The 60,948-nt window shown below is 37.9% G+C and overlaps 2 protein-coding genes and 1 pseudogene across 4 annotated transcripts in view; 1 reads left to right on the forward strand and 2 right to left on the reverse strand.

The window, feature by feature from the left end:
* The window catches only part of CYFIP1 (cytoplasmic FMR1 interacting protein 1), a 90,343-nt gene extending 89,751 nt beyond the window's left edge, over positions 1–592 (reverse strand). For both annotated transcript variants that reach the window (XM_081290557.1, XM_081290556.1), the window contains exon 1: positions 269–592. The gene's annotated coding sequence lies outside the window, so the exon portion shown is untranslated. The remainder of the gene's footprint in view (positions 1–268) is intronic.
* A 5,414-nt stretch (positions 593–6,006) lies between these two features.
* On the forward strand, positions 6,007–8,010 carry LOC308648165 (histone H3.3C-like; annotated as a pseudogene). The gene is made up of 3 exons: positions 6,007–6,030; positions 7,410–7,601; positions 7,797–8,010. The product of its transcript is annotated as a histone H3.3C-like (transcript).
* A 15,888-nt stretch (positions 8,011–23,898) lies between these two features.
* Positions 23,899–59,116, reverse strand: TUBGCP5 (tubulin gamma complex component 5). The gene is made up of 23 exons (XM_081290558.1): positions 58,926–59,116; positions 56,242–56,295; positions 55,970–56,078; positions 46,059–46,155; positions 45,595–45,674; positions 44,801–44,936; positions 42,114–42,228; positions 41,589–41,678; positions 40,853–40,946; positions 39,870–40,116; positions 38,146–38,348; positions 37,394–37,509; positions 36,059–36,327; positions 34,918–35,116; positions 34,090–34,278; positions 32,767–32,949; positions 31,508–31,592; positions 31,288–31,408; positions 30,282–30,460; positions 29,059–29,184; positions 28,392–28,480; positions 25,749–25,849; positions 23,899–24,566 (listed from the first exon to the last, which is right to left on the reverse strand). Exons 1-23 carry the CDS (start codon positions 59,069–59,071, stop codon positions 24,520–24,522), a joined length of 3,075 nt encoding a protein of 1,024 aa, XP_081146684.1. The 5' UTR covers positions 59,072–59,116; the 3' UTR covers positions 23,899–24,519.
* Positions 59,117–60,948: the final 1,832 nt, after the last annotated feature.

Here is a 60,948-nt window from a genome sequence, read left to right on the forward strand (position 1 = left end):
CGTGCAGAAGCCCGCGATCGGGGGTCTTGGGCGACCCGGGACCAGGAGTTCAGGAGCTGGAGAGCGCGGGCCGGGAGACGCGAGGCCGGAGGCCGGGCAATCCCGAGAGGCCGCGCTGCCGGGGAGGCCGCGCACCCCGGCAGCCTTCGGGGCTCCTGCCGGCCCCGCCGCGCCCAGCCCAACCCAGCCCAGCCCAGCCCGGGTTCCGAGAGCGGCCCGGACACCACCGAAGCCGCGGACTGGGAGCGGGCGCAGCGACGATCCTCACCTGGGTCCGCGGCGGCGGTGGCGGCGGCGGCGGCGGCGGCTCGGGGGTCCCGGGCGGGCCCTGGGAGTTTTCCTGCCCGTGTGAGTCACTTGGGCGGGCCGGGAATGCGCCAGGAAACACCCGGCCTCCTCCCCTTCCTCCCGGGGCGGGTGCTCTCCCGGCTCGGCCCCTTCCTCCTGGCGCTCCTCCCTCCGCGCTCGGGCCGCGGCCCTGTCCGCTCCGTCCTCGCGGCCGGGCGTTCCCCGCCGCCCGGGAGCCCCCTGGATGCGACCGGGGAAGGAGTCTTTGGAGCTTCTTGCCGCGCTCCCCGCACTGCCGTCCGAGGTGCTCTCCCGGGTGAGAGCCCGGACCGCCACCTACCGGCTTAGGTGACCTCAGCTTTCACTGGACCGTGGTTGTTTGCGGGTGGGGAGAGGAGCAGGCGGGAGGCTCCTCCCCGGGAGCCGTCTCCTCGGCGCGCAAAAGGAGCGAGGTTCTGCAGCCTGTCTCTGCTGCCCAGGGTCAAGGCGGTGGGTGGGATGAGCTGCCAGGGCGCACACTGCTAGAGAGAAGGCCAGCACACCTGCCGCAGGTATTCGCTGCCAGGGCCACCTAAGAGAAAAGGGCCCCATCGGGCCCCTGCAGTGATCGCATTTGCACAACCCCTGTAGCTCTCTGCGTGCCCAGACTTGTGGGAATGGCTGACAAAAGAAAGCCTGACTTGAACTAGTTTCAAAAAGCAATTTTGAGAGAGGCCAGTTAAGTAACAAATATCCTATGGAAAGCTGATTGGGGTGAGCTTGTCACAGTCTCAGGAGAAAAATTGCCCCAAACTCCCTACCCACAAGCTCCCTCCTACAGCACTCTCCCTTCACTCCCCACCCGAGTTCTGAAGGAGAACAATATAATGAGCACCAGGCGTTTTAGAGTCCGCCCACAAGAGGATGAATTACTCACTGGCTCTGTTCTGGACAAGACAAAAGGTTGAATACTGACCGGTTGAATCCTTCCACTTTACCTAGAAGCTCGTGGAGGTTCCTTACACTCCCACAAATGGGTGACCGTCTGAATGCTGGGCCACACATTTTCCAATCAGCAGATTACTATTTATCCTTGAACAGGGCTAACCCTCGAAGTTAAATTTTGAAGATTTTTTACAGTGTAGGTGGAGTGATGGAACACAAATTTGTGATTTTAAAATATTGTCATCCCTAAGGAAATAAAAAATAAGAGGCACTCTGAAAATGCAAAAGAGAAGATAAATAGGATACTAAAATATACTCAATTCAGAAAAAGGCAGGAAAGGAGCAAAAAACACATGGAACAAATAGAAACAAAGAGCAAGCTGTTAAACTTAAAGCCAGCCATACTAGTAATTGCATTAATTGTGAGTGGATTAAACACTGTGATTAAAAGGCAGAAATTGTCACACTGGATAAAAACAAACCCCAAATATATGTTGTGTAGAAGGGACATAAGTTTTAAATATAAGGACACAAAGAGGCTGAAGTTAAAAGATGCAAATTGATCTACCATGCATACACTAGTCATAAGATAGAGCAGCTAGATTAATATCTCAGTAGACTTTCAATCAAATGTACCACCAAAGCCAGGTGTGGTTGTGCACACCAGTAATCCCAGTGACTGGGGAGCCTGAGGCAGGAGGATCATGAGTTCAAAGCCAGCCTCAGAAACTTAGTGAAGCTCTAAGCAAATCAGTAAAATCCTGTCTCCAAAAATAAAAAGCGTTCTTTTCTATACCATAGAGATTAGTGCTCTATTTGTGAGGGATAAAGATTTGTTCCCAAGATATAGCCTCTCTATTCACCTCACAGATTGTTTCTTTTGCTGAGAAGTACTTTTTAGTTTGAGTCCATCCCATTTATTGATTCTTGATTTTAGTTCTTGCGCCAAAGGAGTCTTATTAAGGAAGTTGGGGCCTAATCCCACATAATGGGCCTACTTTTTCTTCTATTAGATGCAGGGTCTCTGGTTTAATTCCTAGGTCCTTGATCCATTTTGAGTTGAGTTTTGTGCATGGTAAGAGATAGGGGTTAAATTTCATTTTGTTACTATGGATTTCTAGTTTTCCCAGCACCATTTATTGAAGAGGCTGTCTTTTCTCCAATGCATGTTTTTGGTGCCTTTGTCATGTAAGATAATTGTAATTTTGTGGGTTAGTTTCTGTGTCCTCTATTCTGTACCATTGATCTACCAGTTTGTTTTGGTGACAATACCATGCTTTTTTATTACTATTGCTCTGTAATATAGTTTAAGGTCTGGTACAGTGATGCCATCTGCTCAAAAAAAAAAAAAAAAACTCTTCCTGCCAAGGATTGTTTTAGCTATTCTGGGTCTCTTATTTTTCCAGATAAACTCAAAAAGCTAAGCAACAAGAAAACAAATAACCCAATCAATAAATAGGCCAAGGACCTGAACAGACACCTCTCAGAAGATGATACACAATCAGCCAACAAATATATGAAAAAATGTTCTAGAAATTAGAGAAATGCAAATCAAACCTACTCTAAGATTTCATCTACTCCGGTCAGAATGACAGCTATTATGAAGACAAAAACAATAAGTGTTGGCAAGGATGAGGGGGAACAGGTACACTCATACACTGCTGGTGGAACTGCAAATTGGTGCAGCCAATATGGAAAGCAGTATGGAGATTGATTGGAAAATTAGAAATGGAACCACCATTTGACCCAGCTATCCCACTCCTCGGTCTATACCCAAGGGACTTAAAAACAGCATACTACAGGGACACAGCTACAGCAATGTTTATAGCAGCACAATTCACAATAGCTAAACTGTGGAACCAACCTAGATGCCCTTCAATAGATGAATGGATTAAAAAATGTGGCATATATACACAAAGGAATTTTACTCAGCAATAAAAGAATAAAATCATGGCATTTGCAGGTAAATGGATGGAGTGCTAAGTGAAGTTAGCGAATCCCAAAACACCAAATGCCAAATGTTTTCTCTGATATAAGGAGGCTGATTCATAGTGGGGTTGGGAGAGGGAGCATGGAAGGAATAGATGAACTCTAGACAGGGCAAAGGGGTGGGAGGGGAAGGGAGAGGGAAAGGGGGTAAGAAAGATGATGGAATGAGATGGACATCATTACCCTAAGTACATGTATAAAGACATGAATTAGTGTGAATATATTTTGTATACAACCAGAGATATGAAAAATTGTGCTCCGTATGTGTAATAAGAATTGTAATGCATTCCACTGTCATATATAAATTTTTAAAAATTAATTTAAAAATAAATAAAAAACATTGTACCTGTGACTGATAAAAAATAAAAAATAAAAAGGGGTGGGCATGTGGCTCAGTGGTTAAGCCCCCCACCCCCCAGTTCAGTCCTCAGTACCAAAACAATAAGCAACACCAGAGACAAAAGGGACACTTGGTCATGATAAATGAGTCAATTCATTAAGAAAAAATAATATTTAGTATGTATAAACACCAGATAAACTTTGAACTACTTGAAAAGTTGATATAATTAACAGAAGAAATAGGCAAATGCACACTATTAGTAATTGATAGGTCAGGCTGACATAAAAATAAGTAAAGGTAAAGAAAAATTTAAAAGCAATTAAGATATTTGACCTAAATGGTACTTCCACAGAACACTACAGAATACATTCTATGAAATGAAACATGTTTACATCCTACTGAAAACTTCCAGCTATTGCTAAAAGGAATCATTAAGTTGTCAAACATACGTAACAGTTGTGAAATACACTATATTGCTAGGAAGTAAAACAAGTTTCAGTCAATATAAAGGGTTGATATCATAAAGAACCTTCTATGACCACCATGAAACTACACCAGAAAGGAATAATAAAAAGGTAACTTTGAATGCCCAAATATTAAAGAGTTAAACAGTATACTTCTAGCAGGGTACAGTAGCACACACCTAGAATCCCAACTCACCTAGCACACACCTAGAATCCCAACATTTCTCCAGAAGCATGATCCAAATATAAACCTTTCCTCCTCAAAGTTTGAGGCCAGACTGGAAACTTAATGAGACACTGTCTCTAAATAAATGAAAAGAGCTGAGAAAGTAATTCCATTCAATGGTAAACCACCCCTGGGTTCAATTCCTAGTACAAAAAAAAAAAAAAATCAATTTTTACTGTGTTTTGTGAATAGAAAAATAAACACTGGTATTTGTCTCTGTGTACTTTTCTCAAAGAAAAGAAAAGAAATAACTATGAAATTTAGAAAAGATGATAAAATGAATGAACAACAATAATAAAACACCCATATTTGTGAGATGCCACTAACAGGAACATATTATTATATATCAAATGCAAATATCAGAAAACAAGAATAGTTTGAATTAATGTTCTAAACTTCTATCCCCCAAAAAAGTTAGAAAAACATGAGCACAGGAGGCTGAGGCGGGAGGATCACAAGTTCAAGACCAGCCTCTGCAACTTAGTGAGACCCTGGGGATGTATCTCAGTAAGAGAACACCACTGGGTTCAACTTCTGAGACCACAAGGGAATTGCATGAAAAATTTTATGGCAATATATTTAATGACTTGGAAGAAATTGATAAGTTTGTTGAAAAACATGACTTCCCAAATCTGACACAAGAAAAAATAGAAGGGGCTGTGCTGGATCCCCAATGCAGAAGGTGAGGGGGATCTAAACAGTCTCATATTGGAAAAGAAAAAAGTGTCCAGAATGATTAGATCTTGAGGTCTGCAGCCTGTCAGTGGATGAATCCACTGGATGGATTAATAACTTGAAGGGTGGGGCGTGGTTAGGGGAATTAGGCCCCTGGGAAGAACTATATCTTGTCCCTGACCCCTTCTCCTCCTCTTTTTCTCTCTCTCTCCCTCCCTCCCCACCTCCGCCCTCTCCTTCTCTCTCTCTCCCCCTTTTTTTTTTTTTTTTTTTAAAGAGAGAGGGGAGAGACGGAGAGAGAATTTTTTTAATATTTATTTTTTAGTTCTCGGCGGACACAACATCTTTGTTGGTATGTGGTGCTGAGGATCGAACCCGGGCAGCATGCCAGGCGAGCGCGCTACCGCTTGAGCCACATCCCCAGCCCTTTCTCCCTTTTCTTTCTTCCCCTCTCTACTTCCTGGTGCCAAGAGCTGAGCAGCATTTCTCTGTCACCCCCTTCTGCCATGATATTCTGCCTGGCTTCAGACCCAGAACAATGGAGCCAGCTGACCACGGACTGAAATCTCCAGAAGCATGATCCAAATATAAACCTTTCCTCCTCAAAGTTGTTTGTGTCAGGTATTTTGATCACAGCTTCAACAAAAAGCTGACTGATGGAAAAAGCAGAGTCTTTTTTTTTTTTTTTTTTTATGATGCTGGAATAACTGCAAAGCTGTGTTAAAAAACTTAACTTCTTGGGGCTGGGGATGTGGCTCAAGCGGTAGCGCGCTGGCCTGGCATGCGTGCGGCCCGGGTTCGATCCTCAGCACCACATACCAACAAAGATGTTGTGTCCACCAAGAACTAAAAAATAAATATTAAAAATTCTCTCTCTCTCTCCTCTCTAACTCCTCTCTCACTCTCTCTTTAAAAAAAAAAAAAAAAAAAAAAAAAACTTAACTTCTTAGGGCTGGGATTGTGGCTCAGCAGTAGAACACTCGCCTAGCATGGGCGGGACCTGGGTTCGATCCTCAGCACCACATAAAAATAAAGGCATTGTGTTGTGTCCATCTACACCTAAAAAAATAAATATTAAAAAAAACTGAACTTCTACCCCGATGCCATATACAACAGTTAATTTGGTATGGATTATAGAGCTAAATTTGAAAGCTAAAAATATAAAGATTCTAGCTGGGTATGGTGGCACACACCTGTAATCCCAGCAGCTCAGGAGGCTGAGGCAGGAGGATCATGAGTTCAAAGCCAGCCTCAGCAAGGGTAAGGTGCTAAACAACTCAATGAGACCCTGTCTCTAAATAAAATACAAAACAGGGCAGGGATGTGGCTCAGTGGTTGAGTGCCGGGAATTCAATCCCTGGTACCCTACTCCCCCCAAAAAATGTATATATAAACATTCTAGAAGAAAACATAAGAGAATATTTTCACAATCTTGGAGTGGAGGTAGACAAAGATATCTTAGATCAGAAAAGGTACTCACCATTAGGTAAGGAAAAAAATGATACATTGATCAAAATTTTAAAACTTCTTAACAAAACACAATATTGAGTAAAAAACCAATGGGTATAAACTTGGGAAAACTGAAAGCAGAATCTTGAAGAGATATTTGTACACCCATGTTCACAGCAGTATTATTCATGACAGCTAAAATGTGGAAGCAACCCAAATGTCTCTTGACAGATAAACGAATAAAGAAAATGTAATCTATACATACGATGGAATAGTGTTCAGCCTTTAAAAGGAAGAAAATTCTCACACAAGCTACCACATGAATGAACCTTGACGACTTGCTGTTAAACAAGATGAACCAGTCACCAAAAATCCCATACACTCTATGATTCCACTGATAGAAGGAAGTTAGAGCAGTCAAATTCACAGAGGCAAAGAGAAGAATGGTGATTTCCAAGGGTTTGGGAGTGAAGAATAGAGTTATTGTGTAATGAGTATAGAGTTTCAGTTTTGCCAAAGTGTTCTAGAGATTTGTCACATAGCAATATGAATGTGCTTATCACTATTGAACTGTATACTTAAAAATGGTTGAGATGGCATATTTTATGTTATGCGTATTTTACCACAGTTAAAAATAAAGCATTTGAGGGTCCGGGGATGTGGCTCAAATGGTAGCACGCTCACCTAGCATACGTGAGGCACTGAGTTCGGTTCTCAGCACCACATAAAAACTAAGTAAAGATATTGTGTCCACCTAAAAACTAAAAAATAAATATTAAAAATAAAAAAAAAATAAAGCATCTGAGGGTCTGGGTTGGTTGTGGCTCAGTGGTGGAGCACTTGCCTGGCACATGTGAGGCACTGGGTTTGATACACAGCATCACATAAAAATAAATAAATAAAAGTATTATGTCCATCTACAGCTATATATATTTAGAATTGTGTTTGCAGCTGCCGCCTGCCTTCCCCCAGTCGCTAATGCCAGCGCTGCTTCTAGCTTGCCAAGCTCCAGCAGAAAGAGAAGCCGGGTAAGTAAGGAGGTCCGTCTACCAAGGCTTGTACAAAGTAGACAGCTGTCAGATCCAGCCGTGGTAAAGCACCCAGGAAACAACTGGCTACAAAAGCCACTCGCAAGAGTGCACCCTCTACTGGAGGGGTGAAGAAACCTCATAATTACAGGCCTGGTACTGTGGCACTCTGTGAAATTAGATGTTATCAGAAGTCCACTGAAGAACTTCTTGAACTTCTTCTTCAACAACTTCTTCTCCTTCTCCTCCTCCTCCTCCTCCTTCTTCTATTGTAGATGGACACAATATCTTTATTTTATTTATTTATTTTTATGTGGTGCTGAGGATAGAACCCAGTGCCTCACACATGCGAGGCAAGCACTCTGCCACTGAGCCACATCCCCATCCTAGAAGTCCACTGAACTCTGACTCACAAACTCCCCTTCCAGCGTCTGGTGCAAGAAATTGCTCAGGACTTCAAAACTGCGCTTCCAGAGCATAGCTATTGGTGCTTTGCAGGAGGCAAGTGAGGCCTATCTGGTTGACCTTTTTGAATACACCAATCTGTGTGCTATCCATGCCAAACGTGTAACAATTATGCCAAAAGGTATCTAACTAGCACACCACATACGTGGAGAACGTGCTTAATAATTCATTATGATGGGAAACATTGCATTCTCAAAAAAAAAATTATTTTCTCTTCTTCCTGTTATCAGTAGTTCTGAATTTTAGACATTTTTTTCCATGGGGTCAAAATTACCTAAGTATATGATTGCAAGTGGAAAAATAGGGGACAGAAATTAGGTATGGCTGTTTCTCCATTTTCATATGTGTGTGAATTTTTAATATAAATGTGGGGAGTAAAGCATTAATGCAAGTCAAAGTGCTTCAGTGAACAAGTTTCAACAGTTCAACTTTATAACAATTATAAATAAAACTGTTAAATTTCTGGACAATAACAGCATTTGTATTTTTTTTTTTTTTGTACTGAGGATTGAGCCTAGAGGTGCTTAATCACTGAGCAACATCCCCAGCCCCTCTCCCCATTTTTAATATGGTTATTTTTTATATACCTTTGTTTTCTTTATTTATTTTTATGTGGTGCTGAGGATCAAATCAGGGCCTTGCACGTGCTAGGCGAGCACTCTACTGCTGAGTCCCAGCCCCGGCCCCTAACCCTTTTTATATGTGTATTTAGAGACAGGGTCTCACTGAGTTACTTAGGGCCTTGTTAAGTTGAGAGAGGCTGGCTTTGAACTCAAGATCCTCCTGCCTCAACCTCCCGAGCGGCTGGGGTTACAGGAGTGCACCATGATGCCTGGCTGGATTTTTTAAAACAAGTAAATTTCTTTTTGATGGCAACTAAACGGTGTTTGTAGCATTTTTATCATATAGTAGATTCCTTCCATTCACTTCGCTTTTCTAACTGAGTTGTCCTACATGCCAATACATGTTTTTAATATTGTTTGTTTTCTGTGCTGTTCTGTTTGCTATTAAAATACACTAAACTAAAAACAAAATAAAATAAAGCATTTAGTTGGGCATGGTGGTGTACACCTGTAATGCCAGTGGCTTGGGAGGCTGAGACAGGAGGATCCCAAGTTCAAAGCCAGCTTCAGCAAAAAGCAGCTCGGGAGGCTCAGGCAAGAGGATCATGAGTTCAAAGCCAGCCTCAGCAACAGCGAGGCACTAAGCAACACAGTAAGACCCTGTCTCTAAATGCAATACAAAATAGGGCTGGGGATGTGGTTCAGTGACCAAGTGCCCCTGAGTTCAATCCCTAGTATCATAGAAAAAAAATTAAAAATAAAAATTTGAGCCAGGTGAGTGCCTGTAGTCCCAACTACCCAGTTGCTTAGCCGAGAAACTCAAAGCTAACCTGGGCAATATGGTGAAACCACATCTCAGAACAAATAAATAATTTTAAAAATAAAAATAAAGGGGCTGGGGATGTGGCTCAAGCGGTAGCGCGCTCGCCTGGCGTGCGTGCGGCCCGGGTTCGATCCTCAGCACCACATACCAACAAAGATGTTGTGTCCGCCGAGAACTAAGAAAAAAAATAAATAAATATTAAAAATTCTCTCTCTCTCTCTGTCCCCCTCTCTCTCACTCTATCTTAAAAAAAAAAATAAAAAAATAAAAATAAAAAGTTTAAATATTAAAAAACAACACTTTTTTTTAAAAAAGGAAAGATCAACTGATATTAGTATTACAAAACTCAAAATTACCATGGAATTCTTTTTTTTTTTTTTTTTGTATTTGGGATTGAACCCAGGGGCACCCTACCTCTAAGCTACATCCCCAGCCCTTTTTATTCTTTTTTTTAGAGCTTTTTTTTTAAAGAGAGAGAGAATTTTTAAAATATTTATTTTTTTTTAGTTTTCGGCGGACACAACATCTTTGTTTGTATGTGGTGCTGAGGATCGAACCTGGGCCGCATGCATGCCAGGCGAGCGCGCTACCACTTGAGCCACATCCCCAGCCCCCCTTTTTATTCTTTATTTCGAGACAGGATCTCACTAAGTTTCTCAGGGTCTTGGTAAATTGCTGAGACTTGCCTCATACCTGCAATTCTCCTGCCTCAATCTCCAGAGTCATGAGATTACAGGTGTGTGCTACAGTGCCCTGCGAAATTATCATGTAGATTTACCTGACATAAAAAATCATGCTTGGGGCTGGAATTGTAGCTCAGTGGTAGAGTGCTTGCCTAGCACGGGTGAAGCACTGGGTTCAATACTCAGCATCACATTAAAAAAAAAAAAAAAAAAAAGCATGCTGTGCGATACCATCTGTATGAAACTATGATACAGAACAGTAATCAATGGTGATAGAAGTCAGGAAGTGTTGGACTTGGAGAGGGAGTGGGAGTGGGGTAAACTGAAAAAAGGGATGTGGGAATTTCTGGGGACTTGGAAATGTTCTATATCTTTTATCAGGCTGATATTTACACAGGTGTATTATATTAGTTAAAGTTCAACCAGAAAAGTAAAACTCTTAGGAGATTTAGAGTAAAAGATTTATTACCAGTAACCCGGCTGGTGGGCTGAGGAGGCTGACTAGGCAAGTCTGAAATCTGGGAAGATATTAGAAAGCATGACTGGAACTTGGCACAGGCTAAAGCTAGTGTCCTCTGTGAGGTTTCCTTCAGGGCCATAATTACTACAAATAGTGGGTCTGATAGGCTTAGAAAAAGCTCCCCTGGGATACCCACGATACTCATGTCAAATGCGGGGTCTGAAAATGTCAATGCTAGAGTCTGAATGCTGAATTTCATGTATTGAAACCTAATCACTGAGGTGATGGTATCAGGAGGCAGGACATTTTGGTAAGTGATTAGGTCACGGGTTGAAGCCCTCATGAATGGGAGTAGTGCCCCATAGAGCTGCCTTGCCCCTCCCTCTGCCACGTGAGACACAGTGAGAAGGTCACCCATGGACCAGGAAGTAGCCCTTGCCAGACACTGAATCTACTGAAGCCCAGATCCAGGACTCTCCAGACTCAGCACTGTGAGCAATAAGCATCTGCTGTCCAATCTAGGTTATTTTGTCAGAGTAGCTGGAATAAATATGACAATAATCTTATTTGGGGAAAAAATGGTCTTTGCTGGTATAATTAAGTTCTTGAGATGGGATCATCCTGGATTATCCAAGTGGGCTCTAAATCCAATAACGAATATCCTTACAAAAGAGGAACCGCAGTCTCAGAATGCCAACCGCCACCAGGAACTGCAAGAGGGAGACCAGAATCTCCCTTAGAGTCTCAGGAGGGAGCATGGCCCCTCTGACACCTTGATTTTTGACCTTCTACCCTCTACAACTTTGAGAGAATAAATATCTATTGTTCTAAGCTACTATCAATGCTTATATGTTAAAGTGGCTATAGGAAACTAGCACAGTGGCTTAAAAGGACCCAACTTTATTGTATTACAGTTCTGTGTTCCAGAAGTTCAACTTGAGCCTCACTGGGCCACAGTGGATACCTGTCATCCTGACTGCTCTGAGAAGCATTCATCTCCTTGCCTCTCCCAGGTTCTAGATAGAGGCTGCTCACATTCCTCCCCACTGCCCTGAGTCTCCATCTTCAGAGTTAGGGTTTAGCTTCTCTCTCATGCTGTTTCTGTCATCAGATCTCTCACTGACTGTCCTGCCTTCCCTTCCACCCTTAGGAACACTGTGACAGTATCCCCCTCAGCCACATAATCCAAAGTGACTTCTTGTCTTAGTATGTTTTGTGTTGCTATAACACAACACCCAAGACTGGTGTACTGATGCTAGGACCCCAGTCACCCTTGTTCCAGCTCATGGGCAGTGGTTTCACATCAGGAAAAGAAAGCCAAGAGAACTTCAGACTGATGCCCACCTCTGCAGAGCACTAACCAACTAGGATGCAGAACGTTGTCCCAGCCTTACAACGTATTGCCACCTAGCTGGCACCCTGAATCTTCAAAAGACCATCCCACTATTCTATAAAGCCAGTTGCTCCAGGAGGGTGGGAAGCATGGTAAGACTAGCAAATTCCATGAGCATGAGCCTGTTACTGCTCTTTCTTTGCTGTGTAGCAAGTTCCTAAATCAGAAGTAATGCTGTGTAGATTACCGTGTCGGTGGAAGAGAAGTGGGGCCTCGAAGCCGAAAGCCCATGGGAGGAGTGCGACTTGCTTTTTATAGACTCCAGTCCATGAAGCTCCAGGGGAAGGCAGGGAAAGAGAAGACAATGTTAGTTGGAGTAGGGACCATGGGCACCTGGGACACAAAGCAAATGATTTCAACTAATTTTTACATGTTTCTCTCCTGAGTCTAAGGAATGTACTATAGGAAAATTGAGTCCCTGAATTTTCACAAAATTTATTTTGTATCCTATGACAGGCAAATATCTTACCAATAAGTCTAGAATAGTTGCTTCTGTGCCAGCCACAGAATTAGTTTTTTCTCATGTTTTCTATTTTATTTTTTAAATTTGTTCTCATTAGTTATACATGACAGTAGAATGCATTTTGACACATAATACATATATTGGAATATAACTTCTTTTTTCTGGGTATACATGAATAGGTTCACACCAGTCATGTAGTCATATAAGCATATAGGGTAATAATGTTTGATTCATTCTACTATCCTTCCTATTCCTTACCCCCTCCCATCTTGTCACTCCCCTCTTGTCTAATTCAAAGTACCTTTATTTTCCCCCAACCCACCTCCCCCTTGAATTAACCTTAGATTCCAATGCCAGCTGCCCAGGGGTAGAGTTATGGGCAAAAACTGATAATTATTAAATTAATAAGATGGCACAGAAGTTTGTCCTTCACTTTGAGAGCTTTGAAAAAACTTTCTCACAATAAATCCTTTTAATGATATAATCTATATAATAAACGTGCTGAGCTGACTCGTTGTTACACTCCATCCGAGTGTGGTGCCCACCAGGTCCCAGCTTTTGCTCCATTCGTGTGTCTGTTTTTTTTTTTTTCCTATCCCCCATTGCCCCTCCTCTGTTTTTCTGAATTAACCCTCTTGCAGGTCATGACACCCAGCCTATTTTTATTTTTAAATTTTGAGACAGGGTCTGTCTACGTTGCTTAGGGCCTTGCTAAATTGCTGAGGCTGGCCTTTAACTTGCAATCCTCTGCCTCAGCCTCCTGAGTCACTGGGATTACAGGCATGTGACACCGCACCCAGCTTCCCTTCTATTTTCATGAAGTCCTTTTTCCCCTCTTCCCTCTGTAGCTTCCACATGAGAAAAACATATGATCCTTGACTTTCTGAGTCTGGTTTACTTTGTTTGCTTTTTATGGAGGTGAAATTGAAAAATTAACCACTTCAAAGTGAACGATTCATCAGCATTTAGTTCATTCACAATATTGTGCAACCATCATTCTATCTAGTTCTGTACTCTTCTCATTACTCCAGAGGAAACCCATACCCATTAAGCAGTCACTATTCTTCCTTCCCTGGCTCTTGACACCTACTAGTCTTGCTTCTTGATTCTATGGATTTACTGAGTATTTCCTACAAATGAAGTCATATTACACAATCTTTTGTGTTTGTCTTCTTTCACTTAAGATAATGTTTTCAAGGTCCCATCCATGTTGAAACCTGAATATGTCTATTTTTATGGATGAATAGTATTCTATTGTATGTACATGCCTCAACTTATCCATTTGCCCATTAATAGGCATGGATAATTCCAATTTTTGGCCACTGTGAATATTGCTTCTTGAATATGTGTAAAAGTGTTTTCTTAAGTACCTGTTTTCAATTTGTGAGGGTATACATCTAGGAGTAGAATTACTACTGTATATGGTAATTCTATGTTTAAATTACTGAGAAACACACTGTTTTCTACAATGGCAGAACCCTTTTCTATTCTTTCACAATGAATGAAGATTCCAATTTCCCCACATTCTTGCCAACTCTCCATCTTTTAAAAATCATAGCCATTGTTATAATATGAACATCTTATTGTGGTTTTGATTTGCATTTTCCTTATTGGTTTATGATGTTGTGCATCTTTTCATGTGTTTCTTGACCACTTATATATAATTTTTTGAGAAATTTGTTCAAAATTCTTTGCCTATTTTAAATTGGATTGTACATCTTTTTGCTTTTGAGTCATAAGAATTCTTTATATTTTGGATCCAGAATGGTTTCAGATATATGATTTACAAATATTTTCTTCCATACTCTAGTTTTTTTTACTTTCTTGATGTATTATTATATACAGTTCTTAGTTTTCATAAGTCCAGTTTATGTATTTTTTTTCTTTTGTTGCTTGGGCTTTTGGTGCTATATCTAAAATTCATACGAATTGGGACTGTTTATTCACTCATTTCTCTTGGATAAATACCTAGGAATGGGATTGCTGCCTGATAAATACATATTTAACTTGATTAAGAAAAAATAGAAACTTTTCTGTATTCTCTGTAGCATTCTGCATTCCTACCAGCAATGTATGAATGTATCCTCCACATCCAGGATAACATTTAATATTTACAGTTATGTTTTGTTTGTCATTTTTGTAGGTGCATAATGGCATCTAATTGTACTAATTTCCTTTTCTTTTTCTTTCTTTCTTTTTTTTTTTTTTTGGTACTAAGGATTGAACCCAGGGTCTTGTACATGCTAGGCAAGTGCTCCACCACTGAGCTATACTACCTGCTCTGTTCTGAAATTTTGAACATTACTTTTAATTTAAAAAATTGAAGTATAATATATATGTCCTGAAATGTACAGATCTGAAACCTGAAGTTTAATGAGTTTTTTCAAATGTGTATACCTGTTGTATTAATTAGGTTTTTGTCTCTATGACCAAAATTCCTGACCAGATAGATGAGGAAAGGTTTATTTATTTTCAGTTTCAGTTCATGTTCAGACAACTCCATAGCTCTGGGCCTGAGGTAGGGCACAGCATCATGGCAGAGGGCATGGTAGAGGAAAGACGCTCACCTCCTGGCAGCCAGAAAGCAGAGAGAGAGCAAGATGCTAAGGGTATAGGATAAAATCCCCAAGGGCACAACCCCAATGATCTACCTCTTCTGGCCACTGCCTGCCTGCCTACAACTACTGCCCATTTAGTTCCTTTAAGTTATTAATCCATCAAATGGATTAATCCACTGATTAGGTTAGAGTTGTCAGAATAATGACTTTACCTCTGAACATTCCTGCCTTAACACTGGAGCTTTTAGGGGACACTCATATCCAAACCATAATACCTGTATAATCAGTAAAGAGAGAGAACTTTTCCATCACCTCCACACCATTCCCTGGCCTCTTTTCAGGTACCATGTTATGCCCACAGGCAACCACTATTCCAATTTCTAACACCATAAACTACTTTTAGGGTTGGAGCTGTAGCTCAGTGGCAGAGTGCATGCCTAGCATGTGTGAGGCACTGGGTTTGATACTCAGCATCACATACAATAAACAAATAAAGGCATTCTGTCCATTTACAACTACCAATTTAAAAAAACTAGTTTTACCTGTTAATTAACTTCTTACAAATGAAATAATATATATCATTCTAAGTCTGGCTTTCTTTTGTCCATCACAAAGTTCCTTTTTTTGGTGGGGGGTACTGGGGATTGAACTCAGGGTCACTCAACCACTGAGCCATATCCCCAGCCCTATTTTGTATTTTATTTAGAGACAGGGTCTCACTGAGTTGCTTAGTGCCTTGCCATTGCTGAGGCTGGCTTTGAACTCGGGATCCTCCTGCCTCAGCCTCCTGAGCTGCTGGGATTACAGGCATGCGCCACCGCACCCAGCATGAAGTTTTTGAAATTCATCTATGTTGTTATGTGTGTCAGCAAGGTTACTTTTCATAGCTGAATTGTATCCCAAGGATGTACAATATGCTTATTCATCTACTACTTCATGGCCATTAGATGGGCTTCCAGTTTTTTGCCATAATAAATATCATATATAAATCTTTATGTGCATTTTTCTGTTTCTCTGTGATGAATATCTGAGTGGAAATGCTGTTTATTGGAGGTAAATATATTTTATAAGGAATTGTCATATAGCCAGGGACAGTGGCACACCTATAATTCCAGCAAGTGGGGAAGCTGAGGCCAGAGGATGATAAGTTCAAGGTTAGTCTCAGCAATTTAGCAAGGCCCTAAGCAACTTGGCAGGACCCTGTCTCAAAACAAAAAATAAAAAGGGCAGGGGATGTAGCTCAGTGGTAGAGTGCTCCCAGGTTTAATCCTCAGTATCACACATGCACACACAAAAAGTGTGTACCATTTTGTATTCCCACTAGCAATATATGGTTTCCAGTTATCATGGACTCAAAATGTACTCTTTTGATTTATGCATTTATCATTACAGTGTCTTGCTTCATCTCCCCACCATGCCTTTTGAGACTAACAAAATGGGTTTTGAACTTAAAGCTTTCTCTTGGGGACATCTCTCAAAATCCCAGTTCAGCTCATTTAGTTGTCAGCTTTACCTTTTGGTCCTTTGAGGTCAGTTAAGGATCTAAGGGAGTTTATATGCAGATCTGGGGGCTTCTCTTAATTGCAGTTCTGAAGTTCATCTTCTAAATCCTTAGGCCAATGACATCAGTGCTTTGTATACTGAAAATTGGCTTAAAGGAAGAGTCATATGGATGTGATTCTTACCCATTGTGGTTATGTTTTTCCAAGGGGTAAGACCCTTCATTTTATGCCTAATTTTGTTGATTCTCTAATGTTTTAAATATTTGGTTCAGAGGTTATCATTATTGGCATAAAATTTAATTCAATACATACTACTCTGACATTAATAGAATCTATAATATTTTTGAATACTTTAAAGATATTCCAATTTCTTCTGGGATGCTTTGCTTCTGAGGATGTGTTAATATCATTCTTTCCTCTATGTATCACTTTTTTTTTTCTGGCTCTTTTTAGCATTTTTTCCCTATACTTCCATTATTTAAAAAATTTTTAATTTGTTCTAATTAGTTATATGACAGCAGAATGCATTTCATTTTATTGTACACTCTAACTTACATTTTTATCAATTCAACTCTAATGGTTTTGTCCTTATCCGATTTGAAGTTCATTGAGCTTTTTGGATCTGTGAATTTAAGTTTTTCATCAAACTTGGAAAACACTAAGGCACAACTTTTTGTTTCTTAAAATATTTTTATGGTACATACTCTCTTATCTTTTTCATCAATTACATGTATTTATGTACATTGATATGATCCCACCAGTTTTAGTCAGTTTTTTGTCACTGTGGCCAAAAGACCTGACAAGAACAATTAGAGAAGGAAAAGTTTATTTTGGCTCACGGTCTCAGAGGTCTCAGTCCATAGATAAATTGGAGAGACGTGGCAGAAAAGTGTGGAGGATTCACAATTGCCAAATCTTAGAAGCAACCTAGATGTCCTTTAGTAAGTGAACAAATAAACTATGGTACATTCTGATAATGGAGCATTATTCAGCATTAAAAATACATGTGAGCTAGCAAGACATGAAAAAACCTTAAATGTATATTACTAAGTGAAAGAAACCAATCTGAAAGCACTACATAATTGTATGTGCTATGACTTTGAAAGTCCCTTACATGCCCTTGTGTTAAAAGGCTTGGTCACTAGCCTATGGTGGGGTCTAGTGGAAGAAGTAGGCTATTGGGGCACGTCCTTGAAGGGGACATTGGGACCCTGGCACTTTCCTCCTTCTCTTTGCTTCCTGTCATGACGTGGGTAGCTATGCTCCCCATATCTCCTTGCTATGATGTTATGCCTCACCACAGGCCCAAAGCATTATGGCCAAGCAACCATGGAATAAAACCTCTGAACCATGAGCCAGAATAAGTCTTTCTCCTTTTAAACTGATTATTACAGGTGTTTTGTTACAGAAACAGAAAACTGACTAATACAGTATGATTCCAATTAAATGACATCCTGGAAAAGATAAAGTTTAAAAATAGCAAGACTGTAGGTTGCCGGAGGTTGGAGTGGGAAGGGATAAATAGGTAAGCCACAGAAAATATTTTAGGGAAATGTGAATATATGTACATACTGTAATGATGGCTACATGATATCATGTATTTGTCCAAATCTATAGAATGTACAACACTGAAAATTTCATATACTGTAAACATTAGGTTATTAATCTCAATTAGTTTTTTACATATATATTTTTAGTTGTAGTTGGACACAATACCTTTTTTTTTTAATATTTTGTTTTTTTAGTTGTAGTTGGACACAATACCTTTATTTTATTTTTATGTGGTCCTGAGGATTGAAACCAGTGCCTTGCACGTGCTAGGCGAGCGAGTGCTCTACTGCTGAGCCACAACCCCAGCCCCTCAATTAGATTTTTATAAGGCAACATGCTAATTTTAATCCCCTGGGCAAACACTAAAAAAAAAAAAAAAAAAACCTCGAAATATACAGATAAAGAAATGACAAGGGAAATACAATGATGTACTAAAAAACATATATTTAAAACAAAGAAAGGCAGCAATAAAGGAATAGAATAACCAAAAAGACTTGAGACATTTAGAAAACAAATAGCAAAAGGGCAGGCATAAATCTTACTTTATATATAATTATACAATATTAATTATAATTATGTTAAGTATAAATGAATTAACTCTCCAAATGAAAGACATAGATTCATACATCAGATTTGAAAAATACTCAATTATCTGCTCTCCCAAGAGACATGTTTATTCATTTTCTGCACTACTGGCAATTGAATCCAGAGGCTCACCAATGCTATGCAAGCACTCTACCACAAAGCTACATCCCCAGCCCACTGGGTTTTGCTAAACTGGCTGTCCTTGAACTTATAAACCTCCTATCTCAGCTTCCTGAATAGTTGGGATTACAGGCATGTGTCATCATATTCAGTTTAAGAGACACACATTAGATTCAAAAACACAAGTAGGGGCACTTTACTATTATGCATGAGATCCTCAGTTTAATCCCCAGCACTGCAAATACAAACAAAAACCCCCAAAGATATAAATAGGTTTAAACTAAAAAGACAGGGGAAAGAAATATACCATGTAGTAAGAAAGCAGAAGTAGCTATACTACTATACAAAAGTCTTGAAGAAGAAAACTGTTACTAGAAACAAAAAAAGATATGTTGTGATAATAAAATCACCAATCCATCTGCAAGAGGTAACAATTATAAACATGTATGTAATTAACACAGAGCTCCAAAATATGTGAAACAAAGCTGACAGCATAAGAGAGAAAGATAATTCAGCTGTAATAGTTGAGAGATTTACAGACAACAATTTCAAAAATGAATAGAACTAGACAGAGTTGAACAATTTTAGGTGAACCAGATATAACAGAAAATCTACATTTCATTTAACAATAAAATACATTTTCTTCTCACCTGCAATAGAGTTATCTTCTAAGATAGACCATATGCTATTTCATTTAAATATATCTAAAAATATTTAAATCAAACAAAGTATGTTCATTCTGGTCACAACAGAATGAAATTTGAAACCAATAACAGTTATAAATTCATGGAAATTAATCATATTTCTAAACAGCAAATGGGTCTGTTACAGTTTGGATATGGTTTGAGTGTGTTTCCTAAGGATTTATGTGTTGGGAGCTTGGTCCCTAGTGTGGCAGTGCTAAGAAGTAGGGCCTAGCAAGAGGCCCTCAGCTCAGGTGCCTGGGGGAGCTGACCATGGAAGGGATTAAGTTATTAAACCTGTGGGCTCCCTGAGCTCTGTGTAAGAGTGAGCCTAACCCCTTTATCTTTGCCTTTCTGCTTTGGGGTATCATCTCTCCCTCTTGCATATACTCTTGTCATCCACTAGAGGCCAAATACTTGTAGCTGCAGCATTTGGGAATTTCATCCATAAACATTATATATATTTTAGTTGTTGAGAGACCTTTATTTTATTTATTATACATGGTGCTGAGAATTGAACCCAGTGCCTTACACATGCCAGGCAAGTGCACAAGCACTGAGCCTCAGCCCCAGCCCCAGCCCCTCATCCATTAACATATTGAGCTAGCCAGACAGTGGTGGCACACGCCTGTAATCCCAGCAGTTTCAGGAGGCAGAGGCAGGGGATCATGAGTTCAAAGCCAGCCTCAGCAACAGCAAGGCACTAAGCAATTCAGTGAGACCTTATCTCTAAATAAAATACAAAATAGGGCTGGGGATGTGGCTCAGTGGCTGAGTGCCCCTGAGTTCAACCGGTACCATCCCCTCCCCCCCAAAAAACCCCAAACCAAACCATTTTGAGCTAAATAAACCTCTTTTGCTTATAAAGTTAGTCTGTCTCACAATTTTGTTAGAATAATGAAAAACTGACTAATATAAACTTTGGTACTGCGAGTGGGAGGGCTGCTGCTAATAAGGAATAACTCAGATTATGTAAATTATCTTTGAAACTGGATTATGGGTGGAGGTTGAGAGTTTGGAGGAAGCTATAAAAAATCTAGAATGCTGTTAGGAGAGCAGTTGGGGCAATTCTGGTGGGGGTTCAAAAGGCAAGATAGGGAACTAGTCTCAGATGGAAATGAGAATTCTATTATAAACTGGACTAAAGGCCATTCTTATTATACCAAGGCAAAGCAGTTGGTTGCACTGGGTTCATGTGCTAAGGTTTTACAGAAGGCTAATTAAGAATGACAGAATAGTTTATTTGGCGATAGACATTTCAAAACAAGTTACACAGGTTGTATCACAGGTATTAGTGGCCATTCTTAGTTAGATTTACAGTGAAACTCAGAAGTAACAGGAAGCAGAACAAAAAGATTTGGAAGTCTCAGCTAGACCAGGGAAGAATTAAAAAAAAAATTTGTGTAAGGGTGCACCATTCCCTCAAGACATTAGCAGGAATGCTGATCTTCAGGGCAAGGAGAAAAAGGAAAAAGACCTCAAGAGTATCTTGGGAATCTTTGAGGCAACCTCTCCCATCACAGTACCTGGGGACTTCAAGGGCAGAGTAGTTCTATGGAACCCTGGGAGTTGTCTCTGCGTGCTCTCATATGGAGGACCACCCTGGGACTCTTTTCCCTGAGTTTAACCTGGAGGCAATAAATTTCCCACAAAGAAAATCTCAAGAACAGATTTCTTTACCAGTAAATTCTACCAAATCTTTAGCTTGGTATAGTGGGTATACCTGGAACCCCAGTGACTTGGGAGATTGAGATAGGAGGTTTGCAAGTTTGAGACCAGTGTCATAAATTTAGTGAGACTCAAAGATAATAAGAACTGGGATGTAGATCAGTGGTAAAATACCCCTGAATTCAATCCCCTGTTAAAAAGAAAAAGAAAAAAATTCTACCAAATATTTAAAGAAGAATTAGCAATGATCCTTCACAAGTTTTACCAAAAAGCAGAAGCAGTAGACTACCCAATTCATTGAAGGAGGCCAATATTACCAACCAAAGATACTGCCAGCCAAAGATTATATGACAAGGAAACTATAGAGTAACACCTCTGATGAATATATGTGTAAAATGCCTCAAAAAAGTTAGCAAACTGATTGCAACAGCATATACAATAGATTATACACCATGACTTAGGTGGATTTATCACAGGATTACAAGGTTTGTTCAATATACAAAAATCAATTAAAATATAAACTCTATTAATAGGACAAAGGGGGAAAAACTCACATAATCATCTTAGCAGATGCAGAAAAAAGCATCTCACAAAATACAACAGATAAAAATACTCAATGTTGATTTGAGGGAACTTCCTTAAATCAATAAAGGCATCTATAATAAAACACAGCTAAATTGGGGCTGGGATTGTAGCTCAGTGGTAGAGTGCTTGCCTATTATGGGTGAGGCACTGGGTTCGATTCTCAGCACCACATTTATAAATAAATAAAATATCTATTCATCAAAAACTAAAAAAATATTTTAAAAAACCCAAACAAACAAACAAAACCCCCCTATGTTATGTTGGAAGATCGAAAGCTTTCCCCTTAAGTCAAGAACAAGACAAGGGCATTCTCTCTTAGATTTATTTATTACTGTTCTGCCATTTCTGGTGAGGACAATTAGGAAAGAAAATAAAGTAAGCCATTTGGATTGGAAGAAGTAAAATTATTTCTATTTGCAGATGACACGATTACAGAAAATCATAAGGAACATACATGCACATATACATGCATGCACGTGCCTACCAGTGTTAATAAACATGGTCAGCAAAGATGTAGGATAAAAGATCAACACAGAAAAATCAGTTATGTTTTTACATATCAGTTATGTTTTTACATATTAGTAATTACCAATTTGAAAATAAAATAAAGAAAACAAGTCCATTTGCAATAGAATCAAATTATAATAAAATGCTTAGGAATAAATAAAAGAAAAAATAAGAGTTGTACACTGAAAATAAGACATGATTGAAAAAAATTAAAGGCCTAAATAAAGAATAAAGACATTTCATGCTTCTGGATTAGAAGATATAATATGTAAAGATGGTAGTAGTCTCTTCTAATTTGGTAGTAGTCTCTTCTAAATTGGTCAACAGACAATGCAGTCCTTATCTAGATTCCAATGGCCTTTTTGGCAGCTACACAGCTGATCCTAAAATTTGTAAGGAAATGCAAGAGGTCCAGAATAGCCAAAACAATCTTGAAAAAGAAGACAATTAAAGGACTCACACAATCTGATTTGCAAACAAACTACAACATTACAGTAATCATGACAGTGTGGCAGTGGCATGAGGACAGATATAAAATGAATGGAATAGGGCTAAGAGTGCAGAAACAAACCTACAACATCCATAATTTATTCATTTAAAAAAATTCATGGGGGGCCAGGCATGGTGGTACACACCTGTAACACCAGCTGTTTGGGAAGTGAGAACAGGAGAACCACAAGTTTCAAGGCCAGCCTCTGCAATTTAGTGAGGCCCTATCTCAAAATTAAAAAAAAAAGGGCGGGAAATGGGGATGTAGCTCAGTAGTAAAGCACCCCTGGGTCCAATCCCTGCTACACCTACCCCCCTCAAAATATACAATGGGTAAAAGAATAGTCTTTTTAACATACCATGATGGAATAACTAAATATATACATGCAAAAGAATGAATTCAGACCCTACTTCATACTTACATCATTAAGGATTAAAATTCCATGTGCTGCCTTGATGTCTTTGAGACTCTCAAGGAAGTAAAAAGGCCTGTGAGCTACCCTTCTCTCACCCCCATCAGACTATCCACCTGGCATTCTACCTAGTCCCGAGTCTAACAGTTGTCACCTTCCTGCCAGCCACAAAATTATCCAAACCAGTCGAATGCTCCTCCTAAGGGACCTGAGATTCATCCTGCCCTCTAGTTACTATAAAACCTGACTCTTTTATTCTATTTTTTCCCCTTACTTCGACCTAGCAAAAAGAAAAAGCTGGCAGGAATTCCATGAAAATAGAAGATGTATCAGTGGAGTACAAGAAGGGGATTGAGGGGGAGAGAGGAGAAATGGGAAAAGGGAGGAATGGTGGAATCATCTGACCAAACCTTCCCATGTACATATATGAATACAGCATAGTGAGTTTCACTTTTATGTATATCCATAATGCACTAATAAAAAACAATAAATAAACAGAAGAAAGATCAGTGAAGTAGTGAAAAGGGAACAGGGAAAGAGAGGAAGAGAGAGAAAGGCAAAGTAATTGGGACTAAATTGGAGCAAATTATATTCCAAACATATGTTGAAACTCCTAATATTATGTATAACTAAATGATCTAATAAAAAAAAGTTATGCCATATGGTAATTGCGGGGGGGGGGGGGGAGAATAACCATGCCTCCTATATCCCTGCTTGTTCATTCTATTTGCACTGTGGCCTGAGGTTATACTTTGTATTTCTATTTTTAAAAAGTTGTTAAGGTATGTTTTACGCTCAAAATATACAGTCTATCTTGGTGAATATTCTGTGTATTCTACTGTTATGGGATGAGTACTTTAATAAATGACTATAAATGTCAGTTTGATCCAGTTGACTAATGAACAGTTCAACTCTGTCCTTCCTGAGCTTCTCTGCCTACGTTAGCCATCTGTTTTTTGCATGGTCTTCAAATGCCAAGAAATATACAAAGGAAATGTGGAAAATTTGAATGGCAGGCATAATTTTATTCAAGATAGCACTGGTTAGCTCCCATCCCAAAATTGCTGAGAAATACTTAACAACATTATGTACCAACAACTGGCCCTAGGTGAAGCTAGCTTCATATATTTATTGATATTTTCCATTTTGGAACCTCCCAGTCACATAAAAATATAAATTCTTTTAGGATTGTCAATTCAAAACAACTTTTTGGGAAGACGGTATGTAAAATTCTATATAAAAACTTCTGTGACCAATATATAGCAGCATCAAGAAAAGAATAAAAGAACTTTAAGAACATTGACTTATTTTTAATATCAATAATTATATTTTCAAAAGATGATATAATTTACATTTAAAAGTAACAATATCATAAATTTATAGCTTATAGTAGGAAATATAAGAGTAAATGGCCTATATACACTTTGCATTATTTATAGACTCTTATATATACACCCTATATACTTTCCAATAATCCAGAGAAAACATCTACAATCCATTTGTTTAGACTGAACAACAGTGTTTAAAATGAATCAAAATAAAAAGATTTTCACTTCTTAGCTGCATATGATGTAAATATATCAGTATGAAGATGAAGTCTGAGATCTGCGTTACACTGAGGATGTCTAACTTTGTTCCATGCCAGCCATGAGTGACAGTGCTAGAGATTCCACTGTGGGAAGAAGAAAAATAATGTTAAAAAAAAAAAAAAAAGTTTAAATACTTTTAAATGTTTCAATAAGGCTGTAATAAGCTCAAAATTGAAAAGTACTTAAACATGTTCTATTTTAAAATAAACACTTATTTTTTAATGTATAATAAGAATTATTATCTTTATTTATTAAGTATAAATGGGAAAGGTCAGTAAGATTTGTTTCTATTTCAAATCATTTTAATTATGAAGACAAATCCAGGCATTTCATTGAAAAAGTACATTTGACTGATATGACATAAAACTCGGAGCCTGCTCAAATCACACTGCCACCTTCTAGCAGAGTGGACGACTACATCATTGTTTCTTCTTACATAACCAAAACATGGTGCTTTTTAAATGTTTAGCTATTCTTTTTTTTTTTGGCGGGGGGGTGTACCAGGGATTGAACTCAGAGGCACTCGACCACTGAGCCACATCCCTAGCCCTATTTTGTATTTTATTTAGAGACGGGTTTCACTGAGTTGTTTTGCTCCTTGCCCTTGCTGAGGCTGGTTTTGAACTCGAGATCCTCCCATCTCAACCTTCCAAGCTGCTGAGATTACAGGTGCCACCGTGTCCGGCATGTTTAGCTATTCTTAATAAGTATATTACAATCTGAATATGCAAAATTTGGGAAGAGTTTAACTCAGCAAATATTCTTTACAAAAAAAGTCAGACAAAGAGATACTACTTAGTTTTTTGTTTCCACAGATTAATACTCTCTCTTCTCTCCACCACCACCACCCCTCAGACCATTCTATATTTTACACCGTGGGTTCTGAATTGTCAAGTCCACATTTCCTTCTGAGGAGATGAAGACTTGGAAATTTTAAATTGTTTACAAAAAAAATTCAATCTTTTGGAAATGAATAGTTACAAAGTCTACATATGATTACTCTTTCAGTTTCTTTCTTTCAGCTTTAGGAACCTACTGGTATAATAAATGATGTATTAGAAAGCAAAGTCATTAGTCCCAGAACATCTGCATCTGATGTTCACATGCCCCAATGCTATTCTGAGAACAAAATTCAAGGCATGGCACCTTCCAGTTTTGAAAATGGTGAGAAAAGCAAATTCTTCATGAGATCAATAACAAAACAATGATACACAGTTAGCTGAAGAAAATATAAAAGTAGTCATATTGTAACATGATGTACTCACAATGGGGAAAAGATCCTCTGCAGACAGCTTTGTTTAAAATGGTTACAAGAAACATGTGACAATTTTTAAAATCAGACTCCATTTTCTCTATAGATTCCATTCTAGGAAAAAAAATTGAATTTATGTAAATGCATAAAGGCTTACAAAACATATAGGTAGGCTACAAAATATCTTTGGCGTAATTTCAAAAGTACATTAATTATTTAAAATTCTAACTTTGAAGATTATAATACAAAATACCGTGTCTTACTTTAAGATAAAATTTTTCAAAGTAGCTCATGAAACCATGCCTTTTCCAGGTAATATTTAGTTCTGGAGCTAGGATGGATTGGGGATACTCCCTTTTCCTTTACATAATTCTGTATTTCTATTTTTTACAAGCATATATTCTCTGTGAAATAAAGAAAAAATTCTTTATTTTCAGGATATAAAACACTAATATCTGGAATTATTAAAAAGAGACTTAAGCTGGGCGTGATGGTACACACGCCTGTAATCCTAGTGGCTCAGGAGGCTGAGAGTGAAGGATCATGAGTTTAAAGCCAGCCTCAGCAAAAAGCAAGGTGCTAAGCAACTCAGTGAGACCCTGTCTCTAAATAAAATACAAAATAGGGCTGGGGATGTGGCTCAGTGGTCAAGTGCCCCGAGTTCAATCCCTGGTACAGAGAGAGAGAGATAGAGAGAGAGAGAGAGAGAGAGAGAGAGAGAGAGAGAGAGAGAGAGAGAGAGAGAGAAAGAGAAAGAAACAGAAACTTAAAATCGGAACTACCCCACAAGGGAGAACCTCACCATCGGTTCCTATGTGCCTTCATCCACCTCTGGCAGGCACTCAGGGCACTAGCCCTGCTTATACATCCTCAGCCCCACCGGTACTTAGATGCAAATCTGAGATATCAAAGCATTTTGTTCATAAATATTTCATAAGTGTATACTTTAAAGATTTCTTTTAAAACAGAGCCATAACATTTGCTTAGAAATATTCTACAATATTAAATATCACATAATCAGTGGGTACTTGGGCAAATTTCACCATCTACAATTTTTCACTTTCCTGCTTTAAGTATAAATCAGGATCAACTAACTTCCATAAACTGTGATGATTTTTCATATGCTTCTTAAGTCCCCCTGACCCCTTGCTTTCTTAGAATTTGTTGAAAAAAAAAAAAAAAGTTCAAGTTTAACAAACCATATGCAGCAGTGATTTTCTCCTCTGCCCCACAGTGATGAGGAAAGAAGTTCTGCACTTGGAGAGGGCATTAACAAAGCAAGCAAAGACATCTATTTCAGCAACTCAGTGAGGCTCTAGGTAACTTAGAAAGACACTGTCTCAAAATAAAGAATAAAAACAGCTAGGGATGTGACTCAGTGGTAAAGTACCCTGGGTTAAATCCCCAGTACCAAAAACACAACCCAAAAAATTCCCCAAGAAACAAAGAAGCTTGCCTAAGAAATTGCACATTTTCTCTGAGAAAAACCATATATATATATTATCAGAGAGCTCAACCCTGGGTGCATCATAGTCTTCTCTTCACTGAGAAGCCAGGGGTACCCACACACTGTCCTTGGGTATATACATCTTTGCTCTCCTTAAATAAATCTTTGGTGTGCCTTGCTTCTGACATGTTCTGAAATTCTTTTCAGCAGAGAAAGAATCTGCCTGGGCTGAGCTGAGGTCTCATTTTCCTCTTTGGAGGAAACTCCTTGGATGCCTAATTGGTGACATTATCAAATAGGAAGAAGAGCTCCTGAATCCTCAACTTTTCAGCATTTCCCTTGACTGCAGGGAACTTTTCCCTTCTTAAGTGACACGTGTAAATGACAAACATTCTAAAAAGTAAAATACACATCTATTAGCATACAAAATACAACTTTGGACTATAATCTAGCATGGTGTCCAGAATCCACTTTAGAATGATTCAGCAAGTGAGGGGGTGGGGTGGGTGGAGGACAAGATACAGAACTGGTCATCACAGGTAAATGGGAGAAGGGGTGATAGGCACCCAGGTTTGTTATGCTGTCCTCTCTACTTCTATATACATTTGAAGGTGTCTGTAAAAAAAAAAAAAAAAAAAAAAAAAAATTAACAAAACACAAACATAATCTAAGAATATTTGCCAGTCCTAATGAAAAGACCTCAAACTTTTCTTAATGTTTTCTCCCTCATAAATTCGTTGGGAGGCTGAGATAGGAGAACTGTAAGTTCAAAGCCAGCCTCAGCAAAAAGCAAGGTGCTAAGTAACTCAGTGAGACCCTGTCTCTAAATAAAATACAAAATAGGGCTGGGGATGTGGCTCAGTGGCCAAGTGCCCCTGAGTTCAATCCCTGGTACCAAAAAAAAAAAAAAAAAAAAAAAAAAAAAAAAAGAAAAGAAAAAGAAACACAATTCTTGATGCTGCCTAGTTTAGGTGAACAAATTCGATTTTTTTTTTTATTTTTTTGAAGTATGAGGGATCAAACCCAGAGACTCTCAGATGCTACATAAGTGCTCTACTACTGACTATACTTCCATTCCTCAAATTTGGTTTTTAAATTCTTCTTAATTATAGTGGTAATTGGTGTGTTGTCAAGATGAAAAAAAATGAAGCCAGTTAGAAGGGAAGCTGAAACAGTCAGAACACAGACAATGGCGAGGTGTACACTTACTGCCAAGCCCCCAGGCCTGCCTGCCAACCTTCTGCAAACATGAGAGCCAGGTTCAACACCTTCATGATGGCTTCTTTCACAAAGCTGACCTGGAGATCAAAATCAGGGACAGAACACAGGCTCTGTAACTGTGCTTGGACACTGACACCAACACTTTCACCTAATTTAATTAAATCACAGAAAAAGCTTATCAATGCAGTGACTGCCTTCTATGTATAAAGAGGGCACCAGACTTCAAGCCAGGTCCACTTGGAATGGATCATTTGTTGCACACGATAAAGGAGGTACTGGCAGCACAGTGGAACCAAGAAGGCAAGCTACCACCCTGGGATGGCCATTCAGATCAATGGTTGTGATACTATTCAATTTCATATATTCACATTAAGCCGAATACACAATTGCTCCACAATTGTGACCTAATTTTCTAAATAAATCCAGGTGTAAGGCACAGGGAATGCTGACTATGGTAATACAGTTCTCATGTTGTTCTTAGAAATATAACTTCCAGGGGTAGGTAATGTAACCTCATTTGACCCTGTCCTTCCTAGGAAAAGATTGTGCAGGACAGTAGCTTAATAATCACAAAATTGCAAAGCAGATAGAAATTCCCACTTGCCCAGCTTTCCTCCTGCGTCACTGGCCACATGGGTGGTACCATCTCTCATACCTTTTCTCTCAGTAGACATCGATCATGGATGGTTGACAAATATCTATAGTGAATTTTAATCAACTGATCTAAATCCTTGGCTTCCTCAACTTGATGCTGAAACTCCAGCCCTGTGCTATGAAGAATCTTGGAAGAGAAAATAAAAAGCTTAATCAGCATATCTTATCTTTGAGGGCTGTGTGCTGTACACAAAACTTTCTACCAGCCTCTTCTACTTTTCACAAATTCTTCCTTCATAATCACACCCTCCTTTAAAGGATGACTGGATGTGTTGATGTTCTGATCCTGACAGCAGCCTTTAGCACAGACACTTGCACTCAGCACTGAACTTCAGACTAACAGGCTTCCTGTTGCGAAGGAGCAAATTCATCAAATCAACTAGCAAATGCATTGATTTAAAAAAAAAAAAACTATCAGGAAAATTGTAATAAATATAAGCATCATTTTTGTAACTGAAAACTAAGTAAGAACTTAAATTCCTATTTAACACTTTTAATAATTAAGGGTCTAACTTAACGCCAGCCTGGTGACAGGATGGGGAGGCACAGAGCACCCAGTTCGTCTTTCATGCTCAAAGCACAGGCTTTAAAGGGTCCCTTCATTTAATAAGAAAGGTTCAGCATTTATGTACCAGAATAGTTATACACAAAGGGATTTTTTTTTTTTTTTTTAAAGCAAACTTCAAATGCCAAGGAAGTTTTGGCCTCTAATAATAACTGCTACAGTTCAAATATTGGAACTTCTCTTTCAGAACTTCCTCTGGAACCAGTTTTAAGATGTGTAAGAAAAGTAGTTTCATTTACTTTTTAGTGAGTTACTTCTTGTTTCTGAGAAAAAAGTATTTAAGCTGGCTGCACTTTCCCTGCCCTGAGGATTTGGACTGATACTAAATGTTTAATCAATTTTCCAGGGACAGCAATCATCACTGATGAAATTTAGTGTACAATGTAGCATGTTCTGAAGGAATTCAGAAAGAGGAGCTCCGAGTGTGCCTGTGCTAAAGGGCCGGAAACAAGAGGAGTTGTAGTCTCTGGACACAAGTGCTAGTAAATTAAAAAACATCATTTCCTCCTTATTCTGTGATTAAATTTTGTATATGTCCCATTTTCACAAGTTACAAGTATTTGGGGACTCCTTTGTATTGCCAAAATTTTATAGGTTGTGAATAAATGAACAAATAAATACAAAAAGCGACAGAACTGAGGCAGATGGCAGATACCAACCCTGGTCATGATGTAGTTGTGTAAACTGTTCACAAAGTGCATGAGCTTCACTCTTAAGAGGAACATGCGATGGATCTGCTGTCCTACTGGTGCCTTTTGTGATCCAAACTGAGCAACTGCGTCTTGCTCACTCAGCAGGCCTTCTTTAAGTTGTGATTTTTCAGTAGTATTTGCAAGTTCTGTAAAAGATTGAAAGAGCATAATAGGTGAAAAGCACATTGGCTCAAACCCCACCACACTCTTACATAGAGAGAATTCTGGGGTATGAGGCATAGGCATTGCTGGAGCACCATGACAGGGACACACCAGGACCCAACTTCAGTGCCTTTAGAAGACAAAATGTCAAGAGTTCCCTATATCATTTGTTACCACTGTCATGAAACATGTAAAAGTCCCATTAACTTGTCATTTGGCACTTTTGCATACTCTAAAAAGAATATTTATTTGGGCTAAATTCCTACTTTGTTATTGAATTTCAGATAAACCCTATGTACAACTTCTTGACATTTCTTTTCTTTTTTACCCTCCCTCCCTCTCTGTTTTTCTTCAGTACTGAGGTTTGAACCCATGAACACTTAACTACTGAGCTACATTCCCAGTCCATTTTATTTATTTGAGATAGGATCTCCCTAAGTTGCTGAGTATCTTGCTAAGTTACCCAGGCTGGTCTCGAACTTTGAATTCTCCTGCCTCCCAAGTTGCTTTAATTACAGGTACATGCCAGTGCACCCAATCTGATATTTCATTCAGCTATTTTAGATCCATTAAACTGATTCTATAAATACACATTAGGTTGGCATCTGTTTACACATTTTTAAAAATCATCAAAAAATACCAATCTTTTTCTTCAGGGCTAAAATTTAATTGCAGTTTATCTGTTATAAACAAATCTTGGGGCTAGGGATAGAGCTCAATTGGTAGAGTGCTTGCCTTGCATGCACAACACCCTGGGTTCAATTCCCAGCACCACAAATAAACAAACAAATAAATAAATAAATAATCTTACCACCAAATAGTAAAACATCCAGACTATATTTTGCCCATTTTATTTGCAATAGGAGAAGGAACACCTGATTATAAATTTTTTGACATTCCAAACTTATAACAATGTCTACAGGCCATGGGACCTATGAAAACAAATACAGAATGAGAAAAGAAAGGAACCTATGTTTACATTTTCAGTTTTAATAGAAAACAATGTTTGTAAAAGGAATACCCACACTCACCTTGTAACTCAGGGTCAGACCATCTAAAGTATGAACAGGTAGTTTCTTCTTAGCTGTGTCAACATTTTCAAAAGATATAGATAGTCTAAACAAAAAATTTCATGTTTAGTTTGTGACAATATTATGTTCATATAAAAAATGATCTTTTCAAAAACAATTAGCATTTCAGCATTTATTTATGTAACGTTTAACAGAGATTTGCATTTCATAAAATTCAATTATGCTAACAAATTCATTCTCTAGCATGTATTCGAGAACAGAATTTAGTTTTAGAAATAAGGAAGAGGAGTAAAGATTTTAAACAAAGGGCTAGTTATAAAAGAGATACTTAACAATGATAATAAATTAATTAGAAAAAAAGACAAAGTTGGAGAAGAGGCTGGGAGCTTAATTCTGGTAAAAGTCAGGCATAGGCTAAGAAAATATACTCCTTTGCTCAGGGGTGGGGGAGAGAACAGAAGGGCAGCCTCCTCAATGAGCTAGGCATGCATTGAGTGCAGAGGTTTCCAGAGCCAGAGTGAAAGAATGCGATCTGCTTCTGCAGCAAGATGCCACACACTGCTTCATCCATGTGTTCCTGAGAAGGGTCTAAATAGAATTCCCACAAGAAAGCAAGCCAGTAACACAGAATTTGGAAATGTTCTGGCGCCAGGCAATACTCTGGCCCATGTCTTTATTTCATGTGATTCTCAGAACAGTCCTGATAGCCCATATCTCCTTCCTCCAGGGACTCCCAGCCCAATGCAGACTGGCAGTCACTTTCATGGTACAGGGGAGACAGCACTTCACCAAGCAAGCATATCACTGCCAGGCCACAGATGGAAGAGAGGGAAATAGCACTTGGGGAAGCCAGAAATACTTCCAAATCCCTGAAATGTGAACTATGGTAGGAGAAAGCATATGATGTGCATGTATGTATATAAGATATGAGGTTTAGAAAATAGAGCAGACAAAAAAGGCTCTATTCCTTGAAAGATGAAGCTTGGCCCACCTGTTGGGGAAACTTAGAAGGGGCCTGAGCATGAGTGTAGAAGTCACTTGTGAGGTTGAAGAGCTTTGTGGTAGAAGGGAGTGAGGCCAAGAATCAGAAGAGCTCTAAGCCATCCCTGAGAGGCGTGTGCCACTGTGCCCAACTATGATATTCTTACATGTAAAATAACTAGTAAAACTCATGGGGCTAATGCCTAATACATGTAAAAACTCATGGCCCATGATTTACTTTACACTACTTAACATAAAAGGTGCCTCACATATTTTACCGTGAACTGTCTTCAGGATAACGCTGTCCTACTGCTTCTTGGAGCTGGACATTAAGAAAAGAAACATTCTGCCAGGTTTCCTTTTCTCTTATTTTATCAAAAATTGATGTGTAGAAGTCATACATGGTATCTCCACCCTCCATTAAGAAAAAGTTTCTCATGGCCTGCAAGTACTCAACCAATCTGAATGGAGAGAAGATAGGGACAGAAAGATCTTTTAAGTTTATAAGGCAGGATTCTAGATCAATTCCAGATTTGGTACACCACCACCTTTATGAAATAGATTTACATTCTACATTTATTAAAATTAGAAATATTAAAGACTTTTTTCAATAATAAAACAGTATAATAACTAGAAAGAAATACTTTTCTATAACATTATAGAAAATTAGGCAAAGTCACAAATATGAAATGAAATGAACAAAAACCAATCCAAATGCTATCATCCATTGTGAATTTCTTTATTTTGGTACTGGGATTGAACCCAAGGGCCCTTTACCACTGAGCTACATATATACCTAGCTCTTTTTTTTTTTCCTTTTTTTAATTTTTAAATTTTGAGAAAGGGTCTCACTAAATTGCTAAGACTGGCCTTGAACTTGCAATCCTCCTGCCTCAGCTACCCAAGTCACTGGGATTAACAGCGTGTGCCACCATGTCTCCATGGTGAATTTCTGCTGTTAATACATTTTAATATATTTTACATTAATGTAAAATATATTAAAATGTTAATGTTAATGTATTTTACTCCAGTCTTTTCTCCAATGATTTTTAAAATATCTAATTTTTATCATATGTATCCTGCCTTTTAAGCTATCAGGACAGTTTATGTTATTTAAAACTCTGTATTGACATAATTTTTATGACCTTTATGAAGTTTACACATGTTCTTTACATGTGTACACTAGTCCTTTATACATGTCCTTTACAGTTTACACTAATCCTTTACCATAGTTAAAACAACTAGTCATCTATTACCAAGTAGTTTCATGTTTTTCATCCTAATAGCCAATTTTGTGATGAGCATTTTTGTATAAGTTCTTTGGGACAGATTCTCAGAAGTAAATAATTAAATTTCACAACACAGATAAGAATATATTGATGGCTAACTGATCCCAACTGGATATGTGCTTACTACACATCCATTTCCTATTCTAATGAAAACTAACTTGAAAACAGATTTTTAAATAATTTTATATGAGGCCCTGGGCTGGATTCCTAGCACTGAGCATCCCTCAGAAAAACCAAACCAAAACAACCCAACTGTTCTTAAAAGGACAATAAACTACTAACTATTTCCAAAACCAACTTACTCCTGGTTACCTGTAATCTTTTTTTAAGGTTTGCATGAGATTTCCACAACAAGCTAGGTACTGCTTATCAATATGAGGATAGAGGCAAGATCTCAATGTTAATTCAAAAGTCTGGCAAGTTACAGATTCTGATGATCTATCCACACATATGTCACCACCAGCAAACTTCTCGTGAAAGTCACTCTGCTCCAAATACAACCTTGAAAATAAAAATGTGAGGCTTCAATTTTCATGCACTGTTGGCAACAGAATTCTCTTAAAACCCAGAGTCCTACTTTTACCTTTTGTCTTAAGATTAGCGATTCTTACAGGAAGAAAACCCTTTCTCCCCAAAACATCCTTTCAGAGTTGCTGCCACCTTTAAGGTCAGGTTCTGGGGTTGGTCCTTCCATTAGGGTTGCATGCAGCAAATACTGGTCATCAGACAGTATGACACCATGTGGACATTAATGGCTTATTCCATTGAGCTAAGTGCCTAAAAGCATCTTAAGCCCAAGACACATTTTATGCACAGGAAGACCCTGACTCAGTGTGTGCCCAATGTCTGCCCAAACTTCAGGAGCGTATCTGGGTAAGCCATAGCACTTTTGGGGGCCTAAGGGTATAGAGACACCAGCAAGGCCAAATTTGTAAACTTTTGCACACAATGAGAAGGACCAATTATATATCTTACATAGGTAAAGGCATATTTTCTTGCATTCTGTTCATTAGGAAGGAGAGGCTACAAGGGTTTTTGTTTTTAATTCTGGAAAGCCCTACCTGGCAGAAATAAACAGTTACTAAATATTGTATAGATGTTGCCATTTCAACCACTGAAAATCTTGCAGGTGTGTATCACCTTGCAAAGTTAATGGCCAGCAGTGGGTCATGAATGTCATCCAGTTCAAGATGCCTTTCAGCTATGGACTGCATCTTAATTAGGTTCTCTTTGGTTGCCTGTTGATCAGTAAGGACCTGTGGAGTGGAATCTTCTCCACGTCGAAGACGTGACTGTACAGATTCCAGAAAGAGGGTGTATAAGCTTTTTCTGTCTGCGTCTGAAATATGAAGAAATATGTAAGGTAAATCGTGTTCTCATAAATACTATCAACAAATATGGAAGACTTTCATCTTAATAAAGCTTGGTATTTTCCTTTGGTTTATGAAGGACTATCCCTATTTCTTTTACACTTGTACAGCAAAACTAAACATATTATATCCTGTTAAACAACTGAAAAGCTCATGGTTAAATATCACACATACAAGCTGATTTTATTCTGAACAAAGTTAATATCTGAAGCAGGATGCTTGAAAGGTAAGTTACTAACATAGTGTATAATGCTACAATAAGACTTGTAGGAATCAGATTTCACTGGAAAAAACCCTACCAACACTGGCCCTGGATAGCTCTTAATATCTCACTGTTCAATTAAAAAAGAAATACTGTGTAATGTAAAAATATTATTTAAAGTAGATATGATAAACTGAAATAATATAATAATACTGAGGTGATTTATAAGCTAAATACATCTGGTCACATCTGACTTTTAAGCCTTTCTAGTCAGCTGATAAATATTTAAATTACTTAAATTTTATTAAAAAAACACAAAAATCATATAAAGATTTTCTCAAACTCTATAATCAAGTCTGAACTGCTCATTGGAAAATTCCTCTCTGCCAGAGGCCATGGTGCACAAGAGTTAAACACTGCACTGAACCAAGAAATGTGAGAAAATTATATTTTTAAAGAACCAGGTCTAAGGAATCGAGAGTGAGGAATTTATTATTACTGTCTTTCTAAACAAAATGCTAAAAGTTCCCAATGAGGACAATCAGTTTTTCAATCAAGAGTACCATGATTATTCATTCAATCATGGTGTGAATTCCATTAAAATAAAAAGCTCCAGTGATTTTCAAACTACGAAATAGTAGGACTCTCAGGGTGACAGGAGTGATTGGGGAGCAGTGGACTGGAGGACGGTGAGGTAGAGATGGGCTACCTCTAGCTGCCACCTGGCTCGCAGTGCTCTCCGCACACCTCAGGTTCTTCAAAAGCTGCATTGACTTGCCGGCCATTATGATTTGCTTGAGGACAGGCTTGAGGAAGGACACCATGGTGTGCTGCCTGCTGGAGGGACCCTGGTCACTGCCAGAACTTGCGCTAGCATTGTCATTCATTTTTTCTTCATTCTCTGTCTTTTCCGATACACTATATAATGTGTAAGTTGCATACCAGAAGTCTCTGTGATTTACTGGAACATTTTTGTTCCTAAGGAGATTCAAACAAATTTTAAAATGTAACTCACTCATTGCCTTAGAAGAAAAATCAGAATCCAATTTTCACAAAAATTCTCCTATGAGCTGATGAAACAGGACTTAGCATAGATATAAAATTAGATATAAGATTTATATCTATGCTAAGATATATAAAGATATATGTATCTAATATACATAAGATATATATCTTTATATATGTCTTAGCATAGATATAAATCTTACTAAGATTCAGCTGAAGCAAGGCTGGTTCCTCCAAAGAGAACACTGTGCAAACTGTTATCTTTCTAGGCTCCAGGACTTAAAGGTTCCTTTCCTGGGGTGTTCAATGGATAGCTATCAATAGAAATCACAATCTAACCAGACTGCATAACTGAAAACTATTCAGAGTACAGCTGTCCCCTGCAGTTTATAAAATTTTGCCAGAAAAAATAAGTTTATGGAAGGGGAATCATTATAAATGGATTAATATTTTCCTTACTTGTTATATTAACTATTATGCTAAAGGATAAGAATTTGTTGCTTATTCTGAGAAATAAATATATTAGAGGCATATCCTATTAATTAATTAAAAAAATTTTTTTAGATGTTCATGAACCTTTATTTTATTCGTTTATTTATTTGCGGTTCTGAGAATTGAACCCAGTGCCTCACACATGCTAAACAAGTGCTCTACCACTGAGCCACCAACCAGCCCCCTTATAATATTTTCATATCATTTATCTTACTGATAATTTATAATGGGAATAATTAGAACCATTTCATATCATCTAACTTCATTTTATGGGAAGCAGTATACATTTTAAAATCATTCAAAAATATAATTTGCTATGAAAAGCTGTGAGTGACATAGAACTTGACAAAAATTTTTTTTAATTGGCTGGTATCGTACATCTTCTATAGATCAAATAGAATATAACTATGCTATGATGGCAACACAGCTCTGTCATTTGAACTGTATACTCTCAGTACCATGTGAAGCTTGGAGCATTCAATTTTGACATGGAAACAAACAAGTGAAGCCAACACCCAACATCCCCCGTGCTGCTGGCTGGCTGCACCTCTGTATGATGAACTCCCTGGCGCCGTCCCACAGGTGCCCATGCACAATCCACTCATCCACAGTCTGCAGGTATGGCCGCACTGTTTCCACCCAGAGAGAGAATAGGAGGGAGACCTACGGAGCAGAATATGCACAGTCAGTGCTCTGAGCTCTTGCTACTAAGGTGAGATGAGGCCTAAACATTTCCAAAATGCCTTTAAAAAAGTGACTGGACTTCTCTATTTTTTAAAAAATATTTTTTTTATTTGTTGATGGACCTTTGTTTATATGTGGTGCTGAGAATCGAACCCAGTGCCTCACACATGCTAGGCAAACGCTCTACCACCGACCCACAACCCCAGCCCTTAACTGTTTTTAAATGTACTTAAGTGATTTCCAGAACTAGTTCATGATGTAACACTGAAACTCTGCACCCATTAAACAAGTCCCCATTCTCCATCCCCAGCCCCCAGTAGTCACCATTCTACTATCTCTATCAATGTTACTACTTTAGATGCCTCCTATCATAAAGGTGTGTTTTTTATGTAAAAAAGAGTTAATACAAGTATCTACAAGAGGCTTTGTCTTTGCCTCATTCTTCTGGAGATCTTGGCAACTAGAACTAAAAAGGTAGTTTCCTACAGTCTTGAATTTTTAACTCTAAGCAACTGTCTGACACATCATGATATAAACATCACTTAACAAATAACTGCAACAATTATCTACCACTCCTTCACCATGCACTGTACACCAAGTAGAGGTTCCACTTACAGTTTGCTCAGAGGCTTCTCCAACATTGTCATATTCAAGAATGGCCTTGTACAGGGTATTGAGCAGGTGAGATGCCCGGACAACATTCCGAGTATCAGGGGGAACTTCTGCTACTCCAGTACTAAACACTTTGTGCAAAACCTTGAGCTGAGCCAATCGAGGTGAGAGCTTGTCCACTACTATTGCAAGAGTTACGGTGGTATCTACAAGCATCAATAAAGTCAAATTCAACAGCAAGGAAAAACATCTGGGTCCAAAATATGATATAATTGCTAACAATGCTAAGCCACTTCTTTGGCTTATGAAAAGGCATGGCCAAACAGGTTTTAATTTCACATCACAAGAAGTCAATTTCCCTCAGGAAAATATAACCCCTGAAGTCAAGGAGAAAGACAAATCAGTAGAAAAATAATATATCATGAAATCTACAGTTCACAGAAAGGGAAAAACAGTGATTCTTAAACAAATGGAAAGACACTCAACCTCACTTATAATGAAAGAATGTGAATTAAAACTATATATGGATAAAATAAGAATAGACTCCTTTATGTGGTCTACCATTTTAGTGAGGGGGCAGAGGAGGCTGTGACTACAAAGGAGTGGCACAGCTTGAGCAAATTCCCATGTGGTAGGCCCAATTCCTTGTCCTGGATATGGAAGTGGGTGTATGGATTTAAGAGATAAAATGGCAAGATCACAAAGATACTATGCCCCCCTACCCCAAGTATGTAATGCTGGTGACCCCATACAGACTGGGTACTGTGTTATACTATATAACTTTCCCAGTTTTGATCCTACACTGTAATTATATAAAGTTTCACCACTGGGGGAAGAAGGGTGATGGGCACATGCGAACTCTGTATACCACTCTTTTCAGTAGTTGAAAATAGAAGGAATTAAAAGAAAGAAAGAAAAACCAAAAAACTACACCGATGACTATTTAATCCTTGTCATATTGGTGAAGACCAAAAAGTGTGATAACACACTGTTGTTGAGAGATTGAGGAAAGAGGTAGTTTATATATGTTGCTAGCAAGAGCAGAAATGTATTTATCTATCCTCACTGGAGAGCAAGGTGAAAAAAATCTAGTAAAATCGCACATGCCATCAGATACTCTTTGATTCAGCAATTAAATTTTTAAGACTCTACCCCACAGATAATATGCTCTGTGAGTTTGATTACTAAAATGTGTAAGTGGTTATCATGCAGCTGGGAAAGTAAGAGCAAAAGAGTAGAAATAATCTAAATGTCCATCAAGGGGGGGCTAAGACTATGAGATAGCCATACAATGATATACCGATTTATAAAAAGGAACTAGAGGTTCTCACATACTTTTACGGTATAATCCTCAAAATTTAAATCAGAAAACAACTTGAAGAGAGTAGTGTACTGACTACAAGGTATTTGTTTATGTCTGCACTACTTGCGCATGTCTAAACTGCTCTGGAAGGGTACATGAGAAGCTGAGGATCTGGTATCTCTGGGGAAGGGAATTGATTGGCTGGGGAACTGAACAGGAAAAACAATTTCACTTTAAATCCTTCTACACTTTTTGATTAGGAATATGAAAGGTTTAAAACTATAAATTCAAAAATAACTTAAAAACTGAAAGTATGAGAATTACTTATTTGCCACGTAACTTTCAAACCTTATACTATTAAATAACTTAAATGGCATTTCAAATAAGAGTTATATATCTTATGAATTAAAGGATATTTAAATACCATTATTGATGATGGTCTTCTCAATTTCTGTAAGTTCCTTTTTGAAGCTAATAAAATATTTGTACAGGGCCCACATGAAAGCCTGGTAGGTTCTAAAGGGAGCTTCAGTTGACTTTTTAGGAATGGAACCACTTCCAGGTAATGGGCTTTCGGAGCTGTGTCCCATGACTTCATCAATGAATTCCTGGAGTCGAAATACAACCTGGCCATATGCTGCAATTTGTTCCAGCACAGATCGTAAACAGCTCTATCATAGAAACAAACCCCAATTATATAAAGTCAGACTTCCATAAACATTCAAATTCATTGCCCCCTAAGTGTAAAATATTGTTTTTGTGACTGCTTTAAACACCATGTTTAGCAGAAAACAATGATGAACATCTAGTTTTATATTTAAGAGAAACAATGAGCATAAATTTCTATGCAATACAGAATCGTGGCTTATACTTTTTAGCCACCATCCCTTTGCCTCAGACTCCTGAGCTGCTAGAATTCCAGGCATGTGCCACTGTGCCTGTACTTATACTTTTTAAAAATACATATAAACTATAAGTAAAACAACTGTAGTATGTAGCATTCCCAATATAGAATAAAAGGGAAAAAAATAAACACAATGCAAATCGAAATAAAATGTCAGAAACAATATTAAAGAATGGCCTATGTACTGTAAATATGCACAACTTAATTTTGCTTTATGGAACTTAAATATATTTAACAGTTAATTCCAACACTGTGAAATATTCTGAAGTTATACTGCCACCGTGATATAAATCCCATTATTTAGCTTGATTTTTTAAAATATTTTTTTTAGTTGTAGATGGACAATATTTTGTTTATATATTATTTATTTTGTTTATATATTTTTATGTGGTACTGAGGATCAAACCCAGTGCCTCACATGTATGAGGTAAGTTCTCTACTGCTGAGCTACAACCCCATCTCCTAGCTGAATTCTTAAATTAAAATAAATACAAATAACTTACGTGTGTCAAATGAGTTACTATAATATTGTTTCTCACAGTTACCTTCCCATCTATCAACTGAAATATAAAGAGTTTTTTTACCCCTGAAAGTAACCTGAAATGAAATAAAAGACATATGTTAAGTCTAGAAAAATCTCCATTATAGAAATTTTTAATTAAAGATTCAGAACTAGGGGACAAAAAAGGTCAATTGATAAGAAAATGAAAAACATCAATCTTTGATTACCTTAAGACTCAAGATATCTCAACATCATCTTAGGGAGAAGTCTGAAACAGTGTTATCAAAGCACCTTTCCCACATATTTGATGACCCAGAGACCATCCCAGGCCTGAAACTGTCAGTCCACACTTTTCAGCAGGAGCACCAAGATTGGGCACTCAGCCATAACAGCACTACAAGCCTTGTTAGATTCCCAGCCACGGGATTTGGTACAGGCAATTCTCATCAATACACTGCCCAGTAAAAGGAGTCAACAATAAACTTTGCTTTGAGCTCAGACAGTTAAAAAAAATGATGTCCTAATTCAATAAAATCATATACTATACTACTTAAAATGGAAAAGAAGCAAATGTCAACATCTCCAATTTCCAGAGTCAAATCCAAAATCTGAACTTCATCTCTAAGGGCCCGTTTCTAGTTTGCATGTGGAAAACTTATGAGCACTTTCCTTTACAAAAAGTTTTGCTTCTCACTAATAAATTAAGAAATTATTACCAAATAGTTAAGAAATCTTACCATAGAGTTTCCCGAATAACCTGTGTCTCAGTAACAGAAACTCTATCATCTGGAACATACAATGGATCACTACTGTACAAGTGTTGATCCCTAGTAGAGAGCAAACATAAATGTCAACTGTTAAGTTTCTAACTTGGTAAAATTACTTACCTCAATGAACACATGCAAATTTGTGCTACCTCAGCTAGTAATCAATCAGCAAATAAAATGATAAGTGCCCTCCATATTCATTTTCACACACTGAAATACTCTCAGAGAAGCATTTTCAGAGTGTTTCCAACTATTATGTTTATTGCTGATTTAGGCAAATGTTTAGGACTATGCAATGTGTCTTCTGTAAAACAGTAAATGTACTTTTGTTTTAAATCGTTATTTAAAAATTGTTCAATTAGAATTGTCTTAAAACAACAACTAACAAGCTTAGATTTCAGGTAAGTAGTTGATTTAAATCACAAATCAAAGCAAAATATCTAAACATCAAATTTTATTCTTTCATTACATTAAATGAAAAGTTTAACTTCTTACCATACAGCAGCTAAATTGGAGTGTAAATGCAAACTATGTGGAATTCGTGAGGGTCTGGCTGTCCAGTATTGATGAACCACATGCTGTTCTAACCAGCTTCGGCCATCTGGCTCATCTGTTGGAAAGAACTGTAATAAGTATAGGTTATAAAAGTTAACATAATAATACTTGGTCATGATATTTGGACTTACAACTCCATTCCAGAACACACCTGAAAATGGCTCTTTAACATGACATATTTAAAACCACATACACAGAACTCATACATAATAAAATTGAAATGGTAACAGAAAACCTTTCCAAACATCCCCAAAGCCTTAAGACTTGTACTAAATTCCAAAGATTAGATAATCTCTATTTTACACAAGTTGTTCCAGAAAAAAGAATAAGGGAAAGTTATGAGGCTAATATAAGTATGATGGTAAACCAGGTAAAAATATGATAAATAATTCATGAAAGAGAAAAGATAGAAGCACTAAGCAACTCAGTGAGATCCTCTCTCTAAATATAATGCAAAAAAGGGCTGGGGATGTGGCTCACTGGAGTGTCTCTGAGTTCAATCCCCAATACGGGGGGGGGGGGGGGGAAACCATTGAAAAATACCTAAAAAACCTAATAAGGTATTAAAAAAAAACCCAATCAAATAAGTTTAGCTTAGGAATTCAAAGATGATTCAATATCCGACAATTTATTAACGTAGTAACAGGTAAAAAAGAAAAATTATGAAATTGCCTCAGGAAAAGAACAGCATATGATAAAATTCAATATTTATTTGTGATTAAAGACTTATTTAAAAAAAGAAATATAAGATAAATTGCTGTAATCTGATAAAGGCCACATACTCAAGCTGATACCAGAACACCATCACCATCATGGAGGAGTTTCATGTTAACAGATGACTGACTAAAAGATACCTGCAACGTCTAAAACCTGGGAATTAATATCAATATCTGCCAAGATCTCTGGGGGCTGGGGAGAGCATAAAGGATACGATGTCCAAAAGAAAAGCAAGTAAATGATATCAATGGGCAAGCAATTCATAGAAGGGCAAGTCCCAGACACCAAAAAATAACATGAGCTGTCCCTAAATCACTAGTAGTCAGACTCATGCAGATGAAAACAACTCCCAAGTCCCAAGTATGAATCTTATCAAGTATTGATAAGATTATAAGAGAAGAAACTTGTATCCCAGCCAAATTCTCACAAAGGTCAAGGACAGGCAGAGAACTTGGGATTGCAGAGGAACTCAGGGCCTATCATCAAGGGAACAAGTGACAGAAATATGGTAGCTGCAGACTGGAATACTACGCAGCAGGCAGAAACAAACATGGACAGGTTTTAAAACAAAGTTGAATGAAAAGATCAATAGAAGAAAATTTACACATAATCTAATACCTGTTATGTAATTTTAAAAAAATATATTTATTTTTTAGTTGTAGTTGGACACAATACCTTTATTTTATTTACTTATTTTTTATGTGTTGCTGAGGATCAAACCCAGGGCCTCGCACATGTTAGGCGAGCAGCTAGGCAAGCACTCCACCCCAGCACCCCTAGTTATGTAATTTAAATGTATTACACACACACACACACACACACACACACATATACTAGTACATGTGTTTCACAAGAACTCATTAATAAGAAGACAGATAGCAAATACATTAGAATAGTATCTATAACTGGGTTGGCAGAGAAAGGGAAATAAGAGAATCAGAAAAAAAAAGAAACAGAAGAAAAGGAAATAAAGTAAAAAGCCCTAAAATAGACTAGAGATGATAATGTGATGATAATGTGCTCTGAACTAAGTGACTCTCTTCCCTGGAGGTCCAACTCAAAAGTAAAAAAAAAAAAAAAAAGGAGGTATAAGCAGAAAATCAAGAGACCTGGAGTCAGCTTTAAATACTCTGTGCCTATCTGGCAAGATCCAAGTGCAGAGGACAGGGCCTGGCTGCTGGTATTGGCCTCACAGTTTGCAGCTATGGGAAAACCATTCTTTGTTTCCTCATCTCCAAAAAGAAACAAAGAAATGGATGAGGGCTGGGGATGTGGCTCAAGCGGTAGCGCACTCGCCTGGCATGTGTGTGGCCCGGGTTCGATCCTCAGCACCACATACAAACAAAGATGTTGTGTCCGCCGAAAACTAAAAAATAAATATTTAAAAAAAAAAAAAAAAAGAAAGAAAGAAATGGATGATCTAATCTCTAAAGTTGCTTCTGGCTCTTTTTAGACTCTATCAGTTCAGAGTTCCTCACAAAAAGACCGAAAAAGTTGGCATTTAAAGAGTAAATAGTACAGCTCTATTTATTTAAACACTAATATCAGCAAATTCAAAAATAAATAAATAGGAACATTTAGAACTAATAAAGTTATCAGAACTGTTTAAAAAAATGCAGGGCTGGGGCTATAGCTCAGTGGTAGAGCGCTTGCCTTGCACATGTGAGGCACTGCATTCTAAAAAAAAGCCTGCATTCTAAATCCCTTTTCAATATTAATTCTATAGTGCTACAAGATTACTGCTTTTTATTTTTTAAGTGGTGCTGAGGAGCAAAACCAAGACATTGCTATAGTGCTACATTTTAGGCACTGTATAAACAAGTCTACTAATGGTTTAAGATTTATTTTGTAAGTAGGGGCAGACCTTACCAGTATCCCAGAAAACGCCAGCAGCCAATGACATACAATACCTTTCCAACTGACTCGGGGCCCCAGATTTCTATTTTGATCTAGTTCTTCTAATGGGGTCCTGTCCACCTGGATCCCAGAGTCCTCCCTGCTTAAGGGCTGTTGAGCATCCTCTTCTTCACTGTCGTCAGACCAATTCTGATTTAAAAAGGAAATACACATTTCAAAAATAATACAACAGTTAGAGCTATTTACTTTAAAAATTAAGAGGATTTCACAAGAAAAACAAAAATTGGAAGGATTTCACAAGAAAAAAACTGAGCAACACGGACAGAAAAGCAAAAAACCAAATGAAACTTTTCCCTAAATCTTGTAAGTGCTGCGGATACAGTGGCACACACCTATAAACCCAGTGGCTTAGGAGGCTGAGGCAGGAGAATTGCGAGTTCAAGGCGAGACTCGCACCTTAGCGAGGTCCTAAGCAACTCAGTGAGACCCAGTGTCTAAATAAAATATAAAAAAAGGCTGAGGACATGGCTCAGTGCCTGGGTTCAATCCCTGATACCAAAAAAAAAAAACCCCAAAAAACAAAAAAAAACTTTAAGTGCCTATTTTAAGAACAGAATGATTTTGGATGGCAAAAAATCCAAGATCACTGCTGTTTAAGGGACAGTTGAGTTTACCCCACTCAACTTCCCAGTACAGAATCTTAACTAGTCTTTCATAATAAACTTCTACCCAGTGCAGAGTGTTCCTGTTTCAGCTAGGATGCTTCAGGACAGAAGGACCCACCAAAATCATCTATATCACCTAGGCATGTATTTACATTTTCAATAGCAAAACCAATGCCACTTACTGGTGTGTCCACATTTGGACCAAGGTCAATTTCTTCACCTTCCATCAAGTATTTTCCCCAGTCAAAATCATCTTTCTTTTCTGAAATACAACAGAAGAATCTCTTCAGTTTATCATAAATATCTGGGAAAAAAACACAAAACTGCAGGAAAAAAGTCTAAACAAACCTCAAAATAAAACACACTCAGGAAACAAAACTTCAAAACTTTGAAACAAATTAATGCTCTAATACATTTTACATTTTAATTAACTCATTCTCAAAAGTGAATTTCTCTTTATGGAACAAAGGTAGTTTAACGTACAAAGTCAGAACTTGTATTTTAAGTGAAAATTTGCAATGGCATCCAAAGCAACAGAAATAGTTTCAGATTTTTACGACTTTTAATAAAATCTCAATGTCTAAGTAATTAAGCAATAAAATCAGTTTCTCTTTTATTTCATATGTTAAACTATCTGGTAACATACCCACTTCTTTCTCTCTTGGTGTTTCCACATAATTGCTGTTTGAAGGAGAATCAGACAGACACAGAAGGAGTGACAGTATGGAATAATGTGCATCTGTCTTTAAAACAAAAAATGCAGAACATGAATCAATGAGGTTGGTAAGTGCTTTCTAAACTAGATCGAGTAATGAAAGATAACCCCATGATAGCTATGTCCCCAATTTTTTTCTGGTCTTAGAAAACAAGTTATACCTAAATAAATCCTAACCTCTATACATCTTTCATAACTCAAATGATTACACATAAGGAACTTCAAAGCCATCTAAGGTTCTATACAGCTAACAAGTATAAAACACCTGAATGGATGATAGTCTTTACTCCTAGAACAACCGTAGTGTCTTTAGAGTTTGGTCAAAAATGGATTTTACTGGGCTGGGGATGTGGCTCAAGCGGTAGCGCGCTCGCCTGGCATGCGTGCGGCCCGGGTTCGATCCTCAGCACCACATACAGACAAAGATGTTGTGTCCGCCAAATACTAAAAAAAAAATAAACATTAAAATTCTCTCTCTCTCTCTCCCTCTCTCTCACTCTTTCTTTAAAAAAAAAATGGATTTTACTTTTTTTTTTTAAAGAGAGTGAGAGAGGAGGGAGAGAATTTTTAATATTTATTTATTTTTTTAGTTCTCGGCGGACACAACATCTTTGTTGGTATGTGGTGCTGAGGATCAAACCCGGGCTGCACGCATGCCAGGCGAGCGCGCTACCGCTTGAGCCACATCCCTAGCCCTGGATTTTACTCTTGTGGCAATATGCATCATGAAGCTTAAAACATATTCAGTAGTTTTAACATATATGTGATATATTTTATTTAACCAGTGTCCTATTAATAACATTCAGATTTTTTCCCAATCTTTTGTTATCCCTAACTTAGGTTGCTTCATAATTATGAGTTTATCTATATCACAAATTCCTAAAAAATGAAACATTTAGCCAAAGAATATTTGCATTTGGAATTTTAAGGAATGCCAAAATAATCCTCATGAAAATTATTCATATTTGCATTTGGTACAAATAGTGCATGTATAATTGCAAAGAATATAAAATTAAGGATCTCCCATGCCAATTATTAATCAGATAAGTGAAAAATATTACCTCAGTGTTGCTTTAGTTTACATTTGTCTTATGGATGGGTGGGTATTTTTTCATAAACTTAAAAGTCATTTCATTTTGCTTTATTGGAAACCAATTTATGCTGTGCCTAAGAATTTTCAAGTCTCAATACTTTTTACTTATAATTTACAATGATTCTCATACATCATTCTATTTACTTTATGAGAAGTACTGTCTTTGTATGCTGGCCTTTTTGTGAAGAGCTAAACATGAAAAAGCAAATTTTTTCTTTGTTCAAGTTTTTATCTGATTGTCAGTCTTTCCTTATTTACAAGACTGATTTCTAGATTGAGCTATTAGCTGTGCAGAAAACAGTGAACTCAGCAGGCCTGAGTTATTGAAGCCTTGTACATTCCCTAAAAGGTCTTATTTCATGAATGGCCCTTGCCTGGTTTCTGTTGACCAAGCTCTTAAAATGTTAGAACTAATCAGTGTGTTGTAAATGTCAGGTATTGAACCATGCTATACCAGTTTTCTAGATAGCTCGTGCAAATAATGTGATTTATGAGGAACATCTGCTTTCTTTGGGAAATGTGGAACTTCAACAATTTCAGTCACACAGGCATTACATGCTCAGATGAGTCCCCATCCCTCCCGGAAATCCCTAGAATCTGGGCTCAGGTAGCCAACACTGGGCACTTGACATGGCATGTAAGGAGAAAATGTGCAATCATCTGAACCAGACTCAGACATGGTATTATCAGATCAGAAACTTAAAATAACTATAATTAATATGCTAAGGACTCTGATGGGAAAAGTGGATTATAAAGAAAGATTTGAATAGTGATCACTAAAGTCTGGGAAAGGTGTGGGGAGATGCAAGGGTAGAAGAAGGAGGGTTGGATATGATCAATGAATGCTGTATGCATGTATGGAAATATCACACTGAATCCCATTAATACGTATGATTAGGTACATGCTAGTTTTCAAAGAAGAACTGATAGGTAATACAAGCAGGGAGATGAAAACTCAGTAAAAGAATCAAAATGAAGAGCTACACATAAAAAACAAGGCAAAAGGGGCTGGGGTTGTGGCTCAGTGGTAGAGCACTCGACTACCATGTGCAAGGGCCTGGGTTTGATCCTTAACACCACATAAAAATAAATAAATACAATAAAGGTATTATGTGCAACTATAACTAAAAAATAAAACTTAAAAAAAAGGCAAGAGAAATGATGAATGCCTTTTATGGGCTCATCAGTAGACTGGCACAAGCAAAGAAAGTGAGCTCAATCATATGTTAACAGAAATTTGCAAAATTTAAAAGTAAAGAGAAAAATGAATGAAGAAAACAGAACAGAATATACAAGAACTGTGGGACATTACAAAAGACATAATATATCTGTAATGGGAACATCAAGAAAAGATAATAAATATTTGGACAATGATAGTTTTCCCAAATTAAAGACAAATACCAAACCACAGAAGTTCAGAAAACACCAAGAAAGATAGATACAAAATATCTACACTAGGCATATAATATACAAATTGTAGAAAGTCTAAGAGAGAAGGTGCTCCTAAAAGGAACAAGATAGGCATTACATTAGAATTTTCTTCAGAAACCGAAGAAGTAAGAAGGAAGTGGAGTGAAATACTCCTAGAACCCAGAATTCTGTATCCAGCAAAATTATCCTCCAATAGTGAAGCAGAAATAAAGACTTTCTTAAATAAAAAATTGAATGTATTTGTGCTAGTAGACCAACCTGGCAAGAAATGTTAAAAGAAATCTTTCATAGAGAAGGAAACGATACAGGTTGGAAACCTGAATTTATATAAAGAATTGAAGAGCATTAGAAAAGGAAAGAAAATGAAGGTAAAATAAAATCTTATATTTTGCATATTCTTAGTTGATCTAACAATAAACAGCTTGTTCAAAATTATTATCACTGGGTGCGGTGGTGTAATCCCAGAGGCTTGGGAGACTGAGATAGGAGAATCACGAGTTCAAAGCCAGCCTCAGCAAAAGTGAGGCTCTAAGCAACTCAGTGAGTCCCTGTCTCTAAATAAAATACAAAATAGGGCTGGGGATGTGGTTCAGTGGTTGAGTGCCCCTGAGTTCAATCCCTGGTGCAAAACAAAACAAACAAACAAACATTATTATTATTATCACTTTTGGTACTGGGGGATAAATCTAGGGTACTTTACCACCAAGTTACATCTCTAGCCCTTCATATTTTGAGACAGGATCTTGCTAATTTGTCCAGGCTGGCCTCGAACTTGCAATCCTCCTACCTTAGGCTCCCCAATTCCTGGGATGACCAGGAGTGCATTATTGCATCTCACAGTTCGTTAGAAATTATAATGGCAAAAATTATTCAAAGTAAAAAAATGATTTTTGCTTCTCAGTGAAATGAATGATGGTTATATTATAAGGGATGGGAGGAAGAAACTATGATTATTCTGTACAAGGCACCTACACTACCTGTGAAAGTAATATAATTATTTGAAAATAGATATAAACTAGAAATGACTATCAGAATGATAGCTGGAAAAAGAAGAAAGATCTGCCAAAGGAAACTAAATAATATGAGAGCAGAGTCAGGTGCAGTGGTGCACACCTATAATCCCAGGAAGTTGAGGCAGGAGGATCACAAGTTTAAGACCGATCTCAGCAACTTAGGTCCTAAGCAACTTACTGAGACCCAGTCCCCAAATAAAAAATAAAATGAGCTGGGGATGTGGCTCAGTGGTAAAGTTCCCCTGGGTTAAATCCCCAGTACTCCTTCCCAAAATAAAAAAATAAACAAATAAATGAATATATACATATATATATCTTGTATATAATCATATATATGTATATATTATATGTTTGTATGTGTCAATAAATATAAACACACACATACATGAATGATTAGAGAGAGAGAAAGAGCAGAAATCAATGAAATTGAAAACAGGAGTTCAATTTTAAAAGTCAACAAACCAAAAGCTGGCTCTTTGAAAAGGTTAATAATATTGATAAATGTCTAGCCATGCTACCACAAGAAGAAATAGAGTACTAAAATCAGAAATGAAAGAGAGGCCATCACTCCTGATTCTAAGGACATTACAAAGGATAATAAAGGAGTATTATGAATACTCAATGCCTACAAATTTGATAATTTAGATGAAATGGATCAATTCCTTGAAAGATGCAATTTACCAAAATTCACACAATGATTAATAAATCTTAGAAGATATTCGTATCTATTAAAGAAATTAAATCAACAATTTGAGAACCCTCTAAAACAATGCACCAAGCCACATGGTTTCACTGATGAATTCTACCAAACATTTAAAGAAGGACTAAAACCATATCTCTATAATCTCTTCTATAAAGTAGAAGCAAAGGGAATCCTTCTTAGCTGAATTTACGAGACCAGTCTGCTGGGACTAAAAAAAAAAAAAAACAACAACAACAACAACAACAAAAAAAACAGCTAAAAAAGGGATTTCCCAAGACTGCTATCATTAAAAGCCATAAACTGGATGGTTTAAAGCAAAAAGCACTTATTTTCTAACAGTTCTGGAGGTTGAAGTCTGAGAACAAGGAGTTGGTAGGGCCATGCTCCCTCTGAAGTCTGCAATGAAGGATTTTGCTTGCTTCTCCCTAGCTTCTGATAGTTGTGGTGGTTGCTAACATTCCCTGGCACTTGCAGAAGCACCATTCCAACCTCTGCTTCCACTGTCAGATAACGACCGTTCTGTGTGTGACTGTGTCCAAATTTCCCTGTTTTCATAAGAACACTAGTTATGAGGTTAAGGCCTACTCTAATCCAGGATAACTCCATTCCAACTTGTTACATCATCATAGACCCTATAATAAGATCACATTCATAGGTACTAGGTGATAGAACTTTTACATATCTTGTTGGAGGACACAATTCAACCCATAACAGATGGCAGTACTTTCTAAATTAATCTAGATTCAACACAATCCCTACAAAAATTCTAGGAGGCTTTTTGTAGAAATTTAGAATACTTTAAAATGTACATGGAAATTCAAGAGGTCCATAAGAGAGAAAACAATTTAAAAAAAGAACAAAGCTTGAGGATGTTTGTTTGTTTTGGTATTGGGGATTAAATCCAGGGGCACTTTACCACTGAGCTACAGCCCTAGTCCTTTTTATTTTGAGACAGAATCTCACCAAATTGCTGAGGGCATTGCTAAATTGCTGAGTCTGGTCTTGAACTTGGCAATCCTCCTGCCTCAGCCTCCCAAGTTGCTGGGTTACAGGTATGTTCCAGAGTTCAGCAGCGGGTGCTAAGTCTAAACATTTATGTTCTCCTAGAAATTCATGATGAAATCCTAACCTCCACAGTGATGGGATTAGGAACTGGGGACTTTGAAAGCAGAGCCCTACTGAATGAGATAGTGTCCTAATAAGGAAGGCTCTGAGAATCCTTCAGCTCTTCTGTCAGGTGAGAGCACAGAGAGAAGATGACTAACTGTAAACTGGGAAGCAGCCTCACCACATACCAAATCTGCCACGGCCTTGATTTATATTTCTACCCTTCAGAACCACGAGAAATCAATTTCTATAGTTTATAAAAGCCACCTAGTCTATGGTATTTTGGTATAGCAGCCTAAATGAATTAAGACAGAGGACTTATATTACCCAAGTGAAAAACTTACTATGAAGTAATAAAGATAGGTATACAGAACAATGAAACAATTCAGAATCCAGCAATACATCTTTACTTCTGTGTGTGTGTATGTGTGTGTATGTTGCTGGGGACAGAAACTTGGGCATGCTAGGCAAGTGGCCTACTACTAAGCTACATCTCCAATCCCTATTCTTATATTTAAAAAAAAAAATTATTTTGTTTTTGAAAAAGTGCTAAATCAATTTGATAGACAGATGATAACCTTTTCACAAATGGTACTGGGAGAATTGTATAATCATATGTAAAAAAGAAAAGAAAAAGTTAATTTAGACCCTTTTTTCACAACATATACAACAAATTAACTCAAAATGGATCACAGACCTAAATGCAAGTGCTAAAAACATAAAACTTCAAAGTTGATGGCTTTGGGTTAGGCTAAGAGTTCTTAGATAAAATACCAAAAGCATAAGCTATAAAAGAAATTAACAAAATGTACTCCATTAAAATTTATAACCTTTTTACTTAAAAAAAAAAAAGACTTAACAAAGTGAAAAGACAAGTTAGAAACTAGAGGAAAATATTTATAAATAATTTTTCTGATAAAGAACTTGCATGAAAAATATGTAAGCAACTAGCAACTCTGATAATCAATAAGACAAAATAATCCATTTAAAATTGGGCAAAAGACTTGAATGGACACCACAGGAAACATACATTTGGCTAAAAAGCTCAAAAGTTCTTGAAAAGATTTTCAACATCATTAGGTATTAGGGAAAGGTAAATCAAACCACAATGAGATAGTACTACATACTCCTAGGGAGTAATATATTGTCTCTCAAAATGAGAGACAATAACAAGTGTAGGAAGGATGTGGAGAAATTGGAACCCTCATACATTTCTAGTAGAAATGTAAAATGACAAGATAACTTTGAGAAACAAGTTAGCAGTTTCTTAAAAGGTTAAATCTAAGCTTACCATATAAACCAGCAATTCAAACAAAAAGGAATGAAGTCATATGTCCCACACAAAGTAAACCCTGGTTTCAATCACCAATACCAAAAATAAAAAGTATTGGGGATGTGGTTTAGTGGCAGAGAAGATCTGGGTTCAATTCCCAGGACTTAAGGAAAAAAAAAAAAAAAGTTAACCTGGTCTTACTGTAACGTTTTTTACTTTATAAACCTCTTCATTTTTTCTAATGGACTGTTTTGTAGTGACACTTAGCTTAAAACACAAATATAGTTCACTACCTTACAAAAGTTTTCTCTTTCTTTATATCCTAAGTTTTTCTTTTTTTTTTCTGTTTCTATTTTGAGAGGGTCTTAGCCTCCCAAGTCACTGGAATTATAGGTGTGTACCCCAATGCCTTCCAGGTCAACTTATTATTTTTTGAGTGGGGGGTACCAGGGATTAAACTTAGGGGCAACTTGACCATTGAAGCACATCCCCAGCCATATTTTGTATTTTATTTAGGGACAGGGTCTCATTGAATTGCTTAGCACCTTGCCGTTGCTAAGGCTGGCTTTCAACTAGCCATCCTCCTACCTCAGCCTCCCCAGCTGCTGGGATTATAGATGAGAGCCACGTGCCTGGCTGGGTCAACTTATTATTGAGGAAAGAAACTTTTTTCTATAAATGTAGTGTAGCCTAAATGTACTGAGTGTATAAAGTGTACAGTAGTGCACAATCATGTCCTAGGCCCTCATTTCACTCACCACGCACTCATACACTCAGAGCAATTTTCAGTCCTATAAGTGCCATACATGGCAAGTGCCCTATAGAAGTGTGCCATTTTAAAATTTTTATACATATTTCTTCTGGACCTTTTCTTTGTTTAGATAAGTTTAGATACATAAAAACCATCAGGACAAGTTACCTACAGTACACACACTGACATGCTGTACAGGTTTATAGCCTACAAACTATATACCATATCGCCTATGTGAGCAGTAAGACTGTACCACCTAGGTTAGTTTATTCTGCAACACTCACACAATGACAAAACTACATAAAGATGTATTTCTCAAAATGCATCCCTGTCACTAAGGGACAGTGACTGTATTTTAATTTAAATTAAAATGAGATTGAAACATTTGCTGTGTTGGAATGGGGATATTAATAATACATATTGAAAATGGTCTTCCATGGGATAAACACTGCTTACAACATAGTACGTGCTACAAAAAAGCTTGCCATTACTTTTATTATTCATATTATAGTGTAATGACACCTAAATCATTCCATTCTACAGTGTTATGGTTTGTTTCTTAATTGTCCCCTAAAGTCATGTGTTGAAGGCTTGGTCATCTGCCTATGGGGTTTATGGAAGGTGGTGGGGCCAAGTAGAAGGTAGTTCGGTTATTAGGGGCATGCACTTGAAAAGGACACTGGGGCCCTAGGCTCTTCCTCTCTTTCTCTCTGATTCCTGGCCACCACGAGGTGAGTAGTCTCCTCTGTCAGGTGCAATTTGCCTATCACATACTGCCTTGCTACATGCCCAAAGGCAATAGAGCCAACTGATCATGGACAGAAACCTCTGAAACTGTGAGCCAAAACCTTTCCTCCTTTAAACTGAATTTCTCAGTTTTTCGGAGAAAATTTCCACAGCAATAGAAAGCTGACTAACACATAAAGTCTACTTAGAAAGTAAAATTAGTCAAGGTATCTAAAAAAGATCTACCTCCTCTTCCCAAGTGGTCCTTAGACTAAAATGCATAGAAATGCATTTCTAGTCCTTAGGGCATGGATTCAAAACACTTCCACTCCCTCTTTCTTCCTGAAATACCTTTAGAACCATTTCCTTAAACTGATAGACAATTTTTTAAAAATTATATAAAAAATTATCTAAAGCTCTCTCTCTCTCTCTCTCTCTCTCTCTCTCTCTCTCTTTTTTTTTTTTTTGTGGTGCTAAGGATCAAACCAGGGCTTCAAGTGCACCAGGGAAGCCCTCTACCACTGACATCTCATTCTTAAATCTCTCTTCTGTATGATACCAATTTCCACAGTGTTAACAAATAAGAAAGCCTATCAATAATAGAAAATTCATCAGAAGTTATTGTGAAGATTAAATGAGTGAATAGGTGAGCAGTAAAAAGGTTAACTGAGTAGGTATAGGTTGCTTAACCCCTTAATATCCCACATCCCCGATGATCCTTGATGACCCTAGATGGGCTCCTGGCAGATACCTATTTTTTTAAAAAATATTTTTAGTTGTTGATGGACCTTTATTTTATTTATTTGTATGTTGTGCTAAGAATCGAACCCAGTGCCTCACATATGCTAGGCAAGCGCGTTACCACTGAGCCACAACCCCAGCTCCCCCTATTAAACCCTGCTAAGAAAGAAGAGTGTGTCTGCCAAAGGCTTGGACCATGCTCTATCAGTGTGACCACAGTTAATGCTAACAATGTGAATTAATGTAAATGTCCGTTTCATGTGCCAGAGGCCCTCAGTTTGACTTCTGGGGGGCTGGAGTCTGAGTAGTTAAGGGAAGCCATATGGGCACTGCATGCTTCCAAGACTGACCTCAATAAAAATCCTGGACACCAAAGCTCAGGTGAATGCCCTGGTTGGCAATAGTTTACACATGTTGTCATGCACTGTTACTAGAAGAATTAAGTGCATCTCTGTGTGACTACTGAGAAGGGACACCTGAGGCTTGTGCTGGTTTCTGCTCTACGTACCTTTTCCCTTTGCTGAGTTTATCCTGAATCCTGTCACTGCAATAAGCCATTAAAAACAGTGAGGGTATCAGCTTTTGAGTTCTGTGAATCCTTCTAGCAAATCATTGTTCTTTTGAGGCCCAATGACACACTATAAAAGTGTATCTGGCATCTACTAAATAAGAATATGCAGTTGTTACCAAATGCTGAGAAGCCATTTGGAAGTTTTAAGATATCCAGAAAGTGCTATGATTTGTACCAATCGTGGATCTTGATAGCCACAGTACGTTGAAGGCAAGAAGATGAATAAATAAGAACATGCTTTTTCTTTTCATAACAAACCTGAAGCAAACTTATTTGATGGCAACATTTAAGTCAACTTCCAGGAGATCACCTTCTAGCTAGTGGATAATACTAAAATAGAATGAATGATTAAATATTAACAAAAATAAGCTGACAATAATCAGATTGAGAAAATGTGAAATATACAATGGAGATCTCATAATTGGAAGCATACCTTTATTTCTTTTATGCTGGGAAGTGATGAATTTAGAAATTCCTCAGTTAATTTCTTCCAACTAGCAGCTTTGCTGAGATCAGAATGAATAATAAATTTTTCATAAATTCTAATAAAATATATAAAAAATATAAAAATATATTAAAAAATTCACTAAAGGTTATAAAGACATTAACAAGAAGATTAATAAGAAATTCACATATTTCTGAATATATATATATATATATATATATATATATATACAGACACACATACATATAGAACCAACTTACCCTTCTATTGTCTTTTCTATTTTGTGGCTGTTGACATCCAAGAAACGATGAAATCTAATAAAGATAAAATGTGATTTTTTTATGCCAATTTTGTCATACAGCTAAGAAGAGTCACCTCATAGCTCTCCATATCCCCATGTATGCTATATTTTGCTATACATTTCCAGTGTGCACCTCTATCATCACTGCTCCACCATCAGGCAGGCAAACAATCACCACGTCTGAGAGAATACTCAGGCATTCTTTCCTCAGGACTCAGGTGCACTCCGAGCCTCCCAACCCCGTCTTCTGGTTCCTTTGTCTTCACAAAAGGCCCTATGTCTAAGTGTCTAAGTCCAGTAAAATACATTCTTTATCAGGTATTCCTGAAAAAAAAAATTTCTTTTTTGGTACCAGGGATCGAACCCAGGGACACTTAACAACTGAACCACATCTCCAGCCCCTTTTAAATGCTTTTTTTTTTTTTTTTTTTTAAATGGAGACAGGGTCTCAGTAAGTTGCTAAGGGCCCTGCTAAATTGCTGAGGCTGGCCTTGAACTTGCCTCAGCCTCCTGAACTGTAGGGATTACAGGTGTGCACCGCCACACCCAGCTTGTTCCTGATCTTTATAATGCCAGAGTGAAGGCCAGTGAAACTTAAGGACACCTTCCCTGAGTGATTTTTTTTTTTTAAGAGAGAGAGAGAGAGAGAGAGAGAGAGAGAGAGAGAGAATTTTAATATTTATTTTTTAGTTTTCAGCGGACACATCTTTCTTTGTACGTGGTGCTGAGGATCGAACCCGGGCCGCACGCATGCCAGGCGAGCGCGCTACCGCTTGAGCCACATCCCCAGCCCTGAGTGATATTTTTTAATGCACAAAACAAAATGCAAAGAAAACCAAGTGTACTGAAATATAGTTATCAAATTCTAAAAACTCTATGATCTATTAACAGATCTATTGATTAAGTCACTAAATAATAAGATCTAGAAATAAGTCCAAGATCTATCATTAAAGTAACAACAAACAATATTTAGAAATACCTGCAACAACTATAATATGATATGAAAATAATGTGATTTCTACTGGTGACAAAGTCATAGATAAACTGATACCACTAAGGCTTGTTGTCTTTGTTCGTAATTGACGAAAAAATTGATGAAAAAAACTTACTTTTCAGTCCCAGGTTAGTGTGATTTTTTTTTCCTCATCTGAATTCATAAATACCTGAATTCTCTTCAGACTCTCAGGTTAAGAATCCCTACTATACATCATAATGTTACTAACTTTTGTCTCTTGTCTTTCTTAAGGATAGAGGGTATCCCTCTTTCATTTCTGACTTTTTAGGGCTCAGAAAATGATCACAATTTTAACAATATAAACATGATCCATTCATTTTTCTTCTATTAAAGCACCACTGCTTACTTAAGTCTGGTTTTCCATTGTTTAATAGCAAAGCCAGCAATTTGTACTTAAAAGTAGATTCCACTATTTAATAACACATCTACTTCTATTCCAGTAAATGGCTGGGTGTAACACCACTTTACCTATTATAGTTTAGTTCTCAACCTATAAAAGAAAATAGTAACTTCTTATGTCTCTCCCAATTAAAAAATTATGACTATTTGTTCACTGACATTTAAAATATTAATGGAAAAATTTCTTGGGAGGCAGCATTTAAGTTTCTGTGCTAGATGAGCTATTTCAAACTTTGCTATTTTTATAAATTACATTTAAGAAATGAGTTTGTTTCACTCATTTATTTATTTATTTTATGTGGTGCTGAGGATCAAACCCAGCGCTCTACCGCTGAGCCACAACCCCAGCCCCAGATATGAGTTTATTTCAGAAAATTGACTTGCTTTATATGAATCTGAAAGCCCTCAATTCTCATAAACCAAGTAGGTAATTTATGTAACATTTTGAAAAACTATTCACTATTTAAGAAGATTTTTGTTTGTTGGAGGTGAATCTCAGTAGTAGAGCTTGAGCTTAGCATGCCCGAGGCACTAGTTTCAGTCCCCAGCATATAGAATTGTTCTTACTGAAATTAAATAGATAGAATGTTAACATTGACATTCTTTTAGCAATAATTCCATTATGGTAATGATCATAACAGTATTGTCTAATTTACATTTTCCATAAAGGAAAACAGGAGATGCGACTCCACCTATCTAAAATGTATAAATCTTAAGAACTACTTATAAGACAACCCATAATCAAAAACTGTAGTAATGACTTAGCACAGGATGTGCCAATAATTGTTCTGGGTTGCTTACATTCTAGCTGGAGATGGAGATGTGGGAGACAACAGTAAACAGCTCCAAAATTCACTTACCCATCCGTTCAAAACAATTATTTTTGATGTGCAGCGTACTGCGCTAAGCGCGGTGCGGACAGCAGGGAAGAGAACAGAAGCAGACCCACTCGCTTGAAGCGCGACCAATGCTAACCGGGCCGACACTTCATGACCCATTCACCGTTTCAACTGCGTGTCATCCGCGAAAGGGACCGAGGAGACAATTGGGCGCCGCGCAACAGCAGCCGCAGTAAGCAGCAACGCCCGCAAGGGTTCCCCTAGAGGGAGGCGCCCACTCCACCCTCCCACGGTCCAGCCGCCCAGCCGCACGCACCGCCGCGACCCAGCAGGCGGCCACGGCGACGGCGGGCAGCCAGGACCCAAGAGCAGGGCTCGCATGCCGCACACCTGAAGTTGGACCAGGCGAAGTTCAGGGCCAGCTGGAAGTTGGGATCTGCCTCGTCTTGGAGGCCAGACACACGCCGGATGAGCTCTCGCACGTCCCGCTCTTGCTGTTTGTCCAACCGGGTCCAGGACGGCACCAGCCGGGCCATATCCCAGGCGTTCCGGCCGCGCCAAGTCTCTACGAAGTAGCAGACGTTCTCGCGAGAGTTTGGCTCGCGCAGGGCGCGGCGCCTACGCGAGGTTGATACATTCTCGCGAGAATTCGCGCTCCTTTGGCATTGGTTCTTGGAGCTTTCTTTCTTTCGTTCTAGGCTCGAAGGTTTTTTGTTTGTTTATTTTTTTCTTTTTTATTTATGTTGGCGCGTCCTTAAAAGGAGGGCACCCGAATGTACATGTTCTAGTCGCCCATGGTAAATTTTAAGTGTTCCCAAAGAGTCGTTATTATTAGTAACCAGATTAATAAGGGTCTCTGCCTATCTTGATTGATGGCTTAAATTCTCGTGTATTTTGACAGCAGTCAAGTTAGTTTTACAGTTCGGCGTATGATTCGCACCTTCATATCTCATTGCCATGACCTAGTTAGTTGCTCATCCTTCTCCAGCTTTCAGTTTCTTCTACTATAAATGATCTTTCCCTGTCATCATCCACAAGGGCCACACTCCATGGTCTCCATATAGCAGGTGTTAGCAAAGCGGATTGTCTTGGCATTCGCGCTGAGTGCTGTAGCCTGGCTCCTGTGCTCTCCTATTCTTTGGCTTCTAGCTCCAAAGTGGCCAGAGGCAGATTTCATAATCCTATCTGGCTAAAGGTGGAGAATCATCTTGTGTAATGAAAAATGTACCTCTAAGTTACTCCCCTTAACTGCTGCTTGTAACCAACCATTCCAAAATCTATTCCATATCTTTTTTTCCCCCTCTTTTGGGAATCTACTAGGTTTTCACGTAGCTTATTGCATCTCATTACTGTAGCAGTACATAGCTGATATCACGTAAAACGTAGACTGCACAATTGCACAAATGCATAAGAAGAAAATTGTAGGGTAGAAATGATTCTACCCATAGGAATTCATACTCTCTCCCTGGGCAGTGTTTTCTACTCCGGTTTCAACTATCAACCCTATGTTTGTAACTCTCAAATCTGTATGTGCAACTGTGTATTTCTTGGCAACCCAATCCATAATCTAAATACTGCCTGTATATCTCCCCAGATTGGCATAGATAGTAAATTTATTATTTCTTTCTTTTCTTTTCTTTTTTTTTTTTTTTTTTTTTTTGGTACCAGGGATTGAACCCAGGGGCTCTTCCCTCCTGATTCACATCCCCAGCTCTTTTTTATATTTTATTTAGAGACAAGGTTCTCCCTGAGTTACTTAAGTTGCTCAGTCTCACCTTGAACTTGCAATTGTCCTGCCTCAGTCATCTGAGTGCTAGGATTACAGGCATGTGACACTGCACTTGGCTTATCTGTTTCTCTTATTAGATTTTTAGACTTCAGCACTAGTCACATTTGGGAATGGATAATCCTTTCTTGTGGAAGGCTGTCTTGTGATCTGTAGGACATTTGCCGGCTTCTTTGGCCTCTACTTGATTCTAATATGACTCTTGCCAGCCTCCTGTGTGAAAACAAGATGTCTCCAAACATTGAAAAATGTCCTCTGGGGGCAAAATCACCCCTAATTAAGACCCACTGGCCACAGCATATATTTCAAACTCCTGAGTATTTAGAATTTAGTATTCAGGGATTTTCCTGACCTTGCCTTATCTAATATGCTTCATCTTTTTTCCAAATACTCCTATTCCACAGAACTATTGAAAAGTCATTTTCAAGGGTAAGAAAACTCAATGTCATAAAAATGGCAGTTCTCTTCAGATTAATGAGTGTAGTTTCACTCAATCTGCAAAACAAGCTCTAAGTGATCTGGCCTCCTGATAACCCTTGACTTTGAGTCCTACTGTTTTTTCCTTCAGGCACTTGGAGATAATCTGCAGGGAGAAGGAAAAGTCAGCAAAAAGGTCAAGGTTGCTAG

Source organism: Spermophilus citellus (assembly GCF_964194105.1).
Source record: "Spermophilus citellus genome assembly, chromosome: 4".
In the NCBI taxonomy this organism is placed as follows: Eukaryota; Metazoa; Chordata; class Mammalia; order Rodentia; family Sciuridae; genus Spermophilus; species Spermophilus citellus.

What these genes read in the sequence shown, in the direction of transcription:
- TUBGCP5 (XM_081290558.1), bottom strand. Translation starts at nt 59,071, where the DNA reads ATGGCCCGGCTGGTGCCGTCCTGGACCCGGTTGGACAAACAGCAAGAG. An exon ending in TTCGCCTGGTCCAACTTCAG is followed by an intron (nt 56,296 to 58,925) that starts GTGTGCGGCATG and finishes TATCTTTATTAG; the next exon opens with ATTTCATCGTTTCTTGGATG. An exon ending in ACAACTACATCATGACCAGG is followed by an intron (nt 29,185 to 30,281) that starts GTTGGTATCTGC and finishes TTCTCTTCCAAG; the next exon opens with ATTCTTCATAGCACAGGGCT.